Source organism: Furipterus horrens, unplaced genomic scaffold (assembly GCF_987537825.1).
Source record: "Furipterus horrens unplaced genomic scaffold, mFurHor1.1.pri manual_scaffold_4, whole genome shotgun sequence".
NCBI classification, from domain to species: Eukaryota; Metazoa; Chordata; class Mammalia; order Chiroptera; family Furipteridae; genus Furipterus; species Furipterus horrens.
Genome location: NW_028327174.1, coordinates 71499870 through 71571958, shown reverse-complemented (window position 1 = coordinate 71571958; position 72089 = coordinate 71499870). Strand labels below are relative to the sequence as shown.

Sequence of the window (72089 nt, the reverse complement as noted above, 5' to 3'; positions counted from 1 at the left end):
TTCATGTCTATGGCCTGGATCTGTCATAAACTGAGTGCCTGACAACATCTGACTATTTCTGACATGTCCAGCATACATTTAAAGCAAACAGTCTTTCTAAGTTTATTCTGAATAGAGACCAAACCATATGTAAATAATATAATGAGACATTGCATTGTAAGCAACAGGGATGGTCAGAATGATCTGGACCATGATCCAGGTATATTTAAGACATGTCCTAAAAGAATTCTCATTATAAAAATGTCCCTTGTTTACATACCTCATTGACCTCTATATGCCTTACCCAGTGTAAAATTCAGCCTAGAATTCTGCACTACCTAGCAAAAGATTTTTTAGTATGGAGTTCTTGAAATATTAAAAATGAGAATTTAGATTTTAAAGCAAACAAAGTAATTAATATTTTATAAATTTATTCAGTTACTTTGCAGGCACCTTTATAAAATAAGTTCTGCCTCTTTGGACTAGATAACAAGCTTCTTGGAAAAAAGGATAATTTCTTATTTGTTTTATAATTTTAGTACTCAGTAGTATCTGTCAGATGCTTCTATGATTTTTAAAAAATAAATAAATAGTACATAGACAAGAGCCTGAGTACTTTTGGTACTAAGAATTGTGGTTGTTTTCACCATGAGATGAGATACCTGGGATTATTACAAAATAATATTTGTTTTTAATACTTTAAAGTATATATTAACTCTGTTTTTTAATAAGTTTTACTGTTATTTTATTACAATTGTCCCAGTTTTGTCCCCTTTGCCCTCCTCTGCCCATTCCCCTATCCTGCTTCCACAGTCAATTCCCTCACTGTTGTATTATTAACTCTGTTTTTAATATCTTTCCTTTCCCTTCTGAGGGCAGAAACCTTTCCTGTCTTGTTTATTGCTATATACTCACTGCTTTGAACACCTTCAGGAAAGGGTTATGAAGCCATTGACAGAAACCAAGTTAGGCTCCTAGAGGACACCAATTTTGTATTTCTCTGGACCCACAGGCATCTCCAGCACCAGGGGACAATGACAAATGTTGTCTGGAAGAAAAAATGTCTTCAAAGGAATGCAAATAGCAAATGAACATATAAAATCTAAACCCTTAATAGAATAAACATAAATAAGTGGAACCTAATGAACACAACAAACAAAGGAGCAAAGTAGAACCAGAGACATGGAAATAAGGAACAAACTGACAGTGACCAGAGAGGAGGGAGCAGGGGGATAACAAGGGAAAAAAGGGAAAGGTCTAGTCAAGGAACAACAAGGTAGGGATTGGCTGTGGGAGGGAGTCAGGGGAGAAAAACGGGGAAAAATCAGGACAATTGTAACTGGACAACAATAAAAGAAAAGAAAAGAAAAAAGAAGCAAACTTAGGAAAAAAACATTGAATTACTATTATGGTATATCAAAATGGCAAGATTAAAACAAAAATATCCCATACCAATCCAGTTGTGTAGAATGACATCAAAATATTAGTCCAATGTATTCACTTCTAGAAATTATTCTTAGTATTCAAAGATTTGTGTTTAAATATTCATCATAACACTATTTGGTATAATAAATAATTGGAAATAGCTTTTATGTTAATAGCGGGGAATTGATTAATTTATTTCTAAGATGGAATAAGAGTCATTTCAAATAAAAGGTATAAACATCAAGATGTTCTCTCTTGTCCAGAAGTAAGAGAAAGATTTTTCTTTATCCTGTTAAATATTATTTTTAGTTCCAATAAAAATTCTAGTTCTTTAAACTGAGAAATCCTTTACTAATCCTGCTAGCCCTGTTAGGAAGCACAGAAAAAGATATTATATATTCTCTTTACAAAGAATCTAAGAAAGGGGAGTTTTAAAGATTTTTTTGACATGAAACAAATCAACCTCCAAAAATATAATAAACCCATCATGAGATTTGATAAAACAACAATAGTATATTCAATATAATCCCTCATAGGATAAAGATGAGTATGCAGTGTAAAGATAAGAGAGCAGAACTAAGTTAAGATCTATTGTCCTTGAAGAAAAAAACCAGCAATCCCACTGATTACTGGTCCATAGTATCCTAGGCAGCTGTGTTTTTCTTCCTCCATGTTATCTAGTTGTGAGACTCAAGTTTCAAAAGAGGTTTCTGTGGACTTAGTCAAGCATTTACTTCTAGTCTCTTTCTAGGTAGCCTAGCTAACTAAGTAATTACCTTTTCCTGATTCAATTTTGTTATCTGTAACATGTATCTCACTGGGGTGTTTTGACAATTAAATGAAATAAAATAGATATATTGCTTAACACAGTATCTGAAACATACTAGACTGTATTGTAGTTTGTGTATCCTATGTGTGGCTGGCAGGTGGAGAAAAAGGCAAAGGAAATCTTCACTCTGTCAATGCCAGTGTCACAACTGAAATAGAATCCTTCACTCTTCGTTTCCAGGGAGTGTAAGACAGTAATGGATGGGTTTATTTCAGGACATTGAGACCTAGCAAATCTATCATTATTTAGTAGGAGCAAGAGAGAAGGAACTTGTGAGAACACTCATAAGTATAATAATAATTATGTGGATATGATACATTGTGTTTGCTCATGCACAGTTCTTTTCTCTATTGTAGTCTTCTTACATTAGTCAGTCATTTGTGGGTATAAATGAGTACCTATATTTTTTCATGTTAGTATCAACAGTTAAAGAATAGGCTTCTTATAAATTCATTTTATTTCATATTATTTAGTATATATTATGATACTTGGCACATAATAAATACTCAACAATTAATTGGTCAAACTCCTAAAGCTTTTTGCTTTTCAGTAAATGGCAATAAAACATGAATAACATTAACCTAGATGCTGTATGATTGTAGGACCTAATATAGTTATTAATAGCAAGCTGTAGAGTTTTATAGGTGCAAGTTAAAGTGCTACAATTTCCACTAGACTGATATTGGAAAATTGCAATACTCTTCCTCCAGAATGTATTCATTTTATAAACAGATAATTTCAAGGTGTGTAAACAAGTCTGAACTTGCTTCCTTGCTGTGTACTTGCAAATTCAATAGTGTGGCTTCCCATTGGTTTAAATAATTTCTAACTAAAGAGATTTGCCTTAAACGAATGTAACTTTCCAATGAAATTAGTTGTCTTATAAATTTATACATTTTGAATCATAATAGAGCTCACTTTACAATATCTTATTTGTTATTACAAATTTAATGGTAAGATGTAGACTTTATAAATGATGTGTATTATTTATTTTCAAACCATGAAAGAGCCATTAATATAATCTAGTTTTACATATCAAGAATATTTTAGTGTGTGTTTGTAGTCTTCAGCAACCAATATAACAGTATGCAGCAGAAAATAGAAAAGTTTAAGTACAGTTAAAAAGAATATAGAAAGAAAATTTATATTATCAAATATATTACATATCACAAGCTCTGACTCACTATTCTTCTCCAAAATGTTGTGAGTTTTGTAGTAATTGTGAATGGGATTATTTTCTAATTTTCCTTTCTGTCAGTTCATTATTGACATGTAAAAATGCAACTGATTTCTGGATATTTATTTTGTATCCTGCTGCTTTGCTGAATTCATTGATCAATTCCAGTGGTTTCTTCATGGAATCTTTGGTGTTCTCTATGTAAAGTATCCTGTCATCTGCAAGTAAAGATAGTTTTACTTCTTCCTTTCTAATGTTGATGCCTTTTATTTCTTCTTCTTGTCTGATTGCTGTGGCTAGGACTTCCAGTATTATCTTGAATAAGAGATGTGAAAGTGGACAACCTGTCTTGTTCTTGATCTTGTTTTTGTCCCTTGAGTATGATGCTGGCAGTGGTAATCCCACTTTGCTAAGATTTTTTATCATAAATAAGTGCTAGATTTTATAAAATGCTTTTTCTGCATCTATTGATATGCTCATATGGTTTTTATCCTTCATTTTGTTTATGTGGTGAATCACATTTCTTGATTTGAAAATGTTGTACCAACCTTACATTCCTGGAATAAATCCCATTTGATCATGGTTTAAGATATTTTTGATGCATTGCTGTATTTGGTTTGCTGAGAATTTTTGTATTTGTTGAGAATTTTAGTGTCTCTTTTCATGAGGGATATTCACCTATAATTTTGTTTCTTTGTAGTGTCTTTTTCTGGTTTTGGAATTAAGATAACGCTGGCTTTGTAAAATGAGTTTGGGAGCCTTCCTTCCTCTTGAATTTTATAAAATACTGTGAGAAGGAGTTCTTGGAATGTTTGGTAAAATTCACCTGTGAAGCCATCCAGTCCAGAGCTTTTGTTTGTTGAGTTTTTTGATTACTGCTTCAACTTCACTAGGTGTAATCTCTCTGTTCAGATTCTCTGGTATTTCCTGTTTTAGTTTTGGAAGATTGTATGTTTCTAGGAATTTATCCATTTTGCCCAGGTTTTCCAGTTTGTTGATAATATTTTCTTACAATCCTTTGTATTTATTTGGTGTCAGTTGTTGTTTTTCCTGTTTTATTTCTGATTTTATTTATTTGGGTCCTCTCTCTTTTTTTCTTGATGAGTCTGGTTAAAGACTTGTCAATATCGTTTATCTTTTCAAAGAACTAGCTCTTGGATTCATTGATCTTTTGTATAGTTTTTTTAGACTCTATTTCATATATGTCTGCTCTGATCTTTATTATTTTCTTCCTTCTATTCATTTTTGGCTTTGTTTGCTATTTAACAAATGAAAGGTTAAACAATGAAAATGGACTATAATCCAGAGATTTTTAAATTTGTGGTGTCTATCAATTGGAATGCTTGCTCCTATAGATAATTAGTAGTATCAATTGAATTTTTTAAATTTCTATTTTAAAAGCTTAAGCTACGTAATAAAACTCTTTCTTGCCTTGACCAGGTGGCCAGTTTGTTCGTGTACCCTGAAAGTGGCAGGTTGGATTCCTAGTCGGGGCATGTTGGGAGGCAACTGATTGATCTCTCTCTCTCTCTCTCTCTCTCTCTCTCTCTCCGTCAAAAATTCTTTTATAGAAAAAAATAGAGATTAAACATGAATAGTGTCAGAGTTCAGATGAAAATGTTTTAGGAATATCACAAGGGAATCCCTTCCATTACTAGGCAGATGTTTCCTCTAATATTAAAAATGCACTAAGTGCTCAACACCATGGAATTTAAATGTAGTTTTTGTGTATTAAATATCTAAAATAATTTAGATAAAATAAGTCTTTTATTTAACTAAATCATATTTCTTGTGCCAGAAACAAGATGGCTAATGTGCATGAAATTTCTAAGAGCCCTAAAATGACAGTTACAATTATAGAAACGTTATTGTGAGTCTAAAATATAAAAAGAATTCCACACAATGAGAGTGTTTTTTGTTTGAAGCCAAATTTTTAGAAACCAGGTCAACTGTACCTAAAAGCTTTTGTGTTGAGTGTAAAGGGACTTATTTTAGTGGAGTCTGTCATTGTTACTTTTCATAAGTAAAAACTGTGCCTCTGACAGTCCCCTCATTCCTGATGTTGACTTGCCTTTAGATAAACTATTCAAGTACTGACGGTACTTACTAAGATTGAGAATTTAAAAACAGAAACATTTGCAATCTAATTTTAAGTATATTTTATTGATTATGTTGTTACAGTTGTCCCAATTATTTTCCCCTTGCTCCCCTCTGCTCAGTAGCCCTCTTCCCTCCAGCAATTTCACCCCCACTTAGTTCATGTCCAGTGGTTGTGCATGTAAGTTCTTTGGCTTTACCCTTTCCTGTATTATTCTTAATTTCACCCTATTTAGTACCAACAAATTATGCTTCTTAATCCCTGCACCATTTCCCGATTTCTCCCTCTTCTCCCTCCCAGTTGATAACCCTCCAAATGATCCCCATACTTATGATTCTGTTACTATTCTGGTTTGCTTAGTTGGATTTTGATTTCATTTTTTAGATTCAGTCGTTGATAGTTGTGAGTTGGTTGTCATTTTAATGTTCATAATTTTGATCTTCTTTTTCTTAAGTAAGTCACTTTGACATTTCATATAATAATAGCTAGGTGATGATGAACTCCTTTGGCTTTACCTTGTCTGGGAAGCACTTTATCCTCCCTTGCATTCTAAATGACAGCTTTGCTGGATAGAGTAAGCTTGGTTGTAAGTCGTTGCTTTTCATTACCTTGAATACTTCTTGCCAGTCCCTTCTTGCCTGCAAAGTTTCTTTTGAGAAATCATCTGCTGGTTTTATAAGCACCCTTCATAATTAACTCTCTGCTTTTCCCTTGCTGCTTTTAAGATTCTCTCTTTATCTTGAAACTTTGGCATTTTAATGATGATGTGTCTTGGTGAGGTCCTTTTTGGGTGTAGCTTGTTTGGGACTCTCTGTGTTTCCAGGACTTATATGTTTATTTCCTTTGCCAAATTTGGGAAGTTTTCCTTCATTATTTTCTCACACAAAGTTTTCAATTTCTTGCTCTTCCTCTTCTCGTTCTGGCACTCCTATGGTTTGGGTGTTGGCGTGTTTAAAGTTGTCCCAGAGGTTCCTAAGACTTTCCTCATTTTTTTCAATTGTTATTTCCTCATTCTGCACTGGTTGACTGTTTTTATCTTCCTTATGTTCCAAATCATTGATTTGAACCCGTTTCCTTTCCTCCACCACTGGTTTTGTGTGGATTTTCCTTTGTTTCATTTAGCGTAGCATTCACTTCTTCCCTTATGCATCTGCCATACTAAAGCATATCTTTCAAGCCTGTGATCATCTTTATCACCAGTGTTTTAAACTATACATCTGTTAGGTTGTCTATCTCCTTGTCTGTTAGGTTGGCTATCTCTTTGTTGCTTAGTTTCCCCACTGGAACCTTGATCCATTCCCTCTTTTGGGCCATATTTCTCTCTCTCCCCATTCTGACAGGCTCCTGTGTTTGTTTGCCTCTGTGTCTTAGGTAGAGTTGTCACACCTGTGACATTCTTTATAGGTGGAGCCTTAGGTAATCATCAGTACAGGGAGACTCGTCTCACCATGTTGTGGCATTGTATATTGAGGTGGGGTCTGAGAAGTTTGGAATGATTCATTCCCACCAGCTTTGCCTTTCATCTTGCATTCTTTAAGTTAGTATAGTTTTATTATGGATCAGCATGAGGTTTCTTAAATAAGGGCCATCCTTAAGCTCTGGACTATAGTGCAAAAACAATAATTTTATTATTCCAAACTGCCTCAGAAACTTATAGCATTTACCTTGTTGAACTTTACATGTGTCAGGAGGGAGGTGGTGAAATATTGATTGTCTGAATGTGATTAAGCTTACTTCATGAGAGGGGAATGGTTTAGTTCTGTATAAGCACTGGCTAACATTTTCTCTCTAACTCTTATTCATATTTGTAGCCATAACCTTTAAAATGTTTTTCTAGGTTCCATTTAGAGACAACTAGTCTAAGAAAAGAAATCACGATCTGATTAAAAATGTCCAAATATAATGAATTCTTCTCAACTAGTACAATAATTAAATGACTTACTCATAAATGGAATTAATGGCTATATTCCACATGTATCCTTATGGAAAAATCAAAGGCAGCAAATATTAATATTTATTTTAATGAACATAGCCCATAGGGTTCTAGTTTTATATGATACCAATATATAATACTTATCGCCAGTTTCTAAATAAAACATAATAAATTCACTGAGAATGTGTCTAATGAGGATTATAATCTTCAATAGCATATTAAAATATTAATACAAATAGAAAAAACTGCAGTTAAGAGATATGAAGACTTACTTCATTGTTTTCTAACTTACAAAAGGGAGGAATCTTGCTAATAAAATTATTTTTTATTATGGTGTCAAGTGGTTAATAACAATAATGTATCCTGGAAAATATATTAAGCAACAATTTTGTTAAATTAATTTGAAGTAAATACGATAAGGATTCTCTAGGCCAGGGAGTCTATGAACTTCTTTTTAAACAAGCCAGATGGGAAATATTTTAGGCTCTGTGGGCAATAGGTCTCTCTTGCAACTACTCATTCAGCCATAAGTGTCTTTAGAAAAATACAGAGGAATGAATGGGTGTAGCAATGTTATAATAAAATCTTACTTTCAAAAGCAATGGTAAACCAGATGGATTTGACCCACAGACCACAGTTCAGTTAACCAGTTCCATATTTCATATACAAAATAATGGCTCCTCAGATCTGTAGTTTAAAAAGTATCACCTTCAAAATCCCTGAAGTTTTATTTGGGAGGAAACGTGTTCCCTTTAGATACTTGTACACCAAGGCCTCAAGAGTATCTCTAGGTGGACTTTGAATTCAGTTGAATCTGCTGTTTTACTCTTACTTTTAAACAGCACTGATATGATTGACTTCTCCTATTGCTGTTCTACAAGTCATCTTGCATGGCCAGTTCAGAGGCCACAGTGGAGTCCAGAAAATGGCTTCACTTGGGTCATGAGCTGTAGCTTGGACAGGAGGACTTGGGCAGTTACTATTAAAAGAATCTGTACTTATAACAGGCAGCACAATTGGCATATTAAACACACTTTGAGATGTTTAGGGATACTATTATTTATTTATTAATCAGGATCATTATTAGATTTTTATTTGTTTTAATTTTTCATTTTTTTGCAGCCATGTATAAAAATTATTCATTGTCACAATATCTAAAATAGTCCAATGTACATCAAACTTCCAAAAATTGAATGAATTTAGTCTTATTTGCTAATCCAAGCTCATTAGTCTTCAATTTCTTCAGAATCACTTTTCTTTCAGACATCTTTAACCTGCTGATATATTTAAAGATGAGCAAACATTTTTATAGGCTGAGAGGTAAATGAATAGAGCAATGCTTTCTATCAAACCACCTCCCTGAACTGAAAACACTTTGGAATGTTATAATTCTTCACACACCAAGAGAGCTTACTTTACCCTCCCATTCCAGGACTAGGTGTTTACTAGCTGTCGCAGCACATATCAGGTAGCCTTGTAATTACCTAGCTGTCTGCTCCTTTGGACTATAAATTAATTGAGGACAGAGATGATTGTGCTATATTTATGCCCATTATATGATTATGTTATATTTGTCCTCATTATACATGTGACACATGGAAAGTTTATACAAGTGTATATATATATATACATACATATATATGCATATATATATACATATACATATATATATATATATATATATAAACTTTGAATAAGTATAGAGGATAAAATATATTTTATTTGCCAATATAGAAGACATGATCAATGCAATGTAATGTCATATGTCTTAAAATCTCAAATCATTATCTGCCACAGAGGGTAAGAAACACAATTAAACATTGTCACTAGAGTACATCTCTTTTATAATCTGTACTGAGTGAACCTGATATAAATGACTATTTAAAATGATTATTTAAAAGTACTCAGTTTTTTGTAACCATCTCTAGTACACATTTACATATTTATAACTTTTATACTATTATTTTAAATTGTACAATGTTTTATTACTGGTTGGGTCTGTCATTTCTTTTAACTATATTTTGACATAAAAAATGTTTCCTCATGTTGGCATATTTTTTCCAGTTTAAAAATGTTCCAGTGACATTTTAGGCTAATTTTATTTTTCCCAGTCCAAAAATTATCCTTACATTTTATTGCCATGAAAGATTAACTGAGGGTGTCAAGAATAAGAAGACATATCAGACATTTTGTCTTTTCCTGTCAATGGGTGATTCATTCATTCAGTCATTCACAAGTTAGTTCATACATTTTAAATGTATTTAAATGGACTAATTACTGAGAGAACAGCCAGAGAATGAAAACAGCCTGGTGAAATAAGAAATATGGAGGAAAAACGTTGAAGTTTTTATTTCTTTAGGTTTCTTGATAAACACTAGAACTATCTGTGAAAAGCAGAACTTTCTCCTGCTTCTAACAGCAGACATTTGTTGTTTTAATCTACTTAGGCACTGCCATTCGTGGGAACTCTGCTGTGTCTGAAATCTCCAAGCTGGTGAGAGTATTCATGAAAGGAAATCTATTCAAAGTTCAGAAAATAAAGAAATAAGATATGCCAGAAAATATAAACAGCACTTTTATTTCAGTCTAAATTCTTAAGAATAATATATTTCCCATTAGAACTGTTAGAAAATATCTTATTGACATCACACTAAGTCTTCTTAACATGCTGATAATCATGTCATAAATACACATAAACTGTTTTTCCCATGGGGTCGGGGGGGGGGTCTTAATTTTCATTCCTCTACAGATGCATAGCCAGGCTCTGACATCACTGAGCTCGGCTTGCTTGGGGGTAAGCACATAGAAATGCCAGGCCTTTACTACCTCCCTTTCATGTATTAGGTTCTTGTTTTTACACTCCTTCTCATAATAACTTTACATCACAGTGTTACCAGTAGTGTTACTGGGGAGTCTCCTCCATTGGCCAAGATGGCAGCAGGGGGAGGTTCTTACACTGAAGGTGTGAAAGACTTGCAAGACAATTGGATAGAAAACCAGCCCTCCTGCCCTTCTGGACTAGATTGGGGTGGGGCATGGGGAGGGCAAGCACATGCACCATAAAGGTCAAAATGGTATAGGGGGTGGTTCTGGACCAAAGATGCCTGACAGTCTAGCCTGGGAAAAAAAGGGATTGATTGGGAAGTGGACCCACCTGAGGCATGTGGACATTTGGGAAGTTGATTGGTCATTTTGAGGAAGCACCTGGCCTGTCCCACGCCCAAGCTAATATAATCCCAGGGGAACAAAGGGGCTTTCTTCTGGCTCTTGGATCACTCTTGCGTGTGACCTGCACTTGCAGAGCATACTCTCCTGTTCTCCCATGGGCCACATGGCTTTTGCAGCCATGTAGTCTGTGGCCTCCAGGAGAGAGCCTTTTGCTCATTTTTGCCCACCTGGTGATGCACTGGCCCACATGTTCACATGCTCTCTTGCCTGGAAGCATGCAACCTCATGGCCCTGGCAGCCACAGGCTTCATGACCATGCAGCCTCCACATGCAGGTTCCAGGAGGGAGCTGGAAGTAAACAGCAGCCAGGAACAAACTAAGCTACCTGGAGGGGACTATGACCGCTTAGCAGACATCTGCAAGCTCCAAAAAACTGTACTTTAAATTGGAGCAGAAACTCTGGATACTGGCTTTTGTCTTGGTCTTGTTGAGGAGGTGGGCTTTGAGACAGGAGTCTGTTGTTCACCTAGATCACAGAGCACCTGAAAAAATCTTTCCTTTTGCATGAGGATCTGCCTCACTAGTTTGGCTTTTGTGGTGACAGGCAGCCAAACCTCCATTTTTTTTTTTCTGTTCGCTTACAGTAGTATTAATAATTACTGCATCATATATAACTTTGAAAATATGAAGGCAGCATCATTCATAGAATGAAAATTCAATATCTTATAATTTGTTTCTTAGACATGATATGGTCATACTAAGAAGTGCATTGTCTCTTATAACCAGTGTAATCCTAATCTTTGACCTGAGGTCAGTTCTACTTTGAGTCATATTTCCACTGAATGTAGAATACAGGAAGATACTTTATGGAAAAATCAAGTTTTCTAAAAATGATTGTAATCAATAAAAAGGTTAATGGTAATAACATAATAATATAACTTTTCTGTACTTGATTATGTGCTGGCAGATACTGTTCTCAGTTATTTATAAGAAATAACTCATTTTTAGATAAGGAAAATAAGGCATAGAACAATTAACTAACTTGCCTAAGTCAGGATGAGCAGAAGGCTAGTCAAGTAAGTAAGGAACTTGACTCCAGTGAAAAATTTAAAGATGTCCAAAAGCTCAATAATCAAGATTAATAATATTTAATGCAGTGGGCTGAAAATAAAAATTATGTAAATTCATAATGTGCAAAGTCTCAAAATTTTAAATAAAACTAGGTTGCTGTTTATTTGGTTTATAATCCAGCCTTATTGTGCAACTAGAGCAGTTGCTTCCAATCACCTCAGTCTTTCTGAGTATGAGTGGTTGTCGTGACCCATTGCTAGATGTGTTTATAAGAGTTGACAGTGTTGTGCACTGGAAATTAATAGATATATCTATTTATAGATATATCTATCTTTATCTATTTATCATCTATCTATCACCTATCCACACACACAAATATATGAGGTTTGTCTGGAAAAAGTCCAGCCATGGTTAATGTAATGAGAACTGTTTGCATGGCATTGATATAACCTGGCAGCCATGGATAGTGGACTGGAATGTATACGTGTGAACATGACGGTGGCTTCACAGTACTAGTCAGTGGGGGCAGTAAACGCTGTTGAGTGAGCATGTGTACTGTGTGGCTGTCACATTCAAAAAGACTGAGATAATAGAGCAACAAATCTGCATCAAATTTTGCATTAAGCTTGAACATTCCTCCACAGAAAGTATTCAGATGATTCAGAAGGCTTTCAGGGACGATGCAATGAGTGTAGTGCAAATAAAAGTGTAGCACAAACACTTCACAGATGGTCGAGAATCTGTTGAAAGTGATCCATGTTCAGGAAGGCCTGCAACAAGCAGAACACCTGAGAGTGTTGAACATGTATGGGCTGCAATCAACAAAAAATAGGCAACTGATAGTGCAAGAACTAGAAGCTGATCTGGGGATTCCAAAAACTACTGTGTCTGAGATCTTGACACAGGATCTTGGCATGAAATGTGCCTTGGCAAAATTTGTTCTGTGGCTTCTGCTACCAGAGCAGAAGGAACATAGTGCTGCAGTTGCTAATGACTTGATTCAAACAGCTACCCATGAACCAGATTTCCTCAAGAAGGTCATAGGCTGGGAGAGCTGTGTGAAGTCCCAAGGTGCCTACTTTGAGGGGGACTGAGGTGGCATTGTCCTATGTATAATGTTTCTTGTATCTTGTATTTTCTTCAATAAATGTCTCTATTTTTACATCTTACATAGCTGCATACTTTCTGGACAGAACTCTCATATACACATAAGCTCCTGTGTGTGTGTTTGTGTGTGTGTATAAGTTTATATTAGTTTTCTCCATTGCTTCAAAATATGGGAGATAACTGTATAGGGACACATTTTTCTTCTGTCTCAACTCCAGTATGGCTTTACAGAGCACTGTGCCTAGGGCTACACAGCCATAATTGGCAGAGCCAGCATTTAAACTCAGGTGGTCTAGTGTCAGAGTGTTCGTTTTAACCTATAGACTGTCTTTCTAATAATGAGCAATGCATACAGTTTACATAAAGTCACAGATTTTATTCCACTTTCTCTTCTTAATCAAGTTAAGAAACCAAGGGTTTACCTGGCTGCTGTGGCTCAGTGGATTGAGCATCCGCCAGTGAGTCAAGTGTCATTGGTTCGATTCCCAGTCAGGGCACATGACTAGGTTGCACGTCAGGTCCCCAGTTGGGAGCACAAGTGAGAGGCAACCACACACTGATGTTTCTCTCCCTCTCTTTCTCCTTTCCCCTATCTCTAAAAATAAATAAATAAATAAATAAACAAACAAGTAAATAAATTACTTTTATAAAAAAAGAAAAAGAAAAAGAAAAAAAAAGAAACCAAAGGTTTGTCTGATGTTTACAGAACAACTGATTATTCAAAAATTTTTGAAGATATTTTTTAGTTGGTTATCCTTTCTGATACGTGGCAGCTCATGTAGTTTTCCTTCTCTCCTTAAACTAGTATTCTCCTCAAATTTAATTTCACTAATTAAACATTTATTTAAAGAAAAGAAAATACATAATTTAAATATTAAAAATGCAACTATCTGTATATATTTAATGTTTCATTCATGAAGTCAATAATATTTAACCTCCAATAAAATAGTAATCTTACTAGTATATCTATTACAATTCCTTAGAGAAACACATCTCTCTGTAAAATATGAAATGTACTGGTTGGTACTCATTTTAAGAAATTTCTTAAACAAAATAAATATTGGATAAAAATATATATTAGTAATGTGTGGATATCACATGACATTAACTTACATCGATGTGACAATTTAAATCATTGTCTCTAAAACAGAGTAGTTGGAAAATTTGTTTCTTCTAAAATTATTATATCATTTGGACTTATTTATATTCATGGCAGTGTTTACCTTTTCTCTCGTCTTTAGTTAGTGAAGATTTAGTGTATTCATGTGTTTAGGGATTCATAGATATTGTTACCATAACTTAAAAATTAAATATTGCTTCAGCTGAATGAGGTTATGCAAGTGAGGTGTTTGGGATTTTTTTTTTCTGACTTTTTATTGTGTTTTTTTTTTCTCTAGCCGACACAGCAAATCAGGACTTTATTTCACATTAAAATAGCTTGAGTCCTTGGTGATTCATATTTATATGGACTTTCAGGTATTTGCATAGCATGTTTACTTATTGCTTGATTTTTAGTGTCAGAGTAATGTATGAAACAGGTGGGAAAAGTGTTCATATTACCCCATTGTTTTGTTTTGATTTTTACAGTTTGCGTACATCTTAAAAATTAAATTATTTTTATTGTTATTCTATTACAGTTGTGCCAATTTTTTCCCCCTTTGCCCTCCTCCGTCCATCCCACCCGCAGCTCCCACATCAATTCCCACACTGTTGTTCATGTTCTTGGGTAACTCACACATGTTCTTTGTCTAGTCCCTTCTACTTCTTCCCACCATTATCCTCCTCCTTCCTCCCCTCTGGCCACTTTCAGTCTAATCCATGTTTCTGTGCTTCTGGTTCCATTTTGTTCATCAGTTTATTCTGTTCATTAGATTCCTCTTATGGGAGAGATCATATGGTAATTGTCTTTCACCAACTGGCTTATTTCACTTAACATAATATTCTCCAGTTCCATCCATGCTTTCACAAAGTAAGTCCTTACCAGTAACTTCACAGCTGTACAAAGTTAAACACATATTTACATATGAGAAATATTTAATTTTTATTTTCTATTAATTGAACATTTGATAGTATATGTGCTCACAGAATTTAATTCCAAATTGTAGAGGTTATAAAATTTTTTGGCACATTATTTTAAGCTGACAACAATTTCACATGAATTTAAGTGGTGACAGTGTGGGGTGGACTTTTTTATCTTTTAGGAGCTTCCCTTTACTGATTGTGGAACGTAATTGCTTTGAAGTGCTTAGTCAGACATCATTATTATGAATATATATGTGAAAATTTTGGGCTGGACTTTAAATTAGTGTCATTTTCATATGTGAAATACTTATTGTCCCATTCAATAGAAGCTTCGGGGAAGATCTACATTCTTCCATTTAATTAGCTGAAAGCTGCACTTTTGTTTCTGTCAATAACAACTTTATATATTAACAAAAAAAGAGCAAGAGTATCACACCCTTTCTTTCTGGATGGTAAAATATTTCCCCTTTGTCTCTTTTACTTGATTGTTTTTGGTTCATTTAAATAATTTTTGGGAAGAACCAATATTTGAGGTTGACAAACCTTATTTATTCAAGGGGCACAGAGGCCATGTTTTCACTATTGTCATTTGCAAATGAACTTCCTTATAAATCCTCCTTTTTTAGTTCTGATTGTATTAGGTGGTTTAGTGTGCATAGAATTGATGATACTACTCTAGACCAGTGTTTTTCAATCTTTTTCATCTCATGGCACACATGAACTAATAACTAAAATTCTGTGACACATCGAAATAATATTATGTTTTTTCCAATCTGACAAAACTAGGTATAATTTTGCTTCGTTCACACTGGATGGCTATTGTTGTGTTGGCCTTTGTCATTTTCTTTTTATTTGACAATATAAGGGAAAAGATATGTGCCTCTGACTCAATAATTAGGTATTGCATGTTTTAAAAATTCTTGTGGCACACTGGTTGAAAATTGCTGCTCCAGACTATTCTGTCCTTACCTTTCTTCTCAATTTTTCACACTTATATGCATTCCTTCACTCTGTAGCGAAGTACCAGGCTATTTTCAGACCTTTCATCCTCCTTTGTTGCATTCCATCCCCACCCCGCCACGCCCCCAGCTATATGGCTTATGAACCAAGGTTTTTCCAAATACTGCCTAATTGGCTGACCTATTTCAGATGAAGCCTTCCTTTTCTCTGCATCATATTTTCTGTGCTAACATGTATATATAGTTCATGCAGATATTTATATGTGATGCTCAGTTATTTTTATCACCTGATTTACAGAAAGAACATATTTTTGGATGTTATTTAGTTATTTCATTTTTCAAGATACCTTGTGCTGTTTTCTTTAAATTGGTCGGCTTGTTATTTTTTTCTGAATGTGATCTGAGATTCTTTCACACCTCTGTGATTTTTTTTTTTTTACAACAGTTCCTTCTCTTAAACATGAGATTCTTCTGGTATGCCTACCACAATATGTGTTACTCATCTCCCAGTCCATTCTTCATCACAAGGTTCAGATGACTCCAAGATGTTTACCATTAGACTCTTTTTTTCTTCTCTGGACATTCTGGAACTTTATTGGCATTCTCTATGTCCCCTAGTACATAAATATTCTCTCTCTCTATGGTGTCTCTATCACCTAAGGAAAGATACCATGCCATCTTTGTATCACTTATAGTATGTAAGACAGCTTTGATTTCATGACACACGTGTCTGTGTCTGGAGTTAGAGGTGAAGGCCATGTAATTAGACTATTAACCAGATGTAAAAAAAGACTGTGTCTTCAGGTGTTGTAATTCAGAGGGTCAGTAAAAACAATTTCTTCTTAAACCTGAGGTTTGAAACCTGGCTGTCTTCATGTAGCAAACATCTGATAGGAGATTCTTTAAATTGAAAATAAACACTTCCATTTGCTAGCCATATTTCAGACAGTTCTTTCTAAGAAACATGTTTCTATTCTATAAAATGTGTAGGACATTGTGGTAGCCAGATTTCAAAAAATTCTGTCATTGAAAATATCATTGAATAAGCACACAATTTACTACCTGTTCTTGCTTTATATATAAATTTAGTTTTTATTTAAAGAAATACATTTTAGATGTAGGATTCCTCTTGCAAATGGAATACTAATAATACTGATATACCTCATTTTGAATGCTTGACAATAACAAAAGAGTCACTTACCTGTTTGCATTCCATTGAGTGGTAAAATTTTACCAAAATTGCTTAGAAAAAAAGATTTTGAGCAAAACACTCAAAGATAATTTTTTTTAGATAGTTATAGAAGGTCAAGCTTGAGAGTTGAAAGACACTGTTTCAATAGAATCTATTAAAGCCATATAAAACTTAATGAAAAATGTGATTAATTAATAAAACCAGAATTACCAGTGGAAGGGCCAATGGATAAAACTGAGCAGACACAATCTAAGGAAAGACGTGAATAAAAATTACAACTAAAAAGTATGAGCACATGTTGATGAAAAGCTAAGTATATGAATTATCTTTAAGCTGAGTTCAGCCATATGGAAAATACATATATTGAATTTGAACAGTTTGTAATATCTCTAGAGTACAAAAAGCACTATTAGATTTTTCAACTCAGATGAACTATGATGAATTCATTTATTCCGCTCAGTGACAGGCACTGTTGTAGGCACAGGGAATAAAATTATGAATGCTCATCTTTTTTACTTCATGAACTGCTAACCACTTTTGCATTCATGGTCTATTGATGCTATTGGGAATCACGCATTCTAACATGAAGAGGGATAAACGTACAGCATTGCAAGGAAAAAGAATCCAAGACATGGCTGAGAAAAATAAAAAGGCCTTCATTTTCAAACAAACAATATGACATTCAAGAAACTTTCTATAAATGGCAAAAATTTCTGAACAGTAAAATTAGGTTGTGATTAAAAGATTTCATTTGTACTTTTCTTTAGTCCCTTAAGTCACGAAGTCTCTTTATGCTTAAATGCCCAAGTAGGATAATTAACTGTAACCATGTTTGTTCCTTTTCATTGCATCTCTATTTTAAGTATGAGGGCAATCAAATGGCACATTATCAAAGGGTAAAAATTAGTGCAGGTGAAGGGTTTCAAGCCACTGGGAATAGCTACTTTGTATCATAAAGATTCTGCTAAATAAAGATAGAGGTGGGTGGGGGAACAACTCACCATTTTACCCTAAAGAAATCTAACATTTATCACCTTTACATCATGTTAAGAACGTAATCTTAATCTGAAATAGCTGTTTACAAGGTGGAAAGAATATTTACTTAGGTTATTGAGTTGATTTAGGTTTGTATAATCATCAAGAAACATGGCAACCAGCTCTCAATCTGTTAATTGATGGGAGTCTGATAAAATACTGCTGAATAGTGCTTCTAGTGAACATGGTTTTTAGAAAGCATGTAACAGCCTCAAAGGGGTTTTGGCATCCTCAAATGCATGTATTTAGCACCGTTCTCATCTGCATAAGGTATTTAAAATTAGTTCCAGACCCATAAGTGTAGAACCTAAATTAGAACTAACACAGCTGGGGGAGATTATATATAGAAAGGTGAATGATGGGGTAGAGGACCAGCTCTGAAGTTTTATGGAGTGCCGAGTCAGTATCAATAGACTACGAAGATGTTTTTGCCTTAATTAGATGGGGAAATCTGACTGTTTTAGACCTGTGACTTGTTAATGGAAGTTACATCCTATTCTGTTCCTTTTTCTTCTTAAACTTAGTCAAGCCCTTTAGCACCTGTAGATGCAAGTACATGTTGTTAACCAATTAATAATTAGGGAAAGAAAAAGTATAAAAATAGAAAGCATGACATTTTGCCATGGATCTAGAATATTAAAAGCTTAAATAGACACAATAGCGAGGCTTTATAGATATAACCAACTTTATTTTCTAAACATTTGCAAACCAATGTTTTGCTACATAATATATCCATAGTCACTTGAAATTGAACACATAAATATTATACAAATGTCATAGCTATGCAAGTCTCTACCAGTATTGCCATGCACCATGGTTGTGGAATAAGATAGCTATCTTTTAAGACAACAATTTTGAAGAAATTTGAGAATATATTTTGAATTCCAATACTTATTTAGTTACTTATTTTTTTCTAACCTGATATCATATAAAAATGTCTAACTTGCTCTGGTTTATTTTTGTTCTAAAACCATATAGCTCTGGAAGATATTTATTCATTCATATAATCACTATAAAATGTATATTCATGCTAGAAAAAAGCTTTTTGAAAATATACATAGGATTTAAAAAACAAAGGAATACATTTATATTTTATATAGAACATATTATGCTCCCCTAAAGATTGAACTAAAGACTTCTTATACAAAATTTTCTGCATTTTAACATAGACTTTAATTATTTTTCAAGTATACAAACCAGCTTTCAATATTCTTAAAATTTTATCTAAGAAAATTTAATCTAGCCTAAAAACCTCAAAATAGTAATTATTTCAAAATGGTGTTAGGTATTTATATAGTAGTTGAGCTTTCAAGGTATTTTTGCATATATAATCTCCTTTCATAATCCAGAAACCATGTGAGAATGTTTTATTTCCATTCTGCAAGTGAGAAATCCAAGGCTCATGAGGATTGAATACCTCTTTACATAGTTTGTGAGAACTAGAAACACAATTGGAATTAAGTCACCTGATTTACTGTCCAGTGCACTTTAATTATCCAATATGACTTTGTCATCAGGCATGCAAATATGGAGAAACTACTAATTTTTAACAGTTTGATTACTTGGACAATTTTTATTATTTTTATGTAAAACTATGAGTGAATTATAGACATTTAAAAATAGAAAGACAAAATGAAGTTAGTAAAATTCCCCAGTTATATCAGCCCCCCAGCAATAACGTTAATATTTAAGTGCATTTTCCCACAGACTCAGGAACACATATATGTATTATAAAACAAGATGACAGTTCACATACTGCTTTATAATCTGCTTATTTTTTCACTTCATAATATACCATGACCTCCTTTCCATATTATCACATATTCTTCACAATAATTTATAGAATCTTTCCTCTATTTACTTTTTTCACTATGTTTAATAATTTCAGGTAAACAAAAGGATCTTCTACATTCTGTGGTGAGAAGTGATCTGTATGGAAAAAAAAGCCTTTCCATTGCCAGATCAGAATTAGAACTACAGAAGACCTTGGATTTTCACTTCTTGCTGAGTTTTTCAGTAACCTCAAGAATGAACATGTTGTTTAGTTGTTTCTCACAGGAGGTGGGAAGAGGTGAACAAGATGGAAAATTTTAGAAGGCAAAGTCAGTAGGGTTTAATGAAGCTCATTTCTCAATGAGATGTGATAGATGGCAGATACATTTGTCTGCATGCCAGCTATTCCTCTGATAACTTGTATAGAGATTTTTAGAGCAATGTACATGCACAAAGATTTTGTGAAGAAAAATGGAAAATTTCTAAGTTACCACATGAGAGATTCACTGGATATTTTATGTATTTTATAATTAGATGTTGCAATGCACCAATTTACAAAAGGAGAGCTCTACAAATTAGATAACCTGACTTGGAGACTGATAGAACAAGAAAAATTGATGAGTGGTGTTTCATATCTATTAAACCATAAAATTAGCATTAATATTTATAGAAATATTTAGTGAGGTTTTTTTCAGAGAACTATATTTTATTAAGATGTATATTATGCTATTTCAAGGATGACCAAAATCTCAGTTAGTATCAGGATGATCGGGATGAGAATTTTTTCAAGATGTGGGACTATTAGGGCTAAATTAGGGAATGTCTGCAACAAACTGGATCATTGATCACCTAACCTACTTTGGTCCTGTAAATAAGGAAATAGCTATGATGTGATTGAAAGTATAAGGTTAAGGGCCAGTAAGCAAATAAAGTATATAAAATAACAGAAACTATCAAGATAATAAGACCCACAAGCAAAGGCAGGCTGCTGGTCTGTCTAGGAATATTTTCTAAGGAGTTTTGTTACCTGTGTTTTCATGGATGGTCTTAACTGACCAAGGAAAGATACTCTGCTTGGGTCTTAAAGGGATAGCCTTGTATAGTTAACCTCTGATATTTATGGCAAATTAAACACTCTTTTAGGGAATCCCTTTAGTTTCTTTTAATCTAATATTGAAACAAACATGTTCAGACCCCCAATGAAAATTATGTATTTTCAAGGATTCATTGAAATGAATTGGAATATAGGAAAGAAATGTATTACTATTTATAAACAACACAATTGTCTACTTAGAAAACTCCAAACAATTTACTAAAACAAACAAACAAACAAAAACACCCTAGAAAAAGTGAGTTTAGCAAGGTCACAGGCTACAAGGTCAATATGTAAAGATCAATTGCATATCTAAAATAGCAATAAAAAATTGGAATTCAAAATTTCAAAAATAATAATAGTGCCATTTACCACACACACACACACAAAACAACTTAGTACTATGATCTGAATGTTTGTGCTCTTGTAAAAGTTGTGTGTTGAAATCCTAACCCTCAAGATGATGGCATTAGGATGTAGAGGCATTGGGAGGTGATTAGGTCATGAAGGTAGAATCCTTATGAATGTGATTAGTGCTCTTATTACAGAAAGAAAGAAAGAGAGAGAGGAAGAAAGGAAAGAAAAAAGGCTCTTATTTCAAAAAGAAAGAAAGAAAGGAAGAAAGAAAGAAAGAAAGAAAGAAAAGAAAGAAAAAGAAAGAAGAAAGAAAAAGAAAGAAAGAAACAGATGGAGGGATGAAAGTAAAGAAAGAAAGAAAGAAAAAGAAAGAAAGAAAGAAAGAAAGAAAGAAAGAAAGAAAGAAAGAAAGAAAGAAAGAAAGAAAGAAAAAGAGAGAGAGAGAGAGAGAGAAAGAAAGAGAGAAAGAAAGAAAGAGAGAAAGAAAGGAAAAAAAAAAAAAAAAAAAGCCTGAGAAAGCTTGCTTGTCCTTTGACCATGGGAAGACAAAGTGAAAAAGTGCTGGCTAGGAACTAGGAAGACTGCTCTCACCACAATGGGACTAATCTGGTGCCTTGACTGTGGGCTTCCCAGTCTCTAGAATTGTAAGAAATAAATTCATGTTGTTTATAAACTACTCAGTTTGTGGTGTTTGGTTACAGCAGCCTGAATGGTCTAAGAATTAGGTGTAATCTAACAAAATCTAAGTAGAATCAGAGTGGTGAAAATGTGAAACACTGATAAAAAAAAAAAAAGATCCAAATAAACGGAGAGAGATACTGGGTCATCGGTTGGAATAATCAAAGTTATTAAAATTTCTCTTCTTTCAAACTAATCTATAAATTCAGTACACAACTTATCAAAATCCTGCAATATCTTTGTAAGTATAGACAAGCTGATTTTTAAAATTTAGAAGTGGTTCTGATGCAAATGTCATTGCATGTTTTTGACAGCAGCATTTGTATTTGTTTTATTTTTTAACTAAAAATAATATTCAAACACACAGTTTAACCAAGTCAACTTGACACATGAGTTTTAAAAAATGAAGTCTGTGCTATTGGCTAATTACTACTCAGATTAATAATATGTGGATTACAAGCACCACAAAAATTATCGCTTTCATAAATTATGCTCATATATGTCTGATTTTATTTCAGGACCTTGTTTTTTATCCTTTGGACTATACGCCTATCCCATTACCAGAGGATTCTAATCACTAGAGCTTAATATGAAGTCTTGATATTTGGTCAGATTCCTCCCACATTGTTGTACTGTATTTAACTTACACTCTACCTTGGATTCTATCAGTCACATGTTTCCTGAGATGCTTGCTCCTACTTTACTCCATTGCAACTGACTGACTTGTGTGGGTCACCTAAGTTCACCACTGAGGTGAGCACCTGGAGTCCCTGGCTTCTCCCACTATCTAAATTCTGAAGTAGGTACCATATGGTAGGGCACGGGATGATGCTTTCCCACTAGCTGCCAAAAGGACCAGGCTGTCTCCCCATGGTGCTGAGTTTGACCAGTGGGAAACATGAGGTGGGAGGGAGTGAACTGATAAATTCCTTCTCAGTCCTCTACTGCACAGAACTTTGAGGCCTGGTGTTTTTTAACAGCCTGCTCAAAAATATTCTTTATGGCCAAGTAACTAGCTATGTCCCCTTGTGAAGCCATGGCCAGTTTCAGAATGCCTCATATTTGCTTTCCATTTTTACCTTCTGCTTCAAATCACTTTTTTTTCTTACTTTTTTTCTCTGGTAGGCAAACTTATAGTAAAGAAGTACAATAGTACTTAATTTTTTTCTTCAAACTACTTTCTAGGGAAACTTTACTAAACCACTATTAAAATGTTTTTTTTCCTTTAGCATTTCTTACAAATTTATAAATCCCTACACACACACACACACACACACACACACAGAACTTGTTAAGTTTCATTATAGCTCTGTTATAAAGCAATTTGGAAAAAATTAGCATCATTTAAACATTGAGTACTTCAATTCCTTGATAAGGGAGAATAACTCTACCTTTACTGAGTTTCCTTTAATGTCAATAAAGTTTATATACTTTAATGCAAATATTTCATAATCTCTGCATAAATTTATTTCTAGGTACATGATATTTTAATGCTACTTTAAATGGTAATTTCTTTTTTTTTACTTCTTACTAATTGAGCTTGCATATGGATATACAGTTAATGTTTAGATATTGGTTTTAGATCCAATATACTTGGTAAACTTGGCTGTTAGACTAAATTCTTCGTTAACATTAAATAGAAATAGGGAAAGTAGAAATCCTTGATTTGTGACTAATCTCTACGAAAAAATTAACACAATACTTCTATTCTGAGTTTCTTGCACATATCTTTTATCAGGTTGACAAAGTTACATGGCATTCCTCTTTACAGAGAAATTTTATCATGCATGGATTATGATTTTTATCATATGCCTTTTCAACATAGAATAATAATTTAATTTATTGAATATAAAACAATAAACTAACCTTGACTTCCTGTGATAAACACAGCTCAATACGAGGTAATAATATTTGCCTTTGCTGCTGCATTTACAGTGCTTATATTTTGTTTAGGGTTTATAGAAAAATACTGGTTAACAACTTACTTGCATTATTCTTATATTTTGAGTCAAGATTAGAATAGGTTCATATAATGAATCACAAAATGTTCATATGTTTTCTAGTCTCTGACATATTTTTACATATTACATACAATACATATGTGTTCCCTGAATATTTGGTGGAACTTACTGATAGAAACAATTGATCAGGAGGTGCATTTGTGAAGAGCTTTATTTGCTTACACATACTAAATTTATTTAATAGCTCTGGAAATATTCATGTTTTTCAGTTTTACTACTTGTGTTAGTTTTGGTAAATTATATTTTTAGTTCATTTTATTTATATTTTCTAATTTTTGGCTTAAATTAGTTTATAAAAACTTTTGGTCATCTGGTTTATTTAATATTTGGAACACCTCTGGCAATGTTTCCTGTCTCTTCTGACTTTGGTTACTTGATTCTTATCTCACATTTTTACTACTTGCTCTTGGTAAAATAATCTCGTTTTAATCAGACATTTCAAAAAGAAATTTTGTTGATCCTTTTCATTGTATACAGGATTAATGGGTGGAGGGATCGAGCAAAAAAAAAAAAAAGGGCTCATGGACATAAACAACAACAGCGTGGTGACAGTGGAGGGGGGTGGGTGGAGGTGGAAGCGGGTATAAAAGGGATAAATGGTAATGGAAAAATACAATAAGAAATAAACTATTTAAATTTTTATTCTAATCTGAAAAAATAAGTATTATCTTTCTAATTTCCTCCCTTCAACATTCTTAGGCTTACTTTGCTATTTTTTAAAATTCTAGGCAGGGACCTAAAATCATTAATTTTCAGTTTTTTAAAATTTTATAATATACATATTAAGGTATTTAAAATTCATCCCACAATTTTATTATATATTAAATTAACATTTAATTGAAATGACTTAATTTTTAAAACTTTTATTCTTTTTCCTTTGTTTTTCAGATTAATTGCGTACTTTTACTATCACACCCCACTTATCCACACAATAATGTAGAAGTTATATACTGTTTCTATTTTTTTGAAGGTCATAATAGTTATTACAACATGTATCATAACTGCTCTAATATATTCCTGCACACTCCTATTGCATTATTAGTCCACTTACACACTCTTAATAGTGCCCCAATATTACCAAATACACCTTGAGCCATTTGTTTGATTTTAAACTTCTGATCTGGGTCTCACTTTTCCAGTCTTATCTATCACAATTTTCTTTAGTGTTCTATCACCTAGACTAATCTTCTCACTATTGTTCCCTCTTTGTTTTGCTTCTCACTCTTCACTCTACCTGGAATATTCTTCTTTAATATCTAACTCTAGTAATCTTACAGTCTTCAGTTTCCAGTTCATATAATGTCAATTTGCCACAAATTTTCCTGGCTTTTCCAATATAAAATTGCTCCCTTTCCTTCAACCTCTAGGATCTATATGAGGCCTGTCCAGAAGGTATCCAGCCATGTAATATGAAAATAGAGACATTTCTTGAAGAAGATACAAGAAACATTGTACAGAGGACAGTGATTCCTCTGTCCCCTTCAAAGTAGGCACCTTGGGACCTCACACAGTTCTCCCAATTGCCATCGGCTGCCCTGTTGTATTTTTCTAAATCTCATTGATGGTCTGAAATCTCTTCCCTTTCAAAGGTGATTTTAGTTTTGGGAAAAGCCAGAAGTCACAGGGCACCAAATCTTGGCTGTAGGGAGACTGATTCACCTGGGTGATTTGATGTTTCACCAGAAACTCTATGCAAGATGTGGTGTATGAGTGGGTGTGTTGTTGTGATGAAGCTGCCAGTCACCAGTTGCCCACCCATAGGCTGTGGCCTTCTGAATCACCCAAATAGTTCCATGGAGGGATGTTCAATCTTAACACTAAATTTGTTGCTCATTTGTTGCTCTACTCGCTCAGTCATTTTGAATGCAATGGCCACACAGTACACATACTCAGTCAATGGCATCTATTGCCCCCACTGACTAGTACAGTGAAGTCATCATTGTTCACACATGTACATTCCAGTCCACTCTCCTTGGCTGCCAGGTTACATCAATGGCATGCAAATCATTCTTGTTATATTAACGAAGGCTGGACTTTTTCTGGACAGGCTTTGTATGTGCAACTCAATTTAAATCTTAAATCACCTTAATTGAGTACTTGTCATTTCTACTCTCATGGAGAATATGAATGAACTTAATTGATAATATATTTTTAAAATCACTTTTGGGTTTTCCACCATACTTGGTCAATTATCTTGCACATAATAGGTGCAGTACAAATGCAGAAGACTGATTAAATAAATGAATGGATAAGTAAATAAATGGTTAGCACAGGCTGATTGGAAATTGGCATTCACTCATTGAGACACTCTTAACTTGTTTCCACAACAAAATAGCATAATTCTTATAGTAGACAGACAGTGATTGATAACATTAGATTGGAACAGCACCTGTTTCTCTTTTAATGTGTTTTCAATGAATATCAGGCATACTTGATAATGCAGGCTTTAATTGTTCTAAGTTGGTTTGAGTCTACTGAAATAATATACAAGGCAATTTTTTCTTCAAAGACAATGGACTTTAATGAGACTATTTCTGTATCTGGCAGTTTGCAGTCACAATTTATTTATAGAAGAGCTTATGATTCATCATTATAATTCTTTCAAATTTTGTATGAAAAATCATCTCTCTGAGTATATGTGTCTTATTGTGGCAGCTGTTCACTAGCTGATATTTTTTGCAAGACCTAAACTTAACATTAGCAGCTTTCAGCTTTTTTTATTTGTTTGTCTATATTTGGAATATATTTATCTTATAGAAAACAGTCCCATCATAAGAAGGCAAGGAAGATAAAAATGCAGTTGTAACAGGGTTTGTTAACAAACTATAGTCTTCTTTCCACAAGGTGAATATGTTGGCAGCAGAAATCATTCCCTTCCCTTGGGTGAGATTCTAGAAACAGAAACTGGATCAAATTATTTTTCCAAAAGATCCATTGTGCTCAAAAAGTTTCTCTAGAAACATTTGCTTTGTAAAGATTTAGCCACTTCCCAAATGACATCTATTTTTAATTGTTTTTATAAGTAATTACAACCTCTCAGTCCTAGGGAAGGGAATGGGTTGACATTATTGCAGCACTACTGTAGTATATTTAACCAAATTTAATATCTATCTATTACATCATTCTCTTTGTTCATTTTGTAACAAGTCCATGATGTATCTATAAGATGATGATGGGGCTCAGACAACCTAGACAACAGCTGACTACCTGAAACTTCATAGCTGCATACAAAATTACCTGGGGAGCAATGAAAGACCCCTCTGTAAGAAAAGGAGGTGGAAGAATACCGTGGTTTTTCAAGTTGCTCCCTCTTCTTGCACAAAAATATCTGGCTAAAGGTATGTCCAATATGTTCAGGTCATATTAATTCCCATGTCAGATTATTTTACATTGATTACCACACATACATATTTGTCTTATTTGTATTGATATTAATTCTTATAAATGCTAAACAGAAAAGTGAAGACTTTTCTTAGGAGATGAGTCTGCTCTCTGGTACACCAGAACACAGTGCAACATGTAGAAAAGGTGGAACCAAAGCTGAAAACAGGAATGTCATATCAAAGGGTTAAAGTTAGAGAGTCAACCTCAGATTAAAACAATCAGACAAATACAGAAATATGTAAACTTGAGGCATGAAGCAACCATGGTCTGTGGAATGTATGTATGTCTGACCATAAACAAAAAATAAGTGTACCTTAATCCTTGAGATAATATCCTTCATGGCCAGGAGTAGTGGGAATAAAATGTACTTTGGAGTTGGGCAAGATTTTTCATTGCAAATATGCTATTTACTAGGACTGATAAATCACTTCACTACTCTGAAAGTTAGTTTCTTCTTTTGTTAAAGGAAGTTGATAAAACCTGTAAAATAATCTAATGAGCAAATTAATGGAAATTACATGTAGAACATGTTTGGCATGTAGAAGGCATTTAGCAGTATTAGTTCCATCTCCTAATTGTATTTGCTTAGCTTCCCATTAGAACATATAGAACTCAACTGCATTGAAAATCCTTGAATATAGGATGGTTTCAAGTCCTCAATATGGACTGTCTTGAACTAAGTTTTAGGACAGTATCATCATTGTACTTTAATCCTTTCATACAAAAAATATTTTGAGCTGTTTTGTGTCTACATGATTAGGTTAATGATCCACTGTCTTCTTAAAACCTGGCTTCACAATATACTTCCTGGCCCTGTCTTTAAAGTTCAACTTCACATTGGGTTCTCAATTTCAATCTGAAAATAGTGCTTTCACTTTCTCACTGGCTCCTGGTTGGGATACATCTTTTTCTATTTTCCCTGGATTTCTTGATTTCTCCAGTATAGTATATTTCAGTAATCATGATACAAAGAGATCTGATTAAGATCACTGGGGAGAAGTAGGAGGGGCCATAGGAGGAGTTTGCCCAGGCAATGGAAAACAATCTAGGACAGGATTGGCGGAGAAACTGAATGCCAATGGAAATAAAAAGAGGGCTGGCTCTTTGACTCGTGAGCTTTTCTGGCTTCTGATCTGGCTCTCTCTCAGGCCCTGGCTCTGGCTCCTGGCCTGGCCTGGCTCTGGCTCTTGGACTCTCTCTTCTTCCTCAGGACACCTCGATGATCATGCTGCAACTGTCTGCATTTCCCAACGGATGGTGTTTTGTATGGGTAAGAACTCTGGGCACACCCTAGGATTGAGCTGGCCTGGCAGAGGGTGGCAGGGTTAGTCTTCTTTAGGTCTTCTAGAGGGAACAACAGGCTCTGAGACAGAAGCCTACAGTTCTTCTGAAATTGTGTATCTTTTGTGTATTATGTTGTTTTAGTTTGTGTACTAACCCTATAGAAACTAACAAGGGAAAAGCTAGGAGAACCCAGGTGTTAGAGTGTAGCCTTAATTGATAGGCTTACGTAATTAGAGCTGTGACCTGATAGGTTTAAGTGACTGCTTTTGAATCAAGACCCCTTTCCTTTATCACCCAACCTTTGCCTAGAGGGAGGGTGGTGGCAAGCAGCAGGACCCCAACTGCTGTTTGGTAACAATCAGATATGGCAAATTTTAATATACTTGGTGGTAAACAGCAGCTTCAGATTCAACTTGGAGGTCATATTTCTCCCATATCATTAAATTCATTATTAGGTTAAACATAACTGAAAGGAAAGGAAGTGATGGGTATTATGGAGGAAGTGGAAAGATAAAAGACAGATGATACTCTCATGGAATTAATGTTCAAGTTGGTCACATAGGACATTCAAGGACCTTTTAACTAATTGGATGTTTCTGAGTAGTCTGTATCAATATAATTTGTGTCCAGAATCATTAAGAGAGGTAGAGTTTGAGTGGGTCCTAGATGAATGGCAAGTATCAACAGTCATGAATGCAAAAAGATGGAGCAATTGTGAGCAGATGACATATCATGATCCTAGACATTAAAGTGGAAATTACCATAGCATGTACTAGTGAAAAGACAACTCACTTCTGGATGCATTTTCTGGTGAGAGAAGTTCACATAGGGTCATGGTTCTTTAAGACAGTCTCTTTGACATTTACATTTTGCTGGAATATATTGCAATGGATTAACAGTCTAAGTTATGAAAGTTTCAGCTTAGAATTATCAAATAAATGTGCAAAACAGACATTGTCATACCATTACTTCGGCCATGGAAATTAAGATGTTATAAAGATGATTTAAGAGGTAAATGTCATTGATGTTTATGCAAATTAAAGTAACTTTACTTTTGAAGTGACCAACTATGCAACACGGAACTGGTCATGTAGAAATAACTTTACATGTGGTTATCTAGTCTTCCAAAACCATTTGTTAAAGAGATTCTCATTTTCCCACTGTGTATTCTTGATACCCTTTCAAAGACCAGTTGACAATATATCCTTGGGTTTATTTTTGGGTTCTCTATTCTCTTCCATTGGTCTGTCTGCCTTTTTATGTTTAATTTTTTAAAGATTTTATTTATTTATTTTTAGAGAGAGGGAAATAAGTGAAGAGATAGAGGGAAAAAATATCAATGTGTGAGAGAGAAACATCGATTGTTTGCCTCTTGTAGGTGCCCCAGCCTGGGACTGAACCTGCAACCCAGGCATGTGCCCTGACTGATAATTGAACTGGTGACCTATTCCTTTGCAAGATGATGCCCAACCAACTGAGCCACACTGCTCAGGGCATTTTATGTTTAATTTTTTTTAAAAATTACAGTTTATATTCAATATTATTTTGTTATTTTCAGATGTATGGCATAGTAGTTAGACAATCATATAATTTATTAAGTGTTCCTCCATACTGTTTTCCACAGTAGCTGCACCATTCTGCATTCCCACCAACGGTGTACGAGGGTTCTCTTTTCTCCACATCCTCATCAACACTTATTTGTTGATTTATTGATAATAGCCATTCTGACAGGTATAAAGTAATATCTCATTGTGGTTTCAATTTGCATTTCTCTGATTGGTGATGTTGAGCTTCTTTTCCATATGTTTAGTGGCCATCTGTATTTCCTCATTAGAGTCATGTCTATTCAAGTACTTTGCCAATTTTTCTAATTAGATTTTTTTGATGTTAAGTTGTATGAGGTCTTTATAAATTTTGGATATTAACCCCTTATCAGGTGTATCATTGGTGAATATGTTCTCCCATTCATTGACTTGTCTTTTCATTTTGTTGATGGTTTTCTTTGCTGTGCAAAAACCTTTTAGTTTGATGTAGTCCCATTTGTTTATTTATTTTTCATTTGTTATCCTTGCCCAAGGAGATATATCACAAAAAGTAATTCTAAAATAAATGTCCAAAAATTTACTGCCTATGTTTTTCTTCTAGGAGTTTTAGAATTTCAAGTCCTACATTTCAATTTTTAATCCATTTTGAGTGTATTCTTATATATAATGTAAGAAGGTAGTCTAGTTTCATTTTTTGCATGTATTTGTCCAATTTTCCCAACACCATTTATTGACTAGACTGTCTTTACCCCACTGAATGTTCTTGCCACTTTTGTTGGATATTGACCACATAGGCATGGGTTTATTTTTGGGCTCTCTGTTCTGTTCCATTGATATATATGTCTGCTTTTATGCAAGTACCATGCTGTTTTGATTATAATAACATTGCAGTATATTTTGATAGCATGTAGCATGATACCTCCAATTTTGTTCTATCTTGGTCTAGGTGTCTGTTTTATGCCAGTACCTTACTGTTGCAATTACTATAACTTGTAATATATTTTGAAATCAGGAAATGTGATGCTTCTGGCTTTGTTCTTTATCAAGATTGCTTAGGTTACTCAGGGTCTTTTGTGGTCACACATGAATTTTAAGATTTCTTTTCATTAAAATAAAAAGTCATTGAGATTTTGAGAGGAATTATAACTGAACCTATAGATAGCTTTGGGTAGTATGGGGACTGACAATACTCATCTTCCAACCTATGAACACAAGATATCTTTCTATAGTTGTATATTTTTAAATTTCCTTTATCAGTGTTTTGTGGTTTTTAATGTACAAGTGTTTTACCTCCTTGGTTAAATTTATTTCTCAGTATTTTACTGTATATGACTCTATTATAAATGGAATTGTTTTCTTAATTCTTTTTTTGGATAGTTTATTGTTAATGTATAGAAATGCACTAATTTTGTATTTTATTTTGTATCCTAAAACTTTACTGATGTTGTTTATTAATTCTCAAAGTGTTGGTGGGGAATCTTTATGTAAAATTTTTATATATAAAATCATGTCACCTGCTGACAAAGTTAATTTTACTTCTTCCTTTCCAATATGGATCCCTTTTATTTCTTTTTCTTGCCTAATTTCTCTGTCTAGGCCTTGCAGTGTTATGTTGAGTAGAAGTGGTGAGAGTGGGGCACCCTTGCCTTGTTCATGATCTTAGAGGAATCATTGCAGCCTTTCCCTGTTGATTATGATGTTAGCTGTGGGATTTCCAAATATAGTTTTTATCAGGCTGAGGTAAATTATTCTACTCTTAATTTGTTTAGAGTCTTTATTATCAAAGGGTATTATATTTCGTCATTCTTTTTCTGTATTTATTGAGACAATTATGTGCTTTTTATCCTTCACTCTGTTAATGTGGTGTATCACTTTAATTGATTTGTGTATGTTGAACCATCCTTGGGTTCCAGGGATAAATCCTACTTGTTTGTGTTCTATGATCCTCTCTTCAACAAATGGTGTTAGGAGAACTGGATATCCATATGCAAAAGGATAAAATTATATATTTATTTCAAACCACACACAAAAGTTAACTCAAAATTGATCAAATAGTTAAATGCAAGCCCTGAAATCATAAAATTTCTAGAAAAAAAACCTAGGAGAAAGGCTTCAAAACATTGAATTTTGGCAAAGAGGTGTTTTTTGGCTATGGTGCCAAAATAACAAGCAACAAAAGCAAAAATAGACAAGTGGGTGATATTGAACTAAAAAGTTTCTGTACAGCACAGAAGGCAATTTACAGAGTGAAAGGACAGCCTACAGAATGTGAAAAAATACTTGCAAACCATATATCTGTTTAAGGTTTTAATACTCCACAAATATAAGGAAATGTCCTGCCATTCAGTATTTAAAAACAAACTAACACATAATTGGATTAAAAATGGGCAAACTTGAATACACATTTCTTCAAAGAAGACAGACAGAGAATCAACAGGTACATATGAAAAGATGCTCAGCATCACTAATAATGCAAATAAAAAACACAAGATATCACCTCACACCATCAGGATGCATATTACTTTTTAAATCATAAACATAATAAAAAATTGGAAAAATTGGGATCCTTGTATACTGTTGTGGGAATATAAACTGGTATAGCCATATTATCAAAAACATTATGGGAGTTCCAGAAAAAAGTTTTAAATGAAACTACTACAACATGATTCATCACTCCCACTTTGGGGTAGAGTATTCATCTAAACAATTGACATCAGTGTAAATATCTCTGAGTTCCAAAAATAATCAGAACATTTAAAGTTTTGATAAATTTATCTTTGATATGATAGCACTATTCTCAGAGGCAGATAATTCTTTAGTTTTATGGTATTCTTCTTTTATTGACAAGCTTACTGTGTTTGGATGAGGGGGTGGGATACGGGTGTTATGGACTATGATTCGAGTTATGTATTCTATATCTGAAGCATCTATGGTGTTCAATGACCAATCACTCTTATTTTCACAACTATACATGAGGCACAAATGAAAAGACATGAATGAAAAAAAAATTTAAGATCCTCTTGCCAAAATTATCTGTTAATATCTCAATATTTCAGTGAATGATTAATTTCAGTCTTTTTTTTCTTGTCTCTCGCTCCCACCCATTTCTTAAGAGCACTTCTCATAAGATGAGTGACAAAATATAAGAGAGAAGAAACCTCATTCATTTTCTCAAATTTGATATTTTGTTTAAAGCAATTGTTTAAGAAGCCAATCTGTAGTTTGTATCTCAATTTAATATATTTATCAACTCTTTTCTGTCATTATCACTGATAACTGAGGGTTATCAGAAGTATAAAATAGTTGGAAGCAGATGAATGATTCACAGGGGAACAATTTTTGACATGATTCCTGTTGAATTCAATTTTTCAGTTGTTTTAGACTTAAATAGGCAACCCGATTTCAAAGCTGCAGTTAGTTTTCTTCTATCATATCAAGTTTTTCTCTACAGCTTATCTTAATGTGATCACTCTAGGCTGGATCGAGCCTGGCTCGAAGGAAGCACTAGTGCTCTCCTATTGGCTGAGAGCAAACCTCCCTCGAGTGCAGAGGGGTGGGGGACAACCTTGGAGACCAGTGACAGGTCATATTTGTCTAGGCTATTTAGTTACACATGAGACAGTGTGGTAAGAGATTGTGTGCCGCTCTATATAGTAAATTGTATTCCAAAATGTAGTCCGAGTTCTTGTCTGTATACAAGGAGTTAGCAGAATTTATTTTTTTAGTTACATACATACTTTTTTCCTTTCCTTCGTATCATGTCTGCCTCTGCTATTTCTCATCGTAAGTACCTAACAACCCTGATTTGTTTTGTTATATCTGTAGCAGTTTCACCATTACCAGTCAAAGGACAAACATTGGCACATTTGTCAGGCAAGCCTATTTTGCATATTTTAAAGTAAAACCTGGTGATCAAGATACGTCTTGGGCCTCTCAAAAGATATGCAAGCAGTGTGTCAAGAGTTTATGGATGTGGATGAAGGGAACACGTGATAAATTGCCATTTGGTATACCTATGGTTTGGAAAGAGCCCAGAGATCATTCAAGTGACTATTACTTTGTATAGTGAAAATGTCAGGATATAACAAGAAAAACAAATGTAAAATAGAGTATCCTAGTCTACCATCAGCTATATGCCCAGTGCCTCATTCAGCCAAAATCCCAATTCTAGTTTTCATTGAACTACCCTCTTTTGAAAAACAGGAGTATGGTGAAGAACTAAGTGACAGCAACAATGAAGATTTTAAAACTGAAGATGACTGAATTTGTAAGGGATTTGATCAGCATGGGTTGAATGATTTGGCATGAGATTTGGGACTATCCAAAAAGGCTTCAGAATTCCTAGCATCAAGACTGCATGAGAAAAACTTGCTTGAAAAAGGAGCTAAGGTATACTACTTTTGATCAAGAGAAAGTGCATTTCTGCAGTACTTTTGAAGCGATGGGGTTTTGTGTATTGTCATAACATACATGCTTTAATGGAGGAATTGGGAATTCCAATCTATAATGCAACTGAATGGTGACTGTTCATTGATAGCTCAAAGCAGAGCTTGAAGTCTGTCCTCCTCCACAATGGTGATTTATCTGGTGCAGTCCCAGTTGGCCATTCAATTTGTTTTTGTGAAGAATATGAAGACATAAAGAGTCATTGATCTGTTGCAATATCACAAGCACAATTGAATCATCTGTATCGATCTTAAAATGGTCTGCTTCCTTCTTGGTCAGCAACGTGGATGCACCAAGTATCCCTGTTTTCTGTGTATGTGGGACAGCAGAGCTCGTGAGAAGCATTGGGTGAAGTTGAATTGGCCTCCAAGATCTGACCTCAAACCTGGTGATCCAGACATTGTACATGAGCCACTTGTTGATAGAAAGAACAGTATATTCCCACCTCTGCACATAAAACTGGGTCTCACGAAGCAATTTGTGAAAGCTTTGCCAACTGAAGGAGACTGTTTCAAGTATCTCCTTTTGGCATTTTGTAGCCTGTCATTTGAAAAGGTAAAATACTTTAATATGTATGTTTGGTAGCAGAATTTTACTACTTGTACACAAATTGACTTACAGTAACAATATATAGCCTTTATATGAATAAAATAACTCTAAATAAACAGTCTATTCAGGTATTTTTTTCTTTATTTTCCTTTGTATGTACATTTTGTATGATTTTGGGGACAAAGGTAGGGGGTTCTGTATCTTAAACAGTTGATGTGTAGAGAAAAAATGGGTCATTTTGGATTCAGATGACAAAAGTTAGTCAAAAACAAGTATCAGATCCAACTCAACGAAAATTGTGGTACCCAGTGTTATATTACTCATCAGGAAGACAAGAACCCATGGAAATACATGGGCTGGGTTGAAAGAAAGTGGCACCATGGATTGAACATTACTGAAGTAGATGTGAAAAATGAGATGGCAATGACTAGTAAAACAAAATAATCTTTCCGGCCACACAGGGAAACAAAAATTTCTTTGGAAAATTTGAGCCTCAGATAAGAACAGAATAAACTTTCATTGATTAATTTGTCACACATTTAGTGAGTTCCTGCTATAAGCTAGACAGTGTAGTATGCAGTGAGGGTACAACGATGAGTCTTCATGGAGCTGTGGTTTAGGAATAGACAGTGATTACTGAATATCCACACTAGTTCTCTGAAACAAACTCTAATTGTTTACACTTTGAATTGAGAGTATTTGCATCTATAAATAATGACATGGAGAAGTCCTTGGGGCAAAACTTATCTAGGTGTTACAACTGTAATATTTGGAAGAGCTTTAAATTTTCCTATAATCATTTATTTATTTTATAAAAAGTATTTATAGAAAAGATCTAAAAGAGGATTTAAGGAGACATCTATAAAATATTACTAATTATTTACATAAATTATTGATTTGGTGACCATGAAAATTAATATCCAGTTGAATGGATACCTCAATTCCATTTTAGTGCAATAGCAATGATAAATATTGGTCGTAGAGTTAATGTAGATAATTGCCCATTTCACTATTATTGCTGACATATAAATTCTTAGTAAAGAAATTATTGCAGTCAAGAGCATAATCACCATGCCCCAGGGACCTCTAAAGTCTTTATCAAAATTGTTTTTATGTCATTTTTAGCAATTATCTTCACTAGTTGAAAAAGAGTGATCATAATTTATTAAAGAAGAATTTTATTTTTAATCTTTTAAGCATATACCTCCTTTGATTTACACAAAATTCCCTGTAATGAGTTTCATTTTTCCCCACTTTGCAAAAGAGGACACTGAAAAACCTGTGTGGTGAAGTCATTTGTCCAAAGAAATTCAGCTAAGTGGCAGATTCGCATTTGAACTAAGGCATTCTGCCTCCTTAGTCTGTAACTCCAAATGTTGTCTGCCTCATGTCCAAGTCAAATTGCTGTATTTGTCTGTTTGTATATACTTTTGTTATTGTGTTTGAAGAAAATACTTAAAATTGTACATTATAATGACACAGTTTTTGATAATTGGAGAGGCTATACAATCGGTCTGCTTTAGCGTTAGAACAGATGAAATCAGCAGGAACAATTTTCAAGCTGACTAATGATCAAGCGTATTCCTTTGTATTGTGTTGTACCTTCTAATTCTGGAGATATAATAACTTTCAGGATGCTCATAGGAAATTTGTATTCTTTTAAAAATACAAGGCACGAGTTAATGGCTCAGGATTTTGTGATGATAAAGATCCCTGTTTCCTGCCAGTGCTCTGACTTTCTGCTCTTGCTCATAGCCCCAGCAACTCTGTAGCTATTAAGTTATGTAGAGGAGAGACATCATTGATACTGTGGAATTCTAGAATCATGTGGAAATTGGAGCAAACAGATATAAACCCAAAACTTTCCAGAGCAAGCAGATCAGCATAAAGGAAGGGTCACATTCAAATGGAAAACCCTAATAACTCCTAGGAAGTGGGAGACTCCTCTATCCACTAGAATCAGTTTAATATATCAAGATTTACTTCCTAACTTCTAAGATTAGATAAATGTTTGGTAGTTGGCTTCATTTCAGGCACTAGCATCCACTGACTTATAAATGGCTTGGAAATAAATGAGCATCCAAAAATGAGGAACATAAATCACTAAAGAATTGTGTTAGGAGCCATGAGAAAAGAGTGTTAAAATCGCCCATGGGATTCTATATATGTTTTTGGTAAATTTTTTATTTCTAAGATTTTTCTTTCATCAAAAAGCTGTCTCAACAACATTGGAACAGTTTTATAATTGGTGCAAATGTAAAAATGCCTATGAGGAAATTGTTTAATATTATTAAACCTTAATATCATTAAACCTTAATTTGAATGCCTACTAATGGTACTCAGTCTCTACCAACACTTTGGGGTTTGTGTGGGAAAATATTTGGTGATTATTGCTGATTTCTCTGGGAGCCTGAGTTCAGAAATTGTCAATTTTGAGCAATAGGTTCTACCAAGTAACCTTTTAGGAATGCCTCTGAAGGAGCAGGAGAGCTCACGGTGAGCCAAGAAAGAGTGAGAAGAAGAGAGCAAATACCTAATGTTTTACTGTAGAGTGCTTTCTGCATATGTGGAAGAAATAAATTAAGCTGCAAAACCTACCGGGCTCAGCACAGTCCTTATTATGAACATGCACTGTAATGTCTCATGCTGTATCATACCCTAGTACATTTTGCTTAGTTGTTTTCCTCTGCTTGATATGCTACTATCTCTTCTCTACCTATCATGAGTCAAAAATCAACTAAAAATGCTCTTGAAAGAATTTTATGATCTCACAGGCAGGATTGAAGGACCTTTGTTTTCCCATAGTAGTTTGTATGTAATAGAATCAGACCCATTGATTTCCAAAATAGATTATGAACTCTTATAAGGCAGACATTACGTTGTTCATCATTTTATCCTGGTCTACTCCCTGACACCCATACACCTCATAACTGCTGTTTAACTGAGCTAACCTTGTAAAGTTAGGAGAATATTGCTGTTGCAGGCAGCTTTAGAAATGATTCCCAGTGACTCCCACCTCGTCAGTGCTATACCCTTGTTGGACTGCACCAAGTGACTTGACACCACAAAATAGAATATGGCAAAATAAATGAGATGCCACTTCTGATATTAGGTTTAAAAAGACCTCAGATTTTGCATTGTTCATACTTTCTCTGTTACATTCTTGTTCACAAGTTTCTGCTATTGTGCGCTGCCTCATGAAAAGGGCTGCAAGGGAAGGTATCAAGTTAGATTGTTCTCCAGCCACCAGTCAGTGAGGAACTGAGCCCTTCAGTCTACTAGCCCATGAGAATATGAATCCTGTCACCAACTTGTAAATGATCTTGGACAAGTGTCAATCCCCCATTCAAGCCTTAAGATGACTGTGGCACAAAATGACACCTTGATTACAGATTTGTGAAAAACCCATAGCCAGAGTACTCTAAGATAATAAATGCAATTGTTTTGAGCCACTACATTTTGGAGTATTTGTTAGATAGCAATAGCTAAATTATACAATCGTTAAGCTAAAGCCAAAGTAGACCCCAAAAGTATGCATTTGATTAGATAGGAGATATCAATCATCTGATGTGTGATGTGCAAGACATGAATATTAAAAGTTTCCAGAGAGGAGGCTTCAGAGGCACCAGGTATAATAGTAAACTATAGCAAAAGAGCGTCCATGTCTCTGTAAAAACAAAATGTATCATAAAATTTGCATTTTATATTTTTGAGAGTTAATTAGAAGATTGTCACTAGAGTAAAGATCAATAATTTCTTACCAGATATGATCAAATTTTGAACTTTTTTTTCCATAAGATGTTAAGCGAGGCACAATTCCAAACAGTTCTTCTGAGGTTATTTAACAAACGAGTTATACAGCCAGGAACTACATTCCCATATGATTCTCAAATGTAGGTTCCTTCCACTGTACTAGGATGTCTGGTCCCACATCAATTACCAATCTCCCAAGAAAGAAAAAGCAATATGTGCTTATAGCCTAAATTTATCTATGAATGATTCAAGTAGAGTTCTGTGGAGCTAACATTCGTCGTCGTCGTCGTCGTCGTCGGCAGCCGTCCGTCTCGAGAGACGATGGCGTAGCTTCTTGAGAGTCTATCTGCACCGCCGAGAATGGCTGTGCAGTCCGATTCGGGAGTGACAATCCCTGACGCACTTGGTACAGGTGAAGGCAGATGGCTGTTGTTGCTGCTGCTGACGCTGCTTCTGCCTCGATCTTTTCTGGACCGCCTCCTCGTTGCGCGCAGCCTCCGCGCGTGACGTACCTTGCCTGACCGCGAGCCTCCAGGCTAGGCGGTCGTCTGCTTGAACTTCCCATGTGTTGAGATTGATGGAGCATTGTGTCATGTCCTTTTTGCAGATGTCTTTGAACCGCAGAGCTAACATTAATATCTGATATTTTACTTGTTTTAGAATTGAGCAAGGAAAAAGACTGAACAATAACACTTGTTTATAGAAATGGAAAAATTTTACATGCAGAGGAAACTGCTCTGTTGGTTATGATATAGCTGAAGCACAACTTTTGAGTTCCAGCTTGCTGGTCTTTTGTATCATATTTCCTTGGTACAATGTAAAGAGATAAGAGGAACGAAATTTAGAATGGAGCCATAAAGACCCCTTAAAGACAGAGAACACAAAACTGAACATAGGAAGTGATGGTGACATATTATTGAGCACATGCCATGAAAAATATACTGGAAATGCAGCAAAGTGTCAATGTTCTGTATTATATTTGCTGAGCAGGATGTATACCCAAAAATATAAATAAGATTATGAGAAAATTACATTAACTTAGAACTTATTGTGTTTATATATCTATATAAGCTTTTTCCATTGTCATAAAAACTCTATGAAGTATGTCTTATATTTTCTGTTTTATAGATGTGAAAGTTAAAGCATAGAGCATTCCCATAAATTATAAACTATCTATGCAAAACCCAGTTACATAATATAACTAAAAGGTGTATAAGATTTTAGGGCTGGAGTGATAGATAAAAATTTATCTGAGGAGTTGGGGCATGTGTCAGAATTTGAAATATAGAACTTAAAGGAGCAGGAGGTGTCTTGCCCAGAAAGAAAGCACACCAGTGATTTCTCAGCAGCAACAATTGAATAGATCATGGGGAGAGGTGGAGAGCCTGTGTGAAATAAGAGAAAACTGTGTCTGGGATGGCAGATGTAGACATTGATTTTGTCCATTTTGCTTTGAATTGATAGAAGAGATGAAAATTGAAGGATAAAAATATTTCACAAAATACTAGTTTCCTTATCAAATTCACTCCCTTTTACATATTATTACTTATAATAGTTCATATTCTATTTTGCTCTTATTTTTTTTCAAAATTCTTATCTGGATTTTTTAATACTTCTCATTTTATCAGTGAACTTTGCATCATTTGATCCTTATTTCCAAAAGTATCTTAAATTTTTAATACCTTTCCCTTTAAATTCTTTCTTATAAGTCCATAAACCCTAATTCAATCTTTATTTTTTTTTTTATTGCAGAGAAGCTGGGATAAGATAAATGTGATAAGGAGTAAATAAAGAAAAGTAAATGCTTATTCTTTTAAAAATATTATTCCTTATTTTCCAGTCTCCTAGCTGCATTTATTTAATGTTTGTCCCTCATGAATGATATTTGGCAATGGGTTCATGGTAAGAAAAACTAAGCAAAGCAAAGACGATTAATTTATGAGTAACTTCTATTCATTCTTCATTTATACTGCTGTATTAAAGGTCATGTTTTTATGACAAACAAAATACAACTGCAAAAAGCAGGAAGGCATTTATTAGCAAAACACTCATAAAACTCTTTGACCTGTGCAATCAAATACTGTGCAATACTAGGAGCAAAGCCGCAACATAAACTAAATGCTAAACTGCTTTTGCATAATGGAAAAACTGAGAGTCAGAGTAATTCCTTATATTTTTCATTAGTTTGTTAACCCCAAGCCTGATGTAAGTACTAGATTTGAATTTTTCTTCTGAGTGTATTTTTTATTGATATCTTTGACTGTATTAAGGGAAAAGGAAAATAAAGGCTTTTTATAACCAAAAATTTACATATTCTTCATTTATATTTTTATTCCTCCTTCATAAATGTCAACTTAAAAACCATGCTTTCATAATGAATGTAGTTTTAGCTCTTGAAAATAAAAGAAACTGATATTTATTTAGTTTAAATGAACTTATTAATTGAAAGAGACCAAGTGTTAAAAATGTAAAAATAGTAGTTATTATTTTCAATAATTTAGTATATAATATAAAACTTTAAAAAAATTTATTTTTTTGTGGGGGGGAGGAAGGGAGAGAGGGAAGAAACACTGATGTGACAGAGAAACATTGATAGGCTGCCCCTTATACATGCCCCAAAGAGGGACCAAACCCATAGCCCAGGCCTGTGCCCTGACTGGAAATCGAACCTGCGACCTTTCACTTTGCAGGATAATGCCCTACCAACTTAGCCACAGTGGTCAGAGCTAAAATATAAAACTTTTAAAGCTTGACTTCCACCCAAGATGGAGGCCTAGACAGACACGCTGCATCACCCTCCACAACTAAGAAGGCATACAACTACCTCAAAACCAGAGACAACCAGAAGTTCCAGAAAATTGAGCTGCATGGAAGTCCAACAAACAAATATATAAAGAAGAAATACTCATCCAGACAGGTAGGAGGACCAGAGCCAGGATGGAAAGGACACAGTGTAGTGGTGGTAGCAGCAGCAGCAGCAGCAGGCTGGCAGAAAGCGCAGTCAAACATTTAAAAAAGTTGAGAGGGACACCTGGGAAGCACTCCCAACACCAGACCAGACCGCACAGCTCACGGTTCCAGCACTGGGGAAAATAAATCCTCATTGCTCCGACTATGCAAACCAGTGGGGATTGGGGTGGAGGCAGAAATTGCCAGTCTCTCAGCAGACTCTGCTTGTTTCAAGGGCCCCCATGGCCCTAAAACATCTGCAGACCCACCCACTCTGGGAACAATGGCCAGGGCAACCGTTAGAGAGGCAACAGGCCCATATGGAAATGGGAGAAGTGCCTGGAAAAGGGGCAAGTGCTGAGCAAGCAACATTGTACCCCCTCAGACCCCTCCCCCACACACAGCATGACAATATGGTGAAACGGGTTGCCCTGTACTGATGAATTCCTAAGGCTCCACACCTTAAATGTAACAGATGGGACAGCTCTACCTAAGACACAGAAGCAAACAAACACAGGATCCTGTCAGGATGAGGAGACAGAGAAGTATGGCCTAAAAGAGGGAACAGATCAAGGTTCCAGTGGGAGAACTAAGTGACAAGGAGGTAGTCAACCTAACAGATGCAGAGTTTAAAACACTGGTGATAAATATGCTCACAGACTTGACAGATATACTTAAGTATGGCAAACACATAAGGGAATAAGTGAAGGCTATGCTAAATGAAACGAAGGAAAATCCACATAAAACCAGTGGTGAAGAGAAGTAAACCAGGGTTCAAATAAATGATTTGGAATATAAGGAAGAAAAAAAAACAGTGAACCAGTACAAAATGAAGAAACAAGAATTGAAAAAAATGAGGAGAGGCTTAGGAACCTCTTGGACTACTTTAAACGTGCCAACATCTGAATCATAGGGGTGCCAGAAGGAGAAGAGGAAGAGCAAGAAATTGAAAGCTTATGTGAAAAAATAATAAAGGAAAACTTCCCAAATTTGGTGGGAACAGGGAACCCTAACTTAACTTTGGCGACTTGTTCCATCCATCATTCCCAGTTCAAGATGTTGAATGAATGCATGATCCAAGGCATCCCTTCCGTACCAAGTGTAGGCAATAGACCATAAACCTAGCAGTCTGACTGGCTATGTATTTCCACATAGGTGGCAACCCAAGACAGGATGGTATAACCTGTAACAGGTAGATATTGAAACAAGAAAATTAGAGATAAGGAAATGAACAACTATTTTGGATCTCAACCAAAGGGTGTTCTTCATTTTGGCAAAGTCTAGTTTGGGTTTTCAGATGTCATTTTTCTGAAGTATTCTACAGTCTGGGATGGGTTCACACAAATATTGGGGTGCTTGAGCAGCAGTTTTGGTGGTGTCGCTGCTCAGGTGAGAGATTGAAAGTCTGGAGCAAACTTAACTGGAGAGTGGTGAATCCAGAGTTTGACTCCTAGTTTAACAGAATAATGAGTGGTTAATAAAATCTGATAAGATCCCACCCTCTTAGGGTTAAAAAAAAAACTTTTAAAGCTTAATTTAAGTATATCTGATCTCACTGGACTTCCTCCCTGTGGACTAGTGTAAGTCTAATTTTGGGGTACTTCTGACAAAGTAAGAAAATGTTATATCCAAACTGAATCAAGAAGTAGAAAGTCTCAACAGACCAATAACAAAGAATGAAATTGAAACAGTAATCAATAATCTCCTGGCACACAAAAGCCCTGGACCGAATGGCTTCACAGGAGAATTTTACAAAACATTTAGGGAAGAACTAACTCCTACCCTCCTCAAACTATTCCAAAAAATCCAAAAAGAGAAAAATATCTCAAACTCGTTCTATGAAGCCAGTATTACCCTAATTCCAAAACCAGGTCGAGACACAACTAAGAAAGAAAACTACAGGCCAATATCACTGATGAACATAGGTGCTAAAATCCTCAACAAAATATTGGCAAACAGGATCCAGCAACACATTAAAAAGATCATACACCATGATCAAGTGGGATTCATCCCAGGGATGCAAGGATGGTTTAATATTCGCAAATCAATAAATATAATACATCGCCTTAACAAAATGAAAGACAAAAATCAAATGATCATACCAATAAATGTAGAAAAAACATTTGATAAAGTACAACACCCATTTATGATGAAAACACTCAGCAAAATGGGAATATAGGGAACATGCCTTAACATAATTAAGGCTATATACGAGAAACTGGAAGCCAATATCATACTCAATGGACAAAAACTGAAAGCATTGCCCCTGAAATCAGGAACAAGACAAGGATGTCCACTCTCTCCACTCCTATATAAAATAGTGTTGGAAGTTCTAGCCACAGCAATCAGACAAGAAAAAAAAAAAAATAAGAGGCATCCAAATTGGGAAAGAAGAAGTAAAACTATCATTATAAGCTGATGACATGATAGTATACATAGAAAACCCCATAGACTCCACTAAAAGACTACTCGATATAATAAGTGAATTTGGCAAAATAGCAGGGTACAAAATAAATATACAGAAATCTAAGGCATTTCTGTACACCAACAATAAAATATCAGAGACAGAGACAAAAAAGAAAATACCATTTACTATAGCAACAAGAAAAATAAAGCACCTAGGAATAAACTTAACCAAAGAGATAAAAGACCTGTACTCTGAAAATTATGTAACATTGAAGAAAGAAATTAAGGAAGGTACAAATAAATGGAAGCAAATACCATATTCTTGGATGGGAAGAATCAACATCATCAAAATGGCCATACTACGCAAAGCAATTTACAGATTCAATGCAATCCCTATTAAAATACCAATGACATATTTCACAGACCTAGAACAAATACTCCAAAAATTCAAATGGAACCAAAAAAGACCCCAAATAGCAAAAGCAATCTTGAGACAAAAGAAGACAGCAGGAAGAATCACAATACCAGACATCAAACAATACCACAAAACCATTGTGATCAAAACAGTCTGGTATGGCATAAGAACAGACATATAGATCAATGGAACAGAATAGAGAGTCCAGAAATAAATCCAGGACTATATAGTAAACTAATATTTGATAAAGGAGGAAGGAACATATAATGGAGTGGGAAGAGCCTCTTTAACAAATGGTGTTGGGAGAACTGGACAGGGACGTGCAAAAAAATGAAACTAGATCACCAACTTACACCACACACGAGAATAAACTCAAGATGGATCAAAGACTTAAATGTAAGTCGTGACACCATAAAAGTCCTAGAGGAAAACATAGGCAGGAAAATTTCAGATATCCCACGTAAACAATATCTTCACGGATACATCTCCTAAGGCTAGAGAAATAAAGGAAAAAAATAAACAAATGGGACTACATCAAACTAAAGGGTTCCTGTTCAGCAAAAGAAAACATCAGCAAGATGAAAAAGAAACCAACCATATGGGAAAACATATTTGCCAATGATATCTCAAACAAGGGACTGATCTCCAAAATATATAAAGAGCTTATATGGCTCAACATCGAGAAAACAGACAACACAATTAAAAAATGGACTAAGGAACTGAAAAAACACTTCTCCGAAGAGGACATACAGAAGGTCCATAGACACATGAAAAAATGCTCAGCATCACTAGCCATCAAAGAGATGCAAATAAAAACCACAATGAGATACCACTTTGCACCAGTCAGAATGGCCGTCATCAACAAATCAACAAACAACAAGTGCTGGTGAGGATGTGGAGAAATGGGAACCCTACTGCACTGTTGGTGGGAATGCAGACTGGTGCAGCCACTATGGAAAACAGTATGGAATTACCTCAAAAAACCAAAAATGGAACTGCCTTTTGAACCAGCGATTCCACTGCTAGGATTATGCCTGAAAAATCCTAGAATCCTAATTTAAAAGAACTTATGCACCTCTATGTTCATAGCAGCACTGTTTACAATAGCTAAGTGCTGGAAACAACCTAAGTGCCCATCTGTAGATGAGTGGATTAAAAAACTGTGGTACATTTACACAATGGAATACTATGCAGCAGAAAGAAAGAAGGAACTCTTGCCATTTGCGACAACATGGATGGAATTAGAGAGAATTATGCTTAGTGAAATAAGCCAGGCAAAGAAAGAAAAAACCATATGATACCACCTAATACAGGAAACTAAAGAACAACACAAACAAACGAACTAAATAGGACAAGGAACAGAATAACAGTCAATAGGGTGGAGGGGGGAGGGAGAGAAAGGGGATAAGTAAGGGAAGGGTCTAGTCAAGGAATGTGTATAAATGACTCATGGACATGGACAATGGGGAGGGATATGATTGTGGGAGAAGGGGTGGGCTGGGTGGGGGAGAGCAATGGGGGAAATGGGACAACTGTAATTGAAAAAACAAAAAATAAAATTAAAAAATGATATAAGATGACATTTTGAAACACATGACATATCAGTGGGATATATAATGAAATGCTTGAATTGTTTCATTTAAGTAACAAACCACTTTATAGAAGCATCTTAAAACTTTATCACTTATTTTGCTTACAAATCTGTGAGTTGACTGGGCTGTAGCCTTTCTCATTTAAGTTCTTCTCATGTGGTTGCAGTCAGAAGGTAATTGAAGTTGGGGTTATTTCAAAGGTTTGTTTACTCATCTGTCTGATGTTTAGACTGGAAAGACACAAAAAGCTAAGGCTCCTCAGGTCCATCTCTCCCTCCCTCTCTCTCTCCCCATCCCCCCTCTCTCTCCCCCTCTCCCCCTCTTTCCCTCTCTGTAGTTATACTTCTTACAGGGAAGCTGAAGTTTCCCAGTCTAACTGTTCCAAGAGAAACTGGTTGAACCTACGTGGCTTTCTACCCATCCTTGGAAGTCACTCACACAGTAGCTCTTCCACCACTTTCTATTCTTTGAGTTGTCACAAAGACTAGACTAAGTTCAAGGGTAGAGGAGACTGATTCCACCTTGTACTGAAGGAAGGATCAAAAATTGTAAAAACATGTTTCAAAAATACCACCCTATGTATTAAACTATTATGCAATTTTCTTCTCTTTGTACAGAAAATATTTACTTAATAATCACTTTAATTTATGAAGTACCAAAAAACAGTAAGTCACTGTATTTCCTGTATTTCATTAAGTATGATGATCACAGATGACTGAAAGCCCTTATTATTCACTAGGCCAAAATTTCCACAAAACAACAGGAAAACAAGGTTAAATTCAATTAAATGTGGAATTCAGTTAACCAATGTAATAAGAAGGATAATTGATCTCAATGTTCAACAAATATTTGTTCAGTACCTAATATATAATCACTGATCATGTGGGTCACCTATCAAAGAAAGACAAGAAAAGTAAAAGTATACCTAAAACAACAGTGCTTTCTTTTTCTAGAAAAACAACTAAAATTATAGCAATTATTAACCTAAGGCTAAATTTTAAAGGCCAGTCATTATTCATGAACTAAAAAAATAAGGAATTATACAAATAAGTTGAGTCAATACACTTATTTATTAAATAAGTTAATAAAGAAAAGTACACTTTTTTAAAAATGTGTAAAAGACACAAAGAAGCCTTTAAGAAAGCAGAAATACCAATGACCAATATGAAGATTTGCTGAATATTTAACCTTACTTATTATCAATGAATTGCAAAGGGAACAACAATGAAGTACCATTTTCCTATAAAACTGCCAAAGATTAACCATGGTTTATATTCACTGTTGGCATCACTGTTAAATGTGATGATCACTGGTGAGTGGCAGTATGAGTGGACACAGGCGTCCTGGAGAGCTGCTTAGTGAAATTGTTACAATCCTTACGCATATAAATATATAGAAATTTAACTTTCAGGGAATTTTCAAGGGTAATATCAAGGAAAGATATAATGAGTTTTTCAAACAAGGAATAAGAATATCGGGACAATAAATAATAAAATGGTTATAAAGTTATGAACTCAGATAAAAGAAGTGGGAAACAATCAATACTGACTACAAATAAGAAATTAGAGTTGATTTTATTATAAAGAATAGATAAAAGGTGGATAGGTGGAGAAGATAAAAGATGTCAAAATTAGAGTAGTAAATCTTACACAATCTCCATCATTGTCCTTAGTTTACTTTTATAATTCCATTTTGCATCAATCTTTCTCTTATCTCAATTGTTAGTGCATTTTTACTAAGTGCTAAATCCTTGAACATATCATATGTATTTCCTCATTACTTCTTGTTTCTTTGCTTTTCCAATTAGATGGTTAGCTCTATTAAGAACAAAAACAATGTCTTCCTTGGTATCCTCCACTGCACAGTGCTGGGTGAATAGCACCTGATTAATAAATATATCACAAGAGTTTGTTGATTGAGCACACACCAAATGAGATACAATAGGTATAGGTGAGTCATTCAATTTTGAATACAGATAGGGTCTCTACAAGGAGTATTTTTATCTCATAGACTACAAAGTTCGGCTTTTTTCTCTTATGAATTTTGTTTTTAATATGGTGATTACATATTAAATTATAATTTATAAAAAGCAGTTGATCTCATAAACATGATTACAATTTTACAGCCCCAAACAGTATTTTACAATATTTAGTATAGACATGGGTACATAGAGAATTCTAATATTATGTATCTGTAAAACATTTAGGAGTAAAAATTATTACAGCAATATTATTTTGTCTAAGTAAAATTTCTTTTTATAGTCAGACTTACATAAAGATCAGAGTAGTACTATCTGCACATTAATTTCCATATATTTATTGAAAATAAAACTGATACATTACATTATTAATGTTAAGAAATTACTTATTTATCCAATTATCAGATGTGAGAAAATACAGCAAAACCTATTCTTCATCTTATAAATTGTCCAGAATAATATGTGAACAAAGGAATCACAATTATAGCAACCAGTTGTTTAAAGTGGGTGAATCATTCATCCACGTCATAATTTCCTGTCATATGTGTGAAAGAGGTTGTCTTTTACTTTTACAATATATATAAGCTTAAGATGCAAAAGAAGATTCTCTCTGCAAGAAGACAAGGATGCTTGCTGTATAATGGAAAAGGTTTATATTGATGAAGGGCAGTTGAGGAAAAAACCATGAATATCTATTATATCCAAGAAGGCAGAAAATAAAACACCACTTAATGCATCATCCAAAGAGCTACATATCCATATATTTTGCTTATTTAACAATTTGCATCTTATATCACATTAGGAAAGAGTGTACCTTTTGTGAATTCAACTCTAATCTCAGGAAGGACCTTTTCTTATCACTTTTGGTAGGGAAAGATGAAAAACGATGAGCTCAACAGAAAGTTGGTAATGAAACAAAATTTTTTTCTGAATGGAAAATAAGCATATGGCATACATTTGCAATCTTTTTTTTTTTTGTCATGAAAAATAAAGTGAGATGTAAGATAAACAAGAAACTGGTTTGGAGGAACAAACCCTGTCATAATTTCACTGTGTTGACTAATAAGTAAACATTCCCATAAGTTTGTCAGAAACACATAAAGTAAAATATTTCAACTCGAAGAAATATTTGGACTTTCTCTGGTACAATAATAGAAAACTATTTTTTTCTACTGAACGTCATCTGTGGACTAAATGAACCCAGAAAATTAGAAAGCCTGAATGCGCGAGTCATGAAAATCAACTATTCTAAAACTATCCTAACAGGTATGAGGCAATATCTCATTCTGGTTGTGATTTGCATTCCCCTAATGATGAGTTATGTTGAACATCTTTTCATATAACAGGTGGGCATTTATATGTCTTCTTTGGAGAAATATCAATTCAAGTTCTTACCCATTTTAAGGATTTATTACTACTACTACTACTACTACTACTATTATTGAGTTGTACTACTATTATTATTGAGTTGTAGGAATTTCTTATATATCTTGGGTATTAACTCCTTATTGGTTACAGGGTTTGCAAATGTTTTCTCCCATTCTGTATATTACCTTTTCATTCATTGATTGTTTCTTCACTTTCATGTATTCCATACCCAACCCTTATCTTTCTCCTACAAGGAGTGACTCTGCCTCCCACAACATAAAAAAAAAAAAAAAAAAGTTTTGTCAAGAAAGAATTTCATCAATTATTTTCTTTTCCAACTCTACCTTCATTTGAATATTAATAATATAACAATAACAACAATTTCTGAGAATTTGTTTTATGACATGCACTCTACTAATTCTAAATTTCTTAACCCATGCTTCAGTTTCCTCATCTATAAAATGGAGATACAACAGAGTCTTGCTTATGGAGGTTTAGTGACAGGCATGTAGTAAATATTCAACAGGTTTCAGTTATTCTGTTACCAACATTATTAATATCATCACTCTCCATGAATTCGCCCTAACCATAAAATTGGACATCATACCTAATGCCTCCTTTCCTCTCTACTTGTGTTGTATTTATTATTATGTCCTCTTGGTTCTAGCTACTAAATTTATCTTGTTATCTCCACTGTGACTTTCCAAGTTTATTCTATAATCATCTCTTAGACACGTAAATAAGTTAGAGTAATATATTGCCTCTTAATATCTCCTTACCTATAGACCTTTCATTTTATAATGCAATATTCATAAAACATGAGGAGGATCTTGTGAAAATATATATTCGATGAAGTTATATTCTTATTTAAACTTACAATGAGTTCTCATGGGAATATCCATGAAGTTCAAACCCCTGAATATGATTTAAATATTTGATGCTCAAAGTATGGTAAAAGAATCAGTAGTATTAATATTATTTATAACATTGTTAGATATTAGGGCCCTACCCCTAACTCCAACATTTGAATCTCGGTTTTATCAAGATCCCAGATGATTGCTGTGTCATATAATGTACATTTTTCCAAAGTAAAATTCTTTTTGTAAGTGTCTTTTTCTCTTGCAGATCTTTCAAGAGCCCTATATTGACCCTTATCACCTGTTATATGCCTATCCCTTTTGCTTTCCTAACACCTTGAACTTCCTCCATTATAGCTCTAAAGATAATCATATTGTAATTATTTTGTTCCAACGACAGGAAGAATATAATTTAAATATTCAAACTACTTTTCTCCCAATAATATCAATAAATGCAATAATGCAAATGGCAAATGAAACAATACTGAGGCTTAAAGTTTTTGAATAATTTATCTAATTAACTAGTTCACAACTAGGGGATATTAAAGTCTAACCACATTTTCAGCATCCAATGTCCCTCTCTCTTGTCTCAGAATAGACATTTCTCTTGAAATAGCAAACTTTTTAGTTTTTTCTTTATTCTAAGCACACAATACTCCTCTAGACATGTACCATATTTTTTGGTACTATAAGATGCACCTGACCATAAGATGCACCTAGGTTTAGAGGAGGAAAACAAGAAAAAAAATATTCTGAACCAAATGGTGTACTAAAATATTTAATAAAATAAAGACAGAATAATATTTCAACCATGTAATATGCACAGCAGTCAACAGCAGTATTAAGAACATCATCACTGTCATTAACATATGAGAAGAGACTTTAAGGTTCAAGTACTTTTCTAGTTTTCTGGGAACCCCAAGAACTCATTATTGCTAGTATCAGAATTTATGGGGGCCTTTAATAACAGGCATTGAGGGAGTTAAGAGGTATCACTAGTTGTAACAGTCACGGAGAGTATCACTATCCTAGTTACAGGTTCTAGCGGACTACCCCCAGGGCCTGTTATGGCTAGTGATACTCCTTAATCCACTCAGTGCCTGTGCTACCACTAGAATAGTGACCCCACCAAAAGTCCCTTTATATATTACAAACTTCAGTATTTATGGCTGCTCACCCAATTACCACTGGCCTCCTCACACAGAAATTTGGTGTGCATTGGAAACAGTATGGAGGTAGATGAGACAGCTGTAGCATCTAACGGAGCCAGTAGCCAGCTGAGAACATGTTACTTCAGCTCCACTCATCTGCCTCTCATGATTGGCAGAGCTTAAGACACAGTGATTGGTGATTGGAAGCAGTTCTACGGAGACAGACCCCAGCCAGTGTCAAAGACAATTAGCACTGTGCCTCATATCCATTATTAGCCTCAGCAGATTCAACAGGTCAGCAGTTGTAGCTGGCGAGTCCCAGGTCCTGGGTGATGGGCAGAGGCGGACGGCAACTGACCAGATGCCTTGAGATTCAGCAGTGAAGTGGGACATTTAAGCATCCCCAGGGGTTTTGTGTAGGCCCACCCCTCCTCTTCTAACAGCTGTCACCACCTCTGACAGGTCAGGTAATACACATCATGGTCTGTGACGCAATATTCACTCCATAAGATGCACAGACATTTCCCCTCACTTTTTGGGGGGAAAAAAAGTGAGTCTGATGGAGAGAAAAATATGGTATCTAACCAATTATTTGGTGTCTCTTATATCTTTAATATTTCCAATTCCAGTCAATTTTTCTCCTCATTCTATAAGTACACACATTTCTCAAATGTAAAAACAATAAAAATAATGTTTGTGTTTTAGATCAAGTTTTATGAAAGATGTTCAGTGTAATACTTGTGACCAAATAATATCAAATTTTGGTCTAGTAGACAATAAAAAATGAATCTTTATCATCATATATACTATAGAGCTATGTAAAATATATGACTCTTAGGAAGATTCACAATTATTATTTTTTTAATACTTAGTAAACATTCTGAGTCAATGATAGAAAGCAGAATAACTAGTTAGACCTTTATTAAGATCCTGGGAAAAGATTATTGTTACATTTTTTAAAGCTTTAGCAATTAAGCTGAAGAAGTAGTCAGGTTATAGACATTTTTTAAGGTGGAGCTGAAGGATTTCTGATAAAATGTAGATATACACTGGGTTTTGAGCTTCCTATGATTAATGTGAACAGAGGTAAAGATGTGGTTTTAATACTTTAAGTATTAAGGTATGGAGTACCAGGAAAAATGTGTGAAGTTTCCCGGGACCATAAAATATTTGTTTAAAAATATGAATGTTTCTTAGAGGAAGCTTTCAAAAGGTATATTTAATAATGTGATTTTTATTATTTTTATATTATAAATATATATATTAACAGTTATAGTGATGAAAACAAAAAGTATACATGAACATAAGTAAATGGCATTTATAAGGAGGAATGAATAAATCAAGGATTATAACACAAAAGATACAATATTAGAAAAGTCCTTTAACGGACTGGCATAGTGATTTGCTCCTAGATCGTTGCTTAAAAATATTGCTCATACATTTAGTTATTTTCAGGCATCTGAAGAAATGTAGGTGGAAGCAATAGATTCTCCAGCTTTCTAAGTGATGGGGAAGAAAAAGAATACAAACAAAAGCAAAACAGAGAAAGTATGTTTGACATATACAAAAATCTCTTAAGCATATTTGCCATATTGGCTCACTTGATATTTAAATGTACATGGTATAACAAACCAACTTGGTTATTATTTATTTGTTTATTCATTCAATGAACTTACATCTAATAGTTAGCATGTGTAAGCAAATGTGGGAGACACTGATGTTACAGAGATTAAGATAGGAAGGCAGAACATCATTTAAGCAGTTTATGGAAATACAACACTGAGTATTCTAACAGTTTTAATGAACACGACAATGAAAACACAAGAGTCTGTGTCTAATCTTGCCAGAGGCTGCTGGAAGAGGCTTTACAATAGAGTTCTGTGGTGCTTCTTAAAGAAAGAGGAGAAGATTTTCAGTTTTAGGCAGAGGGAACATGTGCAAAAGAGTGATTAGCCCAAGGCTATTGTTGCCTTGACTATAAAAAGGTAAGAAAAAATGTCATGAAGTAGAGGAAGGCATAACAGGGAAGGCAAACCAAAGAGAACTTTACATAAGATGGGATAGAAGTTTGTGGTTTAATCCGTTGGTAATTAGGAGACAAGAAGGTTATTTATTTATTTATTTATTTTAATTATGAGTTATATGAATAAATGTGAACGGCCATAAATAGGTGAATTACTAAGAATCACTAAAAAGTCCCATGTATTTATGAACCATAATTTTACAGTTATGAAACTATATGTTTGAATGATTTTGACTAGTAGTTTTGTGTAGAAAATGATGTGTTCTGGCAAAGAATAAGATTATTTCGATAGCTAAAATGAAAATATTTGTATTTTAAGTATTTTAAGCCAATACATTGGCCAAACATTCGTTTTCAAATATTCTTAGACCATTACCTGGGACCATTCAAGGGAAAATCAGTGTGTGTATGTATGTTTGTGTGTATGTGTGTGTGTGTTGGAAATATGTTTATACAAAACAAATTCTAAGTGGTAAATAGCAGTGATGATCATGGAAGTAAGAAAAAAGAAACCCTAGAGAAGAGATTTTGTAATCTGACTATAACTAATAAACCTCCAACATGATGCTAAAACTTCTGAACTTTAAGCGTAAATATATAGAGAACATAATCTGAATAAAAACTGTATCTTTGAGATCTGACCATCAAAATCAAAGCAAGACATCACTCTTGAGGAAGGAAGCAATCTTATAACAGAACCCCTGGGCTCTCCGATTGAAACAGAACCCATAGACTGTTTTGTTAGGGACCCGATTGCCCGCCGCTGGAATTATAACTCTCAATACCAGAGTTTAGTGAAAAGAAAAAGAATTATTTATTTAATAGTTATATAGATTTAGATTATTTGCGGATTTCTGCCATTAAGTCTTATGTTCCTTAAAACGCCCACAAACACATAATTCAGCCTCCCCTTGCCAAACCAGGTTAGTTTTAGAAAAGTTAGAGATACCGTTTCCCTACTTCCTAGACATAGTTCAGCTTTACTGGTAGCTGCCAATCATTTGATTCTGATTGGGGAGGCCTTTCTGTGTTAAGGTGCCTGCCAGCTTTTAATCCAGAACCACGTGGATTCCTAGCCTTTCCTTTCCAAAACCACAAAGGTGTTCCCCCTTCTCCAAGCCTCAAAGTGTTCTCAAAGCCTCATGGTGTGCTCTCCCTAAAATGTCTGCCACTTACTTTTAAATCCCTGACTGCATCCTGTGATGCAGTGGGCATGGTACCCAGTTCTGACCATTCACAAAACCTCACGCAGGCTCTATAAGCTCTTTCAATACCATCCCATGGTTCAAGACACCTCCCAGCTTCTTGGGCCTTGGAAGTATCAAATCCATTTGCATAATAAAGACACTAGCCACTAGCCCCAGGCATGCAAAGGCATCCTGAAAGCCTTCTGGCTCTGGGGATTCCCGGACACCCTTGTTCTGTAACAATCTGATATTTCAGTAAACAACCTAATGTTACTTTTTCTTAAGTTTATAAAGTATTTCCTCCAAATTCCTCGAGAGTCATTTTCTTATCTAGCTCTGCTAAGGGTTTTATTTAGTTGATCCTGTTTAACTGTGTGTGTGTGTGTGTGTGACAATAAGAAATTTTTTTCCCTCTGGAGAATAAAAGTAGCCCTATACAAAAGTAATAAGTACAATAGACTCAGGGTGATGCAGTTCATAGGAAGCCAGGAGACTTAGATAATTAGAGGAGAGTGATTAAAAGGTTATGATCCACAGTACACACAAACCATTTAGTTGTGTAAGCTCATGAGACAGCCATCATCCAGAGGTAGCTGTGGTTCCCCCCTGGGTGCATGTGGAACCACGTAGAGGAGTGTAGGGAAGGGCACTCAAAACTTGGATCAGATCACAGTTGAAGTGTCAAATCCTCATATTTTTCAATGAGCTAATCCATTGTTTTATATAAAACATAGCTGAATACCCAATTGCTCACAATTATGTTTTTGTCCCAGTTAATACCTCAAAAATTAGTCCTACAACAATAAAAAAATGATAAAAAAATACTCCTGTGTAAAACTGTTGTTGAATTTTCAAATGCACAATAGAAAACAGAGGCATAGGCTTATATAACCAATATAACTTATAAATACTGCATCAAAGATTAGCAAGTCTTCCTGCACACATGTAGGGTAAGAACATAAAAAGTCTAACATGCTTGAGGAGCTACTCTGTGGTTGTTGTGGAAACAGATCTGAACTTTAAGGTTTTACACTGTGATGAATTGAATATTTCAAGCTGACTGTGCAATGTCAGCTTTTTCAGTGAATATGCAGCTTTAAGTACAGGAAATGGCTTGAATGGAAGATAACTAGTTCCTCAGACTGACAACATTAAACATGTACATACATGTTCACACACATACACATATACTTCTAACTTTTTAGAAGCACAATTATATATATACATGTGTGTGTGTGTATATATATATATATATATATATATATATATATATATATATTCACTTTTCCTTCTCTTAGCCTGTTTGAACTGCCATAACAGAATACCATAGACTGTATTGCTTATAAACAGCAAACATTTATTTCTCACAGTTTTGCAGTCTAGGAGGTCCAATATCAAGGTGCTGGCCAACTTGGTAACTGGTGAGATCCTCCTTGAATTGTGATTTTTCTCCCTAAGATTACCCTCCTTGTCATTAAAGGGACTGCATTAAGTCCAGTTTTAATTTATCCTGTTTATTTGCATAAACACAACAAGAGCAGAAAATGATCACTTCTGATCTTTAGTTCTGCTTTGCTGGAACTTATGCAAGGAACATTTAGGGTAACCTTCAGTTTGCCCTTCAAGGCACAGAAGCAGAACCACATACCTGGCTATCAGCCTTGCCTGTAAACACCTGTCTTTTCCAAGTCATTCATTATGCCTTAAGGTCCAATCTAGCCATCTTTCAGGAAAACAACCTTCATTCCTTCCCTGGAAAGATTGCCATGGACCGCACATCCATTCAAGGTACCAGGCCTTTTATCTCGTGGACTTTTATTACCTTTGAAAGTCAATCCCAGTTCCTCAGGGCTTTTTGGTAACAACCAAAGCCCAAGCATGTCTCCTTTAGGCATGACATTCCAGTCAAAGTCTTCATTAAAAAAAAAATCTCTATTGACAACTGGTCTTATTAGTTTTACGCAAAGAAACTTATTTCATTACTTACTTCTTTAGAATGCCAAACTCTGGCGGGATCAGATAGGGAGAAAAATATACAGTGTGAAGGAAAATCCTTGTCCTTCGAATATTCACTGAACTTGCATTTCCATTCTTTATATTTTTATTTTTCCCCCCACTAAATTTTTTTTGTTTGTTTTTCCATTACAGTTGTCCCACTTCTTTTCCCCTCTTGCTTCCCTGCACCCTCGCCCTCCCTTCTCCCACATTCAGTCCCCACCCAGTTGTCCATGTCTATGGGTCATTTATACATTTTCTTTGACTAGACCCTTCCCCTTCTTACCCCCTTCTCTCCCTCCCATCTCCCTCTTTGTTACTGTTAGTTTATTCCTTGTTTACATACCTCTGGTTCAATTTTGCTCATTTGTTTGTGTTGTTCATTAGTTTCCTTTAACAGGTGATATCATAAGGTAATTTTCTTTTGTTGCCTGGCTTATTTCACTAAGCATAATTCTCTCTAGTTCCATCCATGTTGTTGCAAATGGTAGAAGTTCCTTCTTTCTTTCAGTACTTATTCCTTGTCATTTTCCCCCTTTGTACTCATGTTCCTCTCTGTCTCTCTCTGTTTCTTCATCTTCTTAAAGCAGACCCTTTAGCATTTCTTGCAATGCTGGTTTGGTGGAGATGTATTCTTTTAGCGTTCTTTTGTCTTGGAAACTCCTTATTTCACCTTCCATTTTGAATGAGAATCTTGCTGGGTAGAGTATTCTTGGTTGTAGGCCTTTGTTTTTCATTGCTTGGAATATTTTTTGCCATTCCCTTCTGGCTTTAGTGTTTCTGCTGAGAAATCTGATGAAAGCCTTATTGGAGTTCCCTTGTATGTTATTAGTTGTTTTTCTCTTCCTGCCTTTAGGATTCTCTCTTTGTCTTTGAGTGTTGCCATTTTAATTATGATGTGTCTTGAAGTGGGCCTGTTGGGGTTTATCTTCATTGGGACCCTCTGTGCTTCCTGGACTTGTGTGACTCTTTCTCTCCTCATGTTAGGGAAGTTTTCTGTCATTAGTTTTTCAAAGAGGTTTTCTATCCCTTGCTCTTCTCCTTCTGGAATTCCTATGATACGGATATTATTACGTTTCATGTTGTCCTGCAGCTGTGTTAGAGCCTCTTCAGTCTTGTTCAATCTTTTTTCATTTTGTTGCACTGTCTGGGAGTTTTTGTCTACATTGTCTTCCAGCTCGCTGATCCGATCTTCTGCTTCCTCTAGCCTGCTTTTCATTCCTTCTACTGTGTTCTTCAATTCAGAGACTGTATTCTTCATTTCCTCCTGGCTCTTATTGATAAGTTCTATGTCCTTTTTCATGCTCACATAATTTTCCGTGAGTTCCTTGTAGTTTTTCTGGAGTTCTTTGTAGTTTCCGCTGAGCTCATTGAGCTTCTGCATAATCCATGCTTTCAATCCCATATCTGATAGTTGGCTCCCATCTATTTCATTTAGCACTCTTTCTGGGGATTCTACCTTTCCTTTTGATGGGGGGTTGTTTCTCTGTCTCCCCATTTTTGTGATTCTTATTGTTTGTTGGTGCTTCTTAGAATGATCTGCACTTCCTGGATCTGCCCTTGGTGGCGTCAGATCCTGTACCAGTCTGGGCCTAGGCAGCCTGTTGGAGACTTCCAGGGATCTACTGCCTTTGTCTGGCTTCTTTAGTTGTTAATGTATTCAATCTGTGATTAGCAATCAGGCTTAAGGACCATGGGTATGGCAGCTTAATTCCTGCAGGCAGGGCTTTTGCTTCCCCTCAGGCTGGCGCCACTTGGAGGGGAATGGTCTGCCTGCAGTACTGGGGATGAGTCAGCACTGGGACCCAGTGGGCTGCTTCCCCAGCTCTCCCCTCAAAGCCACCACACCAAACTCTTCCCAAGCGTCTCCAGTCCTCTCTGTCTTCCCTCTGCTTGAGCCCAGGGTAAGTGGGGGCAAAATATTTTTGTATGTGATCCACTTAAGAGCTCTTTTTCTCCAGCTGTTTCTTTCCAGCTAGCAAGAAACCTGTGGCTTTTCGCTTTTCTCAGCTGGATACTATTTTACTTTCCACTCTGTTACTGTAGGCTGGGAAGCCCAGCTGGTGGTTTAGACCCTGCCCTTCTCAGGGGGAACCGCCAGCTGCTGAGCTGTTTCTCAGTCCCTTCAGCTGCCACCCGTGTGAGCCCAGCCAGCCCTTCCGTGTCTCCGCACTCCCTACCAGTCACATTGTGATGTAGCGGCCTTTTCTGTCTCTCTGTGATTATAAGACTTCTCTCCATCTAGTGTTCGGTTGGTTATTCCAGATGATTTCTCCAAAATTAAGTTGTAAATCCAGACTAGTTTTGGGAGGAGGTTAGTGTAGCTTCCACTTACTCCTCCACCATCTTGTTTTCCCCCCAGTACATTCTTATTGGAGTTACATTACAAGTTCAGCCACATATCCTTCCTTTCTTTTATTGGAGTCCCCAAATTACTGAAACATTGTCACCACAGCCAGTGATATCCTCTTCTGATTCACTGGTGCTGACCTTCCCTCCTCGCTTTTCTGTGGCCTTGGTGCAGCCTGCTGTCCTCTCTGTAGGTGGCACTGGCTCACTTTATACTAACCTTGAGGGTGCCTATTGCTTCCTGATCAATTATCCCATTAAAGCAGGGCTGACATAACTATTGTGGAAGCCACTTTCTCCCCCTCCCCCCACTTCTCTTGTAGCCACGCTGTTGCTCCTATTAACTTCCCAGTGTCTCCTTTTGAATCACTGTACTGAGGTTGGGTAAAGTCTTCATCCATATAGTGAACAACTCTTTAAACACTCAAACAAGGATCATGATTTTTTTCCTGTGACGAATCTACATTTTTTGTGCTTTAATTTGTGATTTCTTATTTCAGCTTAATATTTAATTATCTCTCTCTATCTCTTTTCAAAACTGCACAAATTCCACCATGATGTGAACTGAAAAATAATATACATAGTAATTCATAGCGCAGTGTTTAAAATGATTTTGCCTCACATGGACAATAAACCAATGTTCTTTGTTTTTTTGTTTTTTTCCTCAAAGAAATGATTTTAAGAACAGTTCTTATGCTAGGCACTGCTTTAGTGCTTTACCTGTACTAATATCTGATCTTCACAAAAATACTAATTCCTATTTTACAGATTAAAAAACTGAGTCACAAAGAGTTTAAGAACTTGTACAAATTCTCATAGCTAATAAGGGGCAGAGCTGTGATTTTATAGCAGGCAATCTGGCTCCTGAGTATGTGATCTTTTATTGTTCTGCCTTTTTATGTCTGAGATAAGGACAATTGAATTTCCTATCAGATAGAAATTACTGAAAGTTAAAGACAAGCCCTTGCACACATTATCTAACTCCAAGCTCTCAATTAGGGGATTGACCATCACCTCTAACAGATTTTTTTCAAATTATTCATGAGCTTAATGTGAAAAAAGATCCTTGATGTCCATGTTGAGAAGCATGGAATTCTAAAGGGGATATGAAAATGAAGTGTCTTCCTCTGGAGACTTCAATACTGAAGAATTTGATTCAAGTACTCTTTTACAGTTCTAATTAAAATGACACTGTTAAATGCAATGATACATGAACCATTTGTAGTACAAATAATATTAATGTAACCACAATTAATTAGAAAATTATCATAGAAAAAACACAAAATTAATTGTATATTTTTAGAAGGTATTTGCCCTCAGAAGTTAAAAGCAGAGTTTGTCAAAGCAAATATATAAATATTATGTGCATTTCTTAAGTAGCATAGTAGCTGAGATAAAGAAAAGAAATGAAGGATTTCAAGATGGTCGCCAAATAAAAACACCTTCACCTTTCTCTTTTTCTGTGTTTTTTTTTGTTTGTTTGTTTGTTTTTTTAACCTGGATATGACGCACTAAAGGACTCAACGGAAATAGAACTGAAGGCGTTCTAAAATGGCGAACCGCACCGTGAAGGATGTGCACAGCTTCCACGGTACCAACCCTCAGTATTTGGTGGAGAAGATCATTCAGACTCGAATATATGAGTCCAAGTACTGGAAAGAGGAGTGCTTTGGACTTACAGCTGAACTTGTAGTCGATAAAGCCATGGAGTTAAGGTTTGTGGGTGGCGTCTATGGTGGCAACATAAAGCCAATTCCTTTCTGTGTCTGACCTTGAAGATGCTTCAGATTCAACCAGAGAAAGATATCATTGTTGAGTTTATAAAAAATGAAGACTTCAAGTATGTCCGTATGTTGGGAGCACTTTACATGTGGCTGACAGGCACTGCAATTGATTGCTACAAGTACTTGGAGCCTCTGTACACCGACTATAGGAAAATTTAAGAGCCAGAATCGAAATGGGGAGTTTGAACTGAAGCATGTAGATGAGTTCATTGATGAACTACTGCACAGTGAGAGAGTCTGTGATGTCATTTTGCCCCGGCTACAGAAACGCTATGTGCTAGAGGAAGCTGAGCAATTGGAGCCTCCAGTTAGCGCTCTAGAAGAGGACATGGATGATGTAGAGTCCAGTGAAGAGGAAGAAGAGGAAGATGAGAAGTTGGAGAGAGTACCATCACCTGATCATCGCCGGAGAAGCTACCGAGACCTGGACAAGCCCCGTCGCTCTCCCACGCTGCGCTATAGGAGGAGTAGGAGCCAGTCACCCAGAAGGCGGAGTCGGTCTCCCAAAAGGAGAAGCCCCTCCCCTCACCAAGAAAGGCGTTGGAGCAAGAGTCCAAGATGTCACCGCAGCAGGTCCCGAGACAGACAGCACAGATCCCGCTCCAAGTCCCCAGGTCATCACTGGAGTCACAGACACAGGAGCCACTCAAAATCTCCTGAAAGATCTAAGAAAAGCCACAAGAAGAACCGGAGAGGGAATGAGTAATGGACTCAGTTTGGGTTTAGTCCAAATGGCATCCTGCAGATATGAAGGCATCTCTCTATGTGGAAGGATTAAGACCTACTCCCAAGGCAGCTATGAGAATATTTTAGCTTTTTTTTTTTTTTTTAATCTAGAATTTCTTTTTGTTTCCTTTTTAATGAAAGAGGTGCTGAGTTTTGTATCTCTTTTTGAATACTATTCCATGTTTGAGGGATAATGTTCCCCAAGGGCTGCTTTTGACCCCTTTGTACAACCAACATTGAGAATTTGAGGATATGACCACCCAGTGATCCTATTGTTATTAAATTTAAAACACCCATTTTCCATCTTTCTTTAGTTTAGTTTTTGGTTTGCCCCATGACTGGAACTGTCTTCAGAATCCTAAGATTTGTACAGTTACTCTTACATTCAAAGGTCAAGGTAGTAAAATGTATTAGCGCCAAAATTTTCCCCAGCAGTAGCAAGTGGTAGTAAACATGAAAACTGACTGATTAGCAGCAGTTTTGTAAGAAAAGAATGCAAATGTAAGACTTCTTAAGGATTGTTTAACCCAGTTGCATCGAGCAGTTAAACAGCAAAATTTAACACCTTTTATACAGCATTCTTATAGCATTGTTTCTTCCACACAGACCTTGAATTCCAGGTTAAGATGTTTAGCCTTTATTCTAGAAAACTGAAATTATCCCAGTCTAGTTAGTAGCAGTAGAGCAACAAGATTGAAAGGTTTGATGGAGAGAAGAGTAATATCACTCAGGGTTCTGACCTGAATGTCAGAAAATAGTGCCATTCACAAGCCAGAAAATACAGCTGGAAGAGACCAGGTTTTACAGGAGCAGCTAGTGAGAGTTGTGGTAGTGAGAATAATGCATTCAATTTAACTTAGAAGTTTAATTTGAGACAGTTATGGTATATTTAGACAAACCCCAGACAGTTGGAAATAGGGACTAGAGTTGAGCATAGTGATCTGGCCATGAATTAACAACGTTTAGGTAATTATGAATGTGTAGAATTAAACAGAATACCCAGGAATTGTGTGTATATGTAGGAAAAGCCAGTAACGATCATAAGCAGGAGCTACACTGGTGAGAGGAAGAACTGCAATCACTATAGAAAAATGAATCGAGAATTTGAAAAGGTCTAAGGACAGAAGCAAAGTAAGGACTGAAAAATGTTCACGAGCATTGATAATCAAAAGAGTATCAGGATCTTTGTTAGAAAAGTTCTGTTCACCTCTACTTACCTTTCCTCCTTTAAAAATGGAACAGTGATTGAATGACTTCATGTAGCTCTGTTCCCAGTTGCCTCACACAGGATGGATCCAGTTTCTTGGGAAGCCATATCTGTTCGCAGGATTCACCTTCTACTGCTTGCTACTGAACTGAAGTACTTTTGCAGCAATATTAAAGTATTTGGGCATCTTGCTCATGATTTCAAATTCTTCAGTGATTCTTCCTCTGCTGATACTTTGGCTAATAAAAGTTGTCCATCAGACCTGTAAAAAAAAAAAAAAAAAAAGAAAGAAAGAAAGAAAAAATAAAAGACATGAAAAAGAATATTTCTTTTTTCCTTAATCAATCATCACAAGTAAACTTTTGAAATCACATTATCTTTGAAAATTCTTTTCCCCTATTTTCTAAACTCATCTATTTATTTTTAATGTTTCTATTTGTGGGAATTTCAATTTTTTATAAAAGATATATGTATGTTTCATAGTATATATATATATTATATATAATCAAAATACATATTTGCAGTTTAAATAGTTATGATTTATCATTAAAAACATTATTCTTAGTTCTTTTTCTGATTCTTACATCTCAAAAGTAATCATTATCAAGGCTTCTGTTTTCAAGTCTTCAAGTTTGTTTGCATGTTTACCTCCATATTACATACAACAGGGTTAGACAATCTTTTTTATTTTTCAGTTTTAGGCATTATCTCATATTGCAAAGAGAAATGAACTTTTTTACATTTCCCTCACCCATATCTGTTTCCTTTTCCCTCATCCTTTCATTATAGTTATATATATTTATATCACCTTTCTGATTCATTTGTTAGTCAGTGTTTGTATTACTATGACTATGTAATATCATTCACAGCAAAGCCATGTGGTATACTATGATTTTTTTTCCCTTAGTTTAAAAATGTTTTGGTTTTATCCCCATATTTAGTAACTATCTCATTTTTTATTTTGTCCTATTTTCCATGTATTATTTATAAATTTAGTTCAAAATTTTCTGACAGAATTGTCAAATTTCTTCTCAAGTTCCTCATGTACACTATCTGTTTTATTAATTTGCTTGGTAACCCTGTGTCTGCTTCTACAACCTCCCTAGGACAGCTGTGTAGAACTCCTGATGGGACTACACTTTGCCAACATGGTGGGGATTCTTTTTTTTTATTTTAAGATTTTATTTATTTATTTTTAGGGGGAAGAAGTGGGGGAGAAAGGGAGGGAGAGAAACATCCATGTGCAAGCGATACATTGATCGGTTGTCTCTTGCACACTCCCAACTGGGGACCTGGACCACAATCCAGGCATGTACGCTGACTGGGAATCAAACCAGCGATCTTTTAGTTGGCAGGTCTGTGCTCAATCTACTGAGCCACACCAGCCAGGACATGGGGATTCTTTATACCTCTCTTGGAACCCCTGTTTCCTTGTTTTTATGTTTTCTTGTTCTTAATTTATTCCTTTTAAAAAATCTAGAATATCTCCAATAGTTTACTGAAAACAGCATGCACTAAATAAATGTTAAGAGGCTTACGTGTTTGAAAACACCTTTGTTACACTATCACATTTGATTTGTTATGCGTTGGGTATTAATTACAAACAATTCTCACTTATAATTCTGAATGTTTTTCCCATTCTCTTTTTCTTTTGGAAAACCACTTCTCTAGTTCATTGGTTCTTTGGGACTGAAACCAAAACGTGTCCTGCTTAGGTCTTAGGGGTAACCACTCCATGCAGGCTTGTACACCCCTGGCCACAGTGATTGATTTAGGAATGCGTGTGGAACTCTAACAGCTCAATTCATATATATGGGCTCTGGGAGACAGAAAATCTATCCTACCTTCTCTGTGATAATGAACTTAAGGCTGGAGCTGCCAGCAGCACCCTTCCCTGGCCACATAGATGATGTGATTAATAGCACCATTATTTTTCATAATGATGCAGGGAGAAAAGCAAATTAAGGATTAGGAGAGGAAGAGGGAGAGGAACCCCAAGACAATGTTTTTACCTCTAGAAGCAGCCTTACTGAAGCAAAATTCCTTATTTTATAGAACTACTTTGAGTTATACTTCTTTTATTTACAAACAAAAGGATAGCTAATAAAACTATTTTTTTTAAAGTCAACAAAATAAAAACTAAAACAATACGTGTCTCTGATCATACTTGGTGAATAGCAGAGGCAGGTTCTCAGTCCATGCCTCTTCTTCCAGTGCACTACAGCTTCTTACATGTCATATGTTGAAGCACAAACCCTGAATACTGGTGAAATTAGGTGCTAAAGGCTTCTTGACATTTATTTGTTTCACTTTATTAAACAAAGAAAGAAAAAAAACACAACAAAAAGCACACTTAACACTTCTTATATATCAATCCCTGTGTCTGGCACTTTTTTCGTCTGGTTAGTTGTTAGGTTCAATCAAGAAATAGTAGTGAAGGTATACACACACATGTGTACAAAATCACCTTGTAAGGCATGTTGCTCTACATACATCTCATTAGTCCTGACAAGAAGACTGTCCAGAGGACATGTGACCAATATAGGTTTCTGGCTTCCTGCATATTCCCACCTTGCCATCACAGCGCAAGCCATTCTGCAAAGTTCTCCCCTGCTTTCCCATACATCTGTCTCTGTTTAGATTGAGAAAAGTAATTTAAAAGTTTCTAATTTTATATATCTATCATAAATACAAATAATAGCATTTTGCCAGTTGAACTAAACATATTTTCCTAAACTAAAATCTCAAGTTGTTTTTTACAGGGTTGTGTTGAATTTTTGTAAAATATTTATTTTGTAAGGTAAGTAAGTATTTTGATAAATTTTCTCTTAAAAAATGATGATTAAAAAGTAAAAATACCCCTTTCACCTTGTGAAAACACAGCTAAAAGACACCATCTATGAACCAGGAAGTGGGCCGCACCAGGCACTGAATCTGCCAGTAGCATGACTTTGGACTTCAGCCTCCAGTACTGTACCTGGGAGGGTGGCCCTGAAAAGAGAAAATGACCATTGCAAGGCCAAGGCAGGGCAAACAGCTGGTGGTCTGCCCCGCTGTAGTCATCTCCCTGGTGTTCTATGGTCACCGAGAATGGGCCTCTACAACTTCTGCCTATGGAACCAGAGCACTTGCTCTCTAGAGTCCCACCAGTTCCCTGAGCCAGAGACTTGGGATGGCCTGGCCCTGGTCCCCACCTCCTTGTTCCCTGCTTTCCTCCTGGCCCAGTGCCACAGTAACAAGGGAGAGTAGAAGCTGGCGGTGGGCTTACGGCAGTCTCCATGCTGCTTATGGGCAGCCTGGGCCTCTTCCTCACCTGTACCTGAAGCATGGGTTTCTAGCTCTGAGCATTGCCCAGGCTTACTCATGCTCTTGCTTACGGCCACTGTTGAGTTCCTCAAAGGGCAGAGAAAAGCCAGAGCAATTTTGAGAGCTACTAGTCTTGTGTGAAGGTTCACATGATTTCAAGGGTTCAGTCTGAATGATGCTCAGAGGAGGTGTCAGAGAATTCAAGGATTGTTATGTCTTCTCACCCATCCTGTCTAATAGCTGGTGCTGTGTTTAAATGCTAGCAGACGGGCCCCACTGAGGAGGATGTACCTGGTGTGAAGGAGGCTGAGGCAGTAAGGGCAGCAGGGACACCTGTGGCTTCTTAGTGTAAGGTTGTCTGTCCTTTGGAACTTCCAAGTTTCCCTAAGACACCCTAAAATCACATAGCTCATTGTCACAAAAATTACTGCTTTAATTAACTTCTCCAAACAAGCCATAGTTACCTCATTCTCAGGATGGTGGGGAGATAAGGGTTGCATCTGGAGGCCAGATTTTCCAGGATGATCTGTCAAAGGCCAACTGAAACACCATGAGGATTTATGCCTATGAATGGGAAACTGAGAGAGAGAGAGAGACAGAGAGAAAGACAGAGAGAGAGAGAGACAGAGAGAGAGAGAGAGAGAGCACCTCAGGGTCCTGGTGAGCAATCTCTCCCCTCCCACTGTTCCTGACTGGAGGGATGTGAGGAACTCCTCTCCCATGACACCACCCCCAAAGCCCAGGAGAGATTTCAGAGGGAGTCACTGAAGACAGAACACATGGGCTTTGCAGTTTCCCTGAATAAGGCCTATGACCTAAAGCCAGATGGTGCAGGGAAATTGGCTGCCAAATCATTCCTAAGGTGGGACCTGGGAGTTGGGGAACAGAACCCACCAAATTCTGGGCAAGGAGGAAGGTGAACAGGACTTAATGATTCCATAAACACTGCGTGCATCCCTTTCCTGCTCAACCTGGAATTAGAAAGCATATATGTACAACCTGTGCATTGGAAATGTGTATTTTTTGGCACCTGTGTATTGGAAAATCTGTACTGGAAATGATCGCCTCATTCTATGCCTGTCAAAAGCTACACAGAATGCAGAGGCAATATGGAGGAAAAAAAAACCTAAAAATACTGAATAGCAATTCTTACTACTTGTCCACATATTTTTAATCTCTATACAATTTCTACTTTATGATCTTGTCAAAAAGGATAAAACAGGGCTCAACAGAGAAAGAAATCTACTGAAACTTTACAAAGGTGATAATTTGGTGTTATAATGGTGTCAAATCTCTATTCTTTTTCTCATGGATGTTTCCCCTTCATCATCATAATCATCATTATGATTTCATCATCATAATTATCATTAATGTAAACTTGCATTAAGTTTAGAGAAGGAAAACTCTGACTCCAAAAAACCTCCGCTGCCTTGCGGCATACCTCTTCAGGGGAAAGGCTAAGGGAGTAAACCCCGACAGAAAATCCGGAGCCGGAGTCCCTAAGGCGGTTTGACGTCGTAGTCAACACTGGCAACTCCTGCGGCGCACCTGAAGCCAAGCTGTATCGACTCCGTCTTTCCCTTGGACCCTTCAGCTGCGAAGAGAGGGGGGGTCTGCTGCATGGGCAACAGCAGACCCTCCATATCACCCTGCCCAGGCTCTGTAGCTTCAGCTTCACTGGAGAGGACACTCCAGCGTCATCGCAAGATGTCGATTCAACACGGGAGGAGACAGATACCGTGTCACTCCCGAGTCGGACTGCACAGCCATTCTCGGCGGTGCAGATAGACTCTTAAGAAGCTACACCATCGTCTCTCGAGACGGACGGCTGCCGACGACGATGGAAACTTGCATTAAGGCTACATAAAAATGCCTTTCTTTGGATTATCCAATGTATGACCATAACTTTCCATTTTCAAATTAGAGACATGTAATAGTTTTTATTATGAAATATTTTTAAGTTCTGGAGTCAAAAGTCCTTTAACTACCTTTTGTTTTATAGTTTAATATAGTGACTATTTATAGTATTTGCCAGAACTAACCTAAATTTGAGGCAATGCTAATTGCTCCATTTTAGGTATATGTTTGTTTGCAAATGGTGCTTTTAGGCTATAATGGATATATACATTACTAGACTCCAAATTCATATAATCTTTCTTTATAATCTGCTTTTCAGCTTTAAAAATAATTATCCCTATAATTCTATGAAGAGATAGAGAGAGAGAGCTGGGATTCCATTCTTCTTTTCTCCATGTCTCTGGGTCATTTGTAATGTCGTCAACTTACACCCCCACCATCAGTAGAATGATGGAGCATCAGCTGTACATACAGCCCATAAAATAAACAAGTTTGGGGAAGGTGGATACTCATACTGGTACAGCTGCATTCCCCTGGTCATGGCCACCCTAGATTAGAACTGGTGTTCAGCTGAATGATTATGGACCCCCCAAATTCACATGCTGAAGCCCCACACACCAATATAATATTGTATTAGGAGATAGGGCCTTTGGGGGATAATTGGTATTGAATAAGGTCATGGGGGTAGTCCTCATGATGCAATTAGTGCCTTATAAGAAGATACCAGAGGGCTCTTTTTTTTCTTTCTTCTCTCCCCTCCCCTCCCCTTCCTTTCTCTCTCTTATTTCTTCTGTCTGTAAACCTGGAAGTAGATCCTCATCAGACACTGAATCTGCCAGCACCTTGATGACGGACCGCCTGCCTTCCAGAACTATGTGAAATAAATCATGTTTTTAAGCCACATTGTCTATAGTATTCTGTTGTAGCAGTGTGAACCAAGACAGTAATTGATCCTGATCTTGAAGGACTGCATAATCAATAACATATTATCTGTGTGACCTTGGGAAAGTTATTTGACCTGGGACTTGTTTTCCTTGTCTATAAAATGAGTATTATGGTAATATAATTGTAAGAATTAAGAAATGATATTTGTAAATTGCTTTAAACAGTGCTTGGCACATAGTAGGAGTCAGCTATGCAACTGTTATAGTTGCAAAAACAGTTTCTTTTTAAATCTAAATCTTAGCAGTGTCTTTAGATAACATTGCTGTTTTAAAAATATGGATCCTATCACAAGTTCAGAAAATGGAGCCACTTGTAATCAAGACACTTTGGGCTGGAAGTGATGGTAATCAACTCAATAGGTTAATCATATACATAGTTTATGATCTCATATGACTGAGCACAGCTGAATCCAAGGTCTAAAAATGCACGGGTTTGAGGATATCATCAGGTTGTATCAGTCCTCTTTCTGTTTCTCTCATTTTCAATTTTTCTTTTGTGTTGACTTTATTCCAAACAAGTATACTCTGCTAGCCCCTTAAAGACTGCACTGTGTTTTTGTTTAGATAACTTATTGAAAGGGAGAAAGACCATCCCTTTTCTCCCAACTCTCCCTCAAGGTAGTCCATGTGGTGCATCTTGGTGTTTTGGTTCATGTGCCTGCCCCAGAAGTGTCCCCAGAGAGTAACAGCTATTCCTCAGTCATAGCCATCCTCTGGAGCTGAGTGAGTGGGTCTACTTAAATGTAGCCTTGCCACTATCCTGTGGAATAAAAAAAGAGTGTATCATATTTAAAAAGAAATTTTAAGACAGAGAATATATACAGATTTATTCACAATCACTATACCGCCCATGCTTTCTCTTCACTTTTCCTCTGTTCTCTAACACAGCTTGGCAGCTACCCAGAAGTTTGGGACATGTGTCAGACCCTTTCCAGTTGTCAGGTTTCCCTGACATCGTGGCTATTGCTGCCACTGCTGCTTTACTCTTGGAATATTCAAAATTCTACTGCTGCTTCCTAAGAAGTCAGTGCAGCTCAGCACTTGTAAAAGTTCTAATTTCAGGTGTTCAGACTCCTGCTGTTGCATCTATTGTGTCTTCTGGTCAAACAACTTCCATTTCTATGTCTGGAAAATAGGGATAATAATATGACTACCTAAAAAAAATGGTGATGCTGAAATAAGATCTATAAAATTACATTATTTGCTAATTTTGATACAATTATCAGTGCCTCCTAGAGACCAACATAGACAATTGCAACACATGAGTTGCCTAATGACAAAGAAAAGGTTGAGAGAGAGTAAAATTTGGAGGGTGTTGGTAACAGCAATTAACTGTGTTCATAGGAGCAAGAGTAAATAAACTCCTTAAGTTTCCTCTTAGGACCTAGTGTAATTATTGCCTTTGCTTTCTGTCTATTTATTCTTTTGCTATCCCTGGCAGATTTTAATATTTGATGTATTCAGAACATGCAATTCTTGTTTGATTCCAGAATGTCAAATGAATAAATAATACGTTTGTACTTCAGGCTTCACCTGGTGTTATTCAGTGTTGCTATTTTTGCTCACTTGCTCTTCCTCTTTGTGTCCTGCTCCTCCTCTACCTTCTTAGAGACCAAATCTTAGATGGTATCCTTTAATCTCAACAAGCTTTTCATAATAAATATATCATTGCAGTTCTGAGGCCAGGTGCACTTTTAAGTTCTCAATAGTGACAAAAAAAAATGCTTTTCCCCAAATGCTTTTATTGTGTTGAAATCCCTCCAGCAGCCTTGTTCCTGCTTTGGCAAACCTTTGGAGAGGTCGTTCACTTCATTCAAATTCGATGGTTCTGTGAATTTGCAAGTTATGTCTAGAAAGTCTAGGAAGCCATTAGCCCTTTCCTTCCCCTAGGTTAACTTGCTCTTGGCAGAGATATTCATCAAAACCTTTCAAGGGATTTTTCATTATTCACCTCCTATCTTTATCAGTGTCTTCATTAATTTTTCATTGTCATGAGGTTAAAAAAAGATTTAAAATAGCCATTTAAACAACCCATAATCAAATATTGTAAACTGCTTTAAAAATATTTCCCCCTTCATTTTATTACTATTTTTTTTATTTGAAATTGTGCTTATGGAGTAGGAGGGATGGGTGTCTACAGTAACTGGTTGTTTATTATTTGTCTGCATCAGCTGAGAGACAAAATCAGTTCCTTGTCCTTGAGAGGCAACCGCAGGAGAAATTATCAGGCCAATTTGTCTATTTCACACAAGCACTTTGAACAGCCTTCTTTACCACCTGACACTGAGGTTTACCTTAGAAGCAGATGATAGTTGACCAAGGAAATATGGGCTCTCCATAAATATAAATTATGGGTTTTTCAAGTTAGAAATACTGGCCCTGAAAAGGAAAGTTGGACTCATTGAGAACCTGTAAGGTTTTCTGTATTCCATATTTTGCAAGGTAAGAATGATAAGAGAGCTTAGCCTGAAGTTACAGGAGACCTAAAGCCCATTACTAAAATGGCTTAGATAATTCTCCAACTTGAGGAGGCTGATATTTGGGGTAGTGGTGACTCCTTCCCCATTTTCTAAGATGAGTATTAGCAACAGATTCTCATCTTAATGTTGTGGAGATAAAACATAGATTAGGCATTTTGAAGAGACTTGGGCAAATAATATTGCATACCTGTACATTTTCATGGTCCATGTTATCTAAAATATTTTTCAATTTAATGTATGCTAGCTGTATGTCAGATCAAATGTTTCCATACCTTTTCTTTACCCATTATAAAACCATATAAGGTATCCATTTTATATCTTTAAAACTGGAAAGTTCTAGAGAGATTTCTAATGTATTTCCATGCACATGATAATGTTCCTATTATCTTTATGGAAAATAACAGAGGAGTTAAAAAATCACTAGCTTATGAATTTTATTGATGACCAAATGAGGTCATTTTTGATGTATTCTCATTCATAATCTAATATTCTAGCACAGTGGTTCTCAGAGTGTGATCTCTGAACCAGCAGTATCAGTATCACTGGAAACTCATTAAAAATGCAAACTTTTAGAACTTACTAAACCTATAGAATTAGAAAATGTGATGGAGGAGGCAGCAATGAGTCTATTCAGCTCT

At 35.6% G+C, this 72089-nt stretch overlaps 1 pseudogene; it reads left to right on the top strand.

The window, feature by feature from the left end:
* The first annotated feature begins 60698 nt into the window (after positions 1 to 60698).
* On the top strand, positions 60699 to 61729 carry LOC150012193 (pre-mRNA-splicing factor 38A pseudogene; annotated as a pseudogene).
* Positions 61730 to 72089: the final 10360 nt, after the last annotated feature.